The sequence below is a fragment of the Trematomus bernacchii genome, unplaced genomic scaffold, assembly GCF_902827165.1.
Source record: "Trematomus bernacchii unplaced genomic scaffold, fTreBer1.1, whole genome shotgun sequence".
In the NCBI taxonomy this organism is placed as follows: Eukaryota; Metazoa; Chordata; class Actinopteri; order Perciformes; family Nototheniidae; genus Trematomus; species Trematomus bernacchii.
The window spans coordinates 1-72,089 of record NW_022987695.1 but is presented as its reverse complement, the minus strand read 5'-3'; the positions used below and the strand labels follow the sequence as shown (position 1 = coordinate 72,089).

The 72,089-nt window shown below is 39.3% G+C and overlaps 4 protein-coding genes across 5 annotated transcripts in view; 3 read left to right on the top strand and 1 right to left on the bottom strand.

Annotated features, from left to right (window-relative positions):
- The window catches only part of gtf3c2 (general transcription factor IIIC, polypeptide 2, beta), a 45,062-nt gene extending 40,824 nt beyond the window's left edge, over positions 1-4,238 (top strand). The window contains 2 exon segments of the mRNA XM_034138413.1: positions 1,821-1,865; positions 1,867-4,238. Coding sequence (XP_033994304.1) covers positions 1,821-1,865; positions 1,867-2,010 — 189 coding nt within the window. The 3' untranslated portion in view covers positions 2,011-4,238.
- A 4,174-nt stretch (positions 4,239-8,412) lies between these two features.
- slc30a2 (solute carrier family 30 member 2) lies at positions 8,413-29,522 on the bottom strand (the record flags this gene model as incomplete). The annotated part of the gene is made up of 8 exons (XM_034138408.1): positions 29,436-29,522; positions 21,381-21,588; positions 17,515-17,661; positions 16,406-16,559; positions 15,248-15,470; positions 12,202-12,307; positions 9,266-9,400; positions 8,413-8,561 (listed from the first exon to the last, which is right to left on the bottom strand). Coding segments are annotated over exons 1-8 (1,209 nt in total), but the record flags the coding sequence as incomplete, so codon positions are not given.
- A 2,408-nt stretch (positions 29,523-31,930) lies between these two features.
- si:ch211-243j20.2 (uridine-cytidine kinase-like 1) lies at positions 31,931-65,061 on the top strand. Of its 2 annotated transcripts, none has more exons than XM_034138411.1 (16): positions 31,931-32,054; positions 35,723-35,779; positions 36,123-36,331; positions 38,730-38,836; positions 41,344-41,514; positions 46,246-46,317; positions 49,307-49,496; positions 49,599-49,660; positions 54,413-54,432; positions 56,065-56,163; positions 57,509-57,602; positions 57,800-57,862; positions 58,851-58,973; positions 59,415-59,522; positions 63,381-63,536; positions 64,034-65,061. In XM_034138411.1, exons 1-15 carry the CDS (start codon positions 31,945-31,947, stop codon positions 63,390-63,392), a joined length of 1,497 nt encoding a protein of 498 aa, XP_033994302.1. In that variant the 5' UTR covers positions 31,931-31,944; the 3' UTR covers positions 63,393-63,536; positions 64,034-65,061. The 2 variants fall into 2 exon arrangements, with proteins under 2 accessions (XP_033994302.1, XP_033994303.1); XM_034138412.1 differs by lacking the exon at positions 54,413-54,432 and adding an exon at positions 52,663-52,679 and having other exon boundaries at positions 64,034-65,060.
- A 4,908-nt stretch (positions 65,062-69,969) lies between these two features.
- On the top strand, positions 69,970-70,881 carry LOC117489240 (protein Mpv17-like; the record flags this gene model as incomplete). The annotated part of the gene is given in 2 exon segments (XM_034138414.1): positions 69,970-70,074; positions 70,802-70,881. A coding segment is annotated over 1 exon segment (73 nt), but the record flags the coding sequence as incomplete, so codon positions are not given.
- Positions 70,882-72,089: the final 1,208 nt, after the last annotated feature.

Here is a 72,089-nt window from a genome sequence, read left to right as displayed (position 1 = left end):
TTTACTTGTAACAATGCAAATGTCCCCTCTGTAGGACAAATAAAGGTGTTCTGACACACACACACACACACACACACACACACACATTCATTGTGTCATTTCTACTATTTCTTTAATATTTTGATGCATGCTTCTTAATTAATATCAAGCTATCTTTGGCTCGTTACTTGCTGTAAAAATTTAACAATTCCCCTCTGTAGGACGAATAAAGTTATCTGATTCTGACACACACACACACACACACACACACACACACACACACACAGAGTGCAGGTTTTGTCAGACTCCTGCTGCAACACGACGTGAAGAAGGAGGGAAGATAAACGGTAGAATGAAAGAGAAAAGGAGGTGATGGGCAGAAGAAAAGCCCCTTCCTCCTCTGATGGGCAGCTATAAAGACGGGCTGAATGTAATGATGTGTAAAATGAGAAAAATGTCACCCTCGGTGGAAGGAGGGCGGGGGAGATGGAGAGCAGCCGTTTGAGGATTTGATGTGTTTAATTTTAAGAGGGGGCAGAGTGGAGAGTGTCGCCTTGCCCTCTGGGATGAGATGATGGACGGGCACTTCATGGGAAAAAAAATAAAATGTCTCTAGGTTAGTGACTGGCTTTTTTAGTCTAAATGGGATAAATGGATTAGAAAGAGGAAGAGACTGACTCAGGAAAATAAAAGAATAGTCACACCAGGAGGATTTATGGTGGTAAAGAGGCGGATAGATGAGCGTCGGTAAAGAAAGGAAGGAGGTGGCAGTGATATTGACTCACTGAGAGTCATTCAGGGAAGAGTGGATTCCTCTTGAATACAAGTATTGTTAGCTTTTAATAACAATAACTCAAGGAGAAGAAAAAGTAGTTATCAAGATAAATAAGTCTCGGAGAGCTGACGTGATTTGTTGAGGTTCCTCAGGGATCAATACTTGGTCCTCTGCTATTCAGCGTGTAGACGTTAACTCAATGTGACAAACACTAAACACAGTGAAATCTGTCCCTGTCCTTGAGACTTAAACTTCCTCTCCTGCCATTGATTGAACCTCGAAAGACTCTTTAAAAAGATATCGTTTCATGAAAAGTTAGACATCTAAGACATTTTAAGGCATGAAGGGGTTTTCTTTATCGTAAAACTTCTAAATATAAATCTACATGTTTGTTTTGTTTAGTATGCACGTATCTATGAATAAACAAAGAAGTATTACAAAAACTAAAACTTAACATGGCTTTAATCACATTTTGTCGCAAAAACCTATTTGTTTTTGGGTTAGGTTTCTGAAACAATGGTCTGAACGTTTTTTTTTTTTTTTTTTTTTTTTTTCTCCTCTGATATCCCTTGCTTTGAAGTAGAGTTGTGCAAATAAAAGCCTCATCCTGCAAGGGATTGGTTCAAAAGGTAGTGTATGCAACTCAGCCAACACAACGAGTTGATACCAAAAGCAGTTTATAACAAAGCATTTGAGCTCCACAGCGGAAGCACGCTTTTTTAAAACACCTTTACTCGCATAGAGTAGAAGTGAATGAGAGTTAATGTTGCACATGTGTGACAGGTATTATGCACATTCAAACATTTGAACAACCATGTCAGCAGCTTGCCAACAGATTTGGACGTACTGTGTGTACGACTGAATTAATGCGACACAAATTAAGACCTTTTTGAACATTAAAGCATGGAAACCGGTCACAGTAGAGGCACAACATACAACTATGAACCTGAAAATATGTCAGAATATGTCCTTTTCGTTTTTTTCAAAGTGTTATTGACCTCTCATGAGCTGCTGCAGATATTCTAAGCACAGAAACTGTTTTTAATTACCTTCCTATGTTCTTCAGGTGCGTTTCAACCCCAACTTGTGCTGCCACACCTGGCTGGTGTCGGGGGGGGCAGGCGGGGCTGGTGAGAATAATCTGTCTGCGGTCGATGATCTGCTCCCAGTCCAAGAAGATCATAAGTGAGAAACAGACTCAGTTTAACAAACTACAGAAGGAGGCGGACGTCCACTCCGAGAAAGAGGATCTATAGCAGGATCAGAAGGTGGAGCACAAACACACACAGGCCTGCAAAAAGTAGTCTTTTTAAATAGTAATAGTTTATCAGAACATACTGTTTAGACTTTCTTTTTTTCTACTGGGTTTACATTCAAGAGTCTAAAGGCAAGAGAGGGGATCAAATGAATGATTGATTTTGCAGGTTTTGGGTCATTTTTCAACAAGAGCAGCTCAATACACTCTGTTTTTAAAATGTCTCCATGTTATTGGAGAACACATGTAAGAGTTTCATCCTGATACCTCACCACCTCCACACTAAAACGTGTTAGCACTGAACTACACAGCTCTTTACTTCCCAACAAATGTCTCATAGGCATAATTTTTCGACAGCAGATTATAATCAACGTGACACTTTATTCTCTTCAAAGAAGTTTGAGCAGCGGGGAGTATAAGCACTTTGCTTATTACGCATGAAATGAACATTTTCCACATTAAAATCATTGATTCCATGGTAGGTTTTTGAAGTTGCTCCAGTTTCTTTTATCTGACATACAAATTGCAAATATGCCTTCGAAAGTAATAATATCAGCTTCATAAAGTCAACTACTCTCAGGAAAAGTAGTACATATCTGCAGCTTTTCTAAAATAATAATAACAACTCAAATGTCTTGTTTTTGTTGTCCTCCACGACAGTGATAAAGTATGTGGTTTCAGGATCAACTGACTTTCTGTTTGTTCTTAAAATGCTCAAAATACCAACAAAATGCGACTTATTGTTTGCACTTCAGTCGGTATAATACAAAGCAGACATTCATCATTAGTATTCTGTATTTAGTGCAGAAATGAAATCAAAAGTGTGTGTATTCACAAATTGAATGAAAGGCTGAGGTGCAAACTGTGAGCAACTGGAACTTAAAAACCTTCAGGCTTCTTCTCTTTGTTTCTTAAATTATTTTATTTTAGCAGAGATTTCAGACATTCCACTGCAGTTTTTGTTAATTTGTGTTATTAACGAGAACTGCAGCAACAAGGACTGCGATATTGTTCTTTAATTTGTTGTCACGTTGTTATCCAAAGCCAACGATCAACACATGTTTTGGTTCCAGAGTTTCTTCACAACATGCTACTTGTTTTTTTCCTCACAGTTAACGAGACACTTTCTGATTTTGTCCCCAAACTCTCCTCCAACTTCCCTGTTGAAGAATTGTAAGTTTAAAGGAATCGTTCACATAAAAGTGAAATGTAGTAATCACCTCCTTAGGCTCTTAATGGACCCAGATGTCTTTTATTGTTTAGGAGACTCCCAGATAATGAAAACATCAACAAACAAGGATATACATTTTCTGAAAAACCTATTGTGCAATAGTTAGTGTCTTGTATCCAATCGAGGAATCATGGAAATCGAAAAATATCTATTTTTGCTAAACTGCTGCTTAGTAAAGGAATCTGTTGTCCAATTGAGCAATTGGTCCAATTTGATTACCTTTTTTTGCTGCCTTTTATTCAAATTATATAAAAATTGCAGTTTGCACTGACATCATTTCATTTCCCAGGGGCTCCACTCTCCTAAACACCATTTGATTAAACCAAAAAACATACAAACCTGGGGCTATAACGAGCCTAGAGAGGTGAATACTATATTATTGTTTTGGCCAAACTGTCCCTTCAAACTCATTTTTGCTGCTCCATTTGCTAATAATCTTTTCTATTATATCAAGAACCATTTAGGCTTGAGGGGAAATACTTGAACTTTTTTATTGCAACTCTGAATGTAATGTTTCTAAATGACAATTTTTAGGTATACTTTTCATTGTGTCTTTCTTCACTTGTCAAACTTATTTCACGCCGTTGTTTTTCTGATGAAGGTTTTGTTATTTTTTTAAACGAGAGACGCTGCTGTATTGTGACATTGCCTAATTTATTTTTCAGTGTTGTCTACAAAACAAATTGTTATTTGTTACACAGCTGTCTCTTTTTTAGAGGTTGTCATATTAAGTTGAAAAGGTTTATGTTTTTCAAATGATTCACAGATCTCATTGACAGTTTCAGAATGAAGTTTAAACACCATGATAATACTGTCAGTCATAAAAGAAGTTTGTGACTGACAGTATTATTAAGTTGTAAATCTTATCATAAAATCATCAAAATGTACAGCCGCATTTGTTGTCTTGCTATCTTTGAAATGTTTAAATAATACATGTTTTTGTAATAAAAATATATATTGTATACATAGTAAATAAAGTTGAAGTTCGGGGAATCTTATCACGAGGTCTTTTTAAAGCTGTTCTTGGGCTCAGAAGAATAATACTTTTAAATAAAAAACGATATAGTAAAACAAAAGTTTGCGTATAAAATGAAAGGTCACATACAATGCTCCTTTTCAGGTTCAAGCTTGTATTAAGGATTTCTAACAGAACATGTTTACATGCTAATGTTCAATAATGTATTTATCTCATGCTTACCCGATTCACCCTTTTTCTGAAATGCTTCACTGTCTCTTTAAGACCCCCTCCCCAAAAAAGCACATTCTACACTGATTGATTTGCAAGATATAAATAATGTGCATTTTACAACTTTAAGAAACTAATGATTTTAGATGAGGGCTTTTCAACTGTACTGTGAACCTGATTTAGCTCCAAAAAATGATATGCTAATTAAAAGATGCCTATTTCCTAATGTTAGTCAATGAGAAAACGTTTTTATGGGCCCAATGGTATAATATGACTGACATGGAAGTTGTAGTATCAACGTTTGGCCACTAAGAACATTTGATTTAATGCCCAACACACTTTTTGGGGGTTCGTCCGGGATACTCTGTTGTTTTCTGACCTACAGGCAGACCTCCAAATATGATGCTTGGTAGGCCCTCCAAATGATCGTTTGTTTTATATTATTTCCCCTTATAAGATACATTTAAGTCAATAGGCGCGTTCACACCGGAGTACTTTTCCCAGGAATAGTTTGGATAGTTCCTGGGATTTTGCGTTAACACCAAAAAGATCTGGAACTAGAACCTTTTCCCCCCTTTTTCAGTCCCTGCTAGAGAGCAGGGACTTTCCTGGGAGGAAAAGGTTCCAAGTTCCACTGTTTGGCGACTAAGAACATTTAATATAATGCCCAACACACTTTTTGGGAGTAGGCCCTCCAAATGATCGTTTGTTTTATATTATTTCCCCTTATAAGATACATTTAAGTCAATGGACCTTTCCAAAATAATCCAGCCTCTTTGCATCATCTGCAATCTTTTATTTCACTTTACAAAAAAACTCTTGCCACACATAAAAATGAAATATCAAACATCACAGATGTGACATGTGGATTTATGCAATATATCACCATTACACATAGACAAATAGGACCGATTGTACAAGAGAGATAGATGTATTTACACTTGTATACACAAAATCATACACAGAAAATACACAATATTTGACATATTTACAACATTCATAATTGTCACGGACAGCAACGGCACAATACAAAGCATTCTCAAACAGTAGACTTCCATAGTGAACAAACTGGTTTTCTGAAATGAACTTTAAAGAAAGATTTAAGTGGAGAAATTCAATGTGCATGTATATCAAAATCACTACAGTTAAAATGCATTGGTCTTTATTTCTTTCACTTTCTTTTAACTCAGCTGTTGGGTCCATATATATTCTCATGTTGCATTATTTCAAAAGGAAAATGTATTTAAATATACAGGATCTCCTTAAAAAGACATGTTTTTTTTTACTTTGATTAATCCTCCGCATGGTACATCAACATATTCTGATTGGCAGTTGAACGAGAAACGTTTTACTGTACAGGATATTGAATAACAGTTAACAACCATGCAAGTATTTGGGTCTGAATGGGCGTTTAAAATATACAAGTGTCCTTTCTTTGAGAGCAACGAACAACATCAACACTTTTAAAGTAGCTGCGAAACATAACTGGCTTGTTGGCTGTTCTTATGGCTGCAATCATCTAAATTATTCTACGTCCGAAATATGAATTCATACCGACTGAAACTGGCTGTTTTTTTCATGGTCCCCAGAAACTCTGATGATGTTAACGACACCATTAAAGTGACGCCTGACTCCACCATCAGCTTAATGTCGATGTCTTTAAATCTAAAGGGCAGTACGCTATTGATTCAGCCTAATCATGCTCCCCAGAGGATGAACCATTTATGTTTATTATATAACATCTCCTCCCTCCGGTCATTGAGTAATTGGAATAATCGGAAAGCTTGACGGAGTGTTTAAATGAGAGATTTAGGGTAAGGAGTTATATGAGAAAGGATAGTTTGAGGTATATTTTGGATGTCTTAGTTTGAGCAAGAAAAATGCACTAAGTAGAGTGTAGATCTACAACAATAGACCCCCCTCCCTCCATCTGTTACCATTGGATCTTTGTATTTGAAAATCTTGAGCGCTTATAAAGGCATATTTAAGGCTCATTTTACTCCTGTTGCCTTTTTGAGCTTTTATTTTGAAAATCTTGAGCACTCATGAAAGTGGAATTAAGCTCCCCTTGCCTTTTGGGGCTTTTATTTTGAAAATATTGACCGCTCATTATAGCTTTTTAAGCTCTTGTTGCCTTAGGGGCTTTTATTTTGAAAATCTTCAGCGTTTATAAAGGCATATTTAAGCTCCTGTTGCTTTGCAGCTTTTATTTTGAAAATCTTGACCGCTCAATATAGCTTATTTAAGCACCTGTAGCTATTGGAGCTTTTATTTTGAAAATCTTGAGCGCTTTAAAAGGCATATTTAAGGCTTATTGAAATGCCTATTGCCTATTAGGGGCTTTTACAGTATTTTGAAAACGTAAAGCGCTCATAATGGCTTGTTGAAGCCCCGGTTGCCTTTGGGGGCTTTTATTTTGAAAATCTTGACCACTCATTAAAGCTTATTTAAGCACCTGTAGCTATTGGATCTTTTATTTTGGAAAATCTTGAGCACTCATGAAGGCTGAATTAAGCTCCCCTTGCCTTTCAGGGCTTTTATTTTGAAAATCCAGACACTTACCTAACAGTCCCCTCTATAAATTGATCCAAAAATGATGCAACACAAACAAATTGACAAGAAACAAGCACAAAAACAGCCCTTAATGAGTTAATTGTGAAGGCTGTTGGTGTTTTAAGAAACAATCAATACTCATAACATTTTCATTTAATTTTGCTCAATTTTGCTGAAATGGACTCTACTCTTCTTTGGCTTGATGTGATATAACTAAACAAAGTACAATACTGTAGAGAAATTGGTCAAGTCAACATTTAGCTGATTATTAGATATAATACAGACATGTGTAGTCAGCAGTGTGATGTTTAAAGGGAGGAACAGTGAAGTCAGTTTACTGTTGGTATTAAGACCAGAGTGAGGTTAGAGCTGGAGGTGAAATGGGAAATAAAGCTGTTATTAATGATGTGATAATTTGCATACGGTTTCAGAACGGACTTCTAATTCGATAAAGCAAAGTTCTATACACTTGTTTGCCATAAATACATCTATTTCAGCCATGTTTTGTAAAAAATGACATGTTTTAACGAACCCTTTTGTGAAATACTTCAGAATATCGTTAGGAATGTAATTGGAAATGTGGTCGACGTAAGCGCTACTGAAGTAAGGAGTATGACAAAACAGCCCTAAAAAGATATGTATTATTTTTTAATTCCATTCATTTGTAAGACACTACAGGGAGATATGGTTTGAATGGAGTTTGGTTTTGTGACATTGCAAATGACGCCATCATGAAAGCAAAGTTGCCTAAACTCTTAAAATGGACCAATGCATGATAAAAAACATCCTGTAGTGTCTCGCCTTAATGGAATAATGTGTGGTTGTAATTAACAGAGGTGGGAAGTAGTGGAGTACAAATACTTCGTTACTGTACTTAAGTACATGTTTCTGGTATCAGTACTTTACTCCACTACTTATTTTTCTGACGACTTTTTACTTTGACTTCTTACATTTTGAACACTAATACCTGTACTTTCTACTTCTTACATGTTGAACACAAATACCTGTACTTTCTACTAATTACATTTTCCAAACAGGCTGGTTCCTTTAGTTTGAATGTGTGTTTGGTGGCGTGATCATTATTCTTTAGAGTCATTGCGTGCCTATTGATTTGAACACGATCCGTGTATCCATCATTTCCTGGTCTTCTCTAAAGAAGAGGGACCAATGAAAACGTTGTCATGGAAACATTCATTAGCTAACAATGACATTATTGTTCTATTAATATAAAGGGAGGTCAGGTACTCTTTAAAACAGCTGCTAGTTATGGGTACTTTTTACTTAAGTACATTTCAAAGTTCTTTACTTTTACTTGAGCAAAGAAGTTTAGTCAGTACTTCTACTTTCACCAGAGTATTTTTAAACACGAGTATCTGTACTTCTACTTGAGTAAAGGATGTGTGTACTGGTTGGGGGGGGGGGGGGGGGGGGGGGGTCAAGTCTCGGGGGTCCTGGCAGTGGCCGCAGTGGTTCATCTCCTCTGAGTGGAGCTCCACCTGGATGGTGATGCTGTGGAAACCAAACTTAGTGTTCAGCAGCTCGGTGGCTTCCTGCAGCACCGACTGGGCGTCAGCACCCTCCTCTGAGGGGCGGGGGGGGAGGGGGAGAGGAGAGGAGAGGAAAACAACAACAGTGAGTCTGATTTACTACGGTTATCACATTTTGACTTTTGTCTTTGCCTTTTAGAGAACAAGTAGTCATACCAAACGTTGTAAGTAAAACGCCCTCAATGAAATGTCACTTTAAAGAAGGCAAGTATCATCAGGAAAGTGTAGGTAAAGTATTACAAGTTTAAGTTAAAAGTCCACTGTGACTATTATACAATGATGTGTTATGTGATTAGATTATTATTACTCTTGCATTAATATAAAAGTAATATTTTACTGTTAGTAGTTGGTTAAGGTGGTTACCAATACATTGGATTGGATTTATTAATAATTTTCTTCATCATTGTTTGTTTTTTAAAAGTTCAAAAAACGAAGAGAGAAATTTGAAATATTAAAACAAAATGTTTAAATGTATATTAATGAATAAAATGAAACTCAGAAAATAGTAATCGACTAATCGTTTTGTTTTATTGAAACCAAATGTCAGACTTTATTATAGGCCTCTCCCGTTAATAAATCTTAATTATACTGTATATCGTCAGGTTTGAAGTCCCTTACAACCCCCTATGTCGAGACCGTCATTTCCTAATATCACTTCAACTGTTATTTTATTATGCTGAATTCTAGTTTCTCAATGCTCTCTAATATGTAAAGGTTATAGATCAGTGTGAGGCGTTACCTATGGCCAGGTGAACAGAGACCAGAGCCTGACCCAGAGTCAGAGCCCAGAGATGCAGAGAGTGCATCGACTTCACCTTCTTCACCGACAGCAGCACCTCCTTCACGGAGTTAAACTCGATGCCTTTAGGAGCGCCTGGGGAAAAAGCAGGACACACATTAATACACAATACATCCCATAATATGGTGTTGAATACCCACAAGTAAAAATATAGCATCTGGTGTGTGACACACGCTTTCACTCTCAATCTCACGCTCTCACGCTGCCCAAACTATTCTCACGCCAAAAACAGGATGAACCGGCGATCGTTTTTGGTTGGTTATTTACACTGTTGAGTTGACAGCTGCTGAAGCTGTCGATCCGCTCCCTCCTCACCCCCACCACTCTTAACAACGTTAACAGACAGCAGAGCAGTGGGAGCCGGTTGGTCAATCCCCGACCCGTATTGCGCATGCGCAGATCTAAGATCCAGTAGAAATTATACAAAAGTAAAAGTCTGCTGCTTATTGTTCTACTAGGCCAAAATAGAGTCAAAGAGTATATGAGAGTGAGAGTGTGTTAATTAATATATTTGGCAGTTTGGAGTAAGTCTGTAGATTTGTTTGTGTGTGTGTTTCATGTATAGGCCTCTCACGATAATTAATTTTGTTGGATACATTTTCCCGGTAATTATTGCGATAAACGATAATATTGTCGGCACCGTTGTATGACCATTTTAGACCACTGACATAATGATAATATATCATAATAATTCAAGTACATCCTTTCAAACTGCTAGTCACATCCTCATGTAAATGGCAATTTATCGAGGTCAGAAAAGTTATCGAGTTCATTTTTATTTATCGTACGATAAGTCAATTAATTGCTTATCGCGACAGGCACACAATAAAACAGTGGAAACAAACATGTGTTTGACTTTCATTAGTGAATGAAACTGTGAGCCCTTTATAGTCTGTGTCCAATATTGTGTATTTGTATATATTGTGTATATATACTATATATATGCTAAGGTTCCGCTACTGACACGATTGCAGTCATTTAGTGCACATATGTGTAATTAAACCCATGATATCAAAATCTCACTCCAGCCAGGTACCCAAAGTTGGCAACCCTGATATAGCTCACGCATACAAAACTCCTAAAGTATGAACATCAGACATATGGACGACACTGTTTGATAAGTGTTTGGATTATCATAATAAAAGGAAGGGGAGCGTAACTAAACCTTTACTAAGTGGTGGAAAAACTATAAAACAATTGGAAAAATGTATCTACTTTCCCATAAAGACCTGAAATACATTTTATTGTATAGATATGGGACTTAAATGTGGCTAAACAGCTATGACTGAAGTACATTATTTCAGATTAAGAGTCCGGCAGTGGCTCAGTCAGTAGGGGCTTGGACTGGGAGCCGTAGGGTCGCTGGTTCAAGTCCCCGACCAGACCTAAAATATGGAGTGTGGACTTCTACTTGGAGAGGTCCCAGTTCACCTCCTGCCCTGCCGTGGTGCCCTTGAGCAAGGCACCGGACACCCCCCTTCCCCCCCACTCCCATTTGCTCCCCGGGCGCTGTACAATAGCTGCCCACTGCTCCTAGTACTAGACTCCTTGTACTAGGATGGGTTAAAAGCAGAGGCCAAATTTCACTGTGTGCTCTGCATGTGTGACCATTAAAGAGGGTTTCATCCCTCCCTATTCTATATTCTATTCTATATTCTATATTCTATAATGAGTGTTCTCTATTCCCATAATGTTGCTCATTAACGCCGTTTCTGTCGTTACTAAATGTTGTTAAGAGGCCTCAGGGGGTCATCTTGAGGAAGTTCAGTGAAGTAAAAAGAGTTTTAAAAACGTCCCAAAAGTCTTTAGACGTCCCTGGGTTATGACCATCTGTGTCTGTTATTTGTTAAGCAGAAACCTGAAAGTGTCACATAAATTCTCCGCACTTAGTTTAATCTTGGTGGCATGTGTGTGTTATTTTAGGTGAGCCCTGCTTGCCTACATTTAATTAAAAAAAGCCGGCCAAATATAGTCATGAATGCACAGAAACATGATGTTGAGCTTGTGGGATTGGGTTGAAAGTGGACAGCTTGATCTTGTCTGCAGGCGAGAAAACATTAATGTGTTCAGGTCATAAATAACCCTTCAGATTATGAGAAATCGTAAAGGCTTAATTCCACATTTTGATCCATGTGCTGGCTAGCCTAGCTTAGCATAAAGACTTAGCTAGCCTTGCTCTGTTACAAAAGTCACCTATCAGCAACTGTAAACCTCACGTCTTATATCTTCATCAAACCTTATTGATATTTGTGTTTTTCAAGGTGTTAATACTCCTAGTTGGGTGTAGTGACTTCCTGTGATTCTGCCATGCGTTCTGCACAGTTTTTATTAAGATTAAAGAAGACATATTGGGTTAATTATTAAGCTTAAGGAGACTGGTAGAAGGTGGATTTGTTTAACTACCAGACGGTAAACTACCACTTGACTTGTTGGCTATTGTGTTAAAAGCTTTATCCACATTCAATTCAATTCAAAGGTTTTAATGTCATATGCACAAAGCTACAGTGGAGAAATGACAATGAACATCTTATGACCCGAGCTCCTCAAACGATGAACATATATACTAAAATACAAAAATACAAATAAAAAATAGTGCAAGAAGTCTATATACACGTAAATAGAATATGATATGCAAGAACAGAATGTAAAATTAAATATTGTACAGTTGGATGAAATTAAATACGGTGTATTACGCTGATAACTATTTAGATAAATAAGTAAATTGCAAGATGACAAACAGATTAATGTTTATCGAGGCACTTAACATAGACTTCAGTAGAAGATAACATTTTCTCGATGTTCCTCTAAACATTTAAAAAAGATTAGAAAACAAAGGAACGTTTCCCACGGATAATATTGATCTCCAGGTGAGGTACCTTCCAAGAGTATCCTGAAGACGTCTCTGAGGATGGTGATGGTGGTGAAGAGGACGAAGATGGAGAACAGGAACGTACAGATGGGATCTGCCACTTTATACTCGGGCTGAAAGAGAAACCAGACGAGGTGATGTAGACTTTAAAGATCTAAGAGGAGACGTTAAAGATCTGAGAGGAGAGTGACATCAGATGGTGTTTTCCTCACTCAGCGGCTTTTAAAGAGCTCCGGGGCAGAAAGAAAAGGGAACATCTTGCATGATGACGGAAGATTGTACCCCTTTCAAAATAAACACTTAAACACTTGGGATTGATGCTCTTTCAAAAACTGATTTAAGTGAAGTGAAGTTTTTGGAATGTAATTTTAGCAAGACGGTGTTAATACAATAAACTACTCCAAATTCTGTCGAACACCAGGATTATTTAAAGTGGACCTATCATGCTATATTTGAATAATATAGTGTAGGACCATACCTATATAAGGCATATTTATACTTTTTTTGTTTTTCAAAATACCAAACAGATCATGCATTTTAGCCATGCCTCATTTTGCTCAATTTGACAATTTCTAGCTCTGTTTGTGCAAGGGCTGATTCAGTGAGAACAGCACCACCTACAGGCCTGGCATATGTACTACAGCGTCTCCAGCGCTTTCGAACGGCAATGGCCGTGGCTGTCTCCTCCTGATTGGTGGAGTTGGCCCAATAGCCGTAGCGCCACCGTCCTGACGTCAGGACAGTGTTCAAATCTGGATCAGTTTTTATCAGATCCGTGTGCAGCCCCTTTTTTAGAGATTTGGGTATGGAGGAAAATAGAGAGGGTTGTGTTTTCTGACACTTGGTGAGTTCCCTGGAACACCGGGGACACATATTCATGTATAAAAGACGTACAAAAGTGCATTTTGCATGATAGGTCCCCTTTAAGTCAAACTGCTTCATAATATAAGTCTGTATTATGTTTAGGTTTTTATTAAATGTACGTTTAAGGGTCTTGAAAATGTTGTCTGTTCTCTTGTTTCATGTTTTAAATATTTGTCCTTGTTGATGTTGCCAATGGAGCTGCTGATGTGAAAAGAATGTTTAATATTGTGTCATATTAAAGGAGCAATAACATCAAACTGCATTTATATATGTACAGATTTTATCGTATTGTATTGTAACGTGTTGTATCGAATTGTTTCATATTGGATTGTATCGTCTCAAATTATACTGTCTAAGATTGTATTGTATTGTATCATATCATCTATTCTATTGTTATATCGTATCTTATTTTATCTATCGTTTCATATATTGTATCGTATCATATCTAAACATATGGTATTATATCTTATCATACTGTAAACAAATCATGTCTTATAGCATCGTACCGTATAATTTTGTATCATATCGTACCGTATTGTATCGTACCGTATCATATGGGATCGTATCATATTGGATCGTATCATATGGGATCGTATCATATGGGATCGTATCTTATTGGATCGTATCTTATTGGATCGTATCTTATTGGACCGTATCTTATTGGACCGTATCTTATTGGACCGTATCTTATTGGATCGTATCATATTGGATCGTATCTTATTGGATCGTATCATATTGGATCGTATCTTATTGGATCGTATCATATTGGATCGTATCTTATTGGATCGTATCATATGGGATCGTATCATATTGGATCGTATCATATTGGATCGTATCATATTGGATCGTATCTTATTGGATCGTATCTTATTGGATCGTATCATATTGGATCGTATCTTATTGGATCGTATCATATGGGATCGTATCTTATTGGATCGTATCATATTGGATCGTATCATATTGGATCGTATCATATTGGATCGTATCATATTGGATCGTATCTTATTGGATCGTATCATATTGGATCGTATCATATTGGATCGTATCTTATTGGATCGTATCATATTGGATCGTATCATATTGGATCGTATCATATTGTATGATAACATATTGTATGATAACATATTGTAACATCGTGTATTGCAATGTATCATATAGATAGCTATCGTTCCAGATATCTTCACTCTGACACCTCGGCCTCACCCTAACCTGACTACGTTACGATAATACTTTCATGGTCTGATCAAGTCTGAAATGTGACTTGCATCACAGCTAGAGATGTCCCGATCCGATCACGTGATCGGGGATCGGGGCCGATCACGTGATTTTCAAAAGATCGGAATCGGGAGAAAAAAATCGGGGATCGGGATTTTTTTTTTTTTTTTTATAAAATATTTTTATTATTTTATTTAATGTTACAAAACAAAAATGACCATGTTCACGTCTTAAAGTCATCCTGAGGCCTTAGTTTTGGTTTAAAATTACACAACATCATGTATGTGTTGCTTCTTTTGGGCTTGTTTTCATAGACCTGGTTGCTTATTTCTCTCAAATCTGGCAACATAGTGGGCAGGGCGACGTGTCTAATAGTAGCAGTAAGCTAACAAGAGGCTACGTTCAGCTGGTGACTCGGGAGTCGGGACAGAGAAAATGTCAGGAGTTTGGAAGTATTATAAAATTGAAAGCGAAGGCAGTGTAACAGCCAGATGCAATGTTTGCAAGGCGGAGGTTCCGCGTGGTGGAAAGAACAGAGCTACGTTCAACACGACCAATCTAATACGCCACCTGAGAAACAAACACCAACAACAACACGACGAGTACACAGCGGCCACTCAGGTAACGGCACTGAAACAACCGACACTTTCAGAGACTTTTAAAAGGAAGGAGAAACTGCCCCAGAACAGTGAAAAGGCCAAAAATATAGCAGCCAAGAATTCATCGCGTTGGATGACCAGCCGTTATCTGTTACCTTTTTTTTCTTTTAATGCATTGCATAAAGATCGGATCGGGAAAAATCGGTATCGGCAGATTGTCAAAATCAAATGATCGGAATCGGATCGGGAGCAAAAAAAGGTGATCGGGACATCCCTAATCACAGCAGCTCCATTTGTAACATCAACATAGACAGATACTAAGACACAATACATGAACAACAAACATTTAACATAACAGCACGATCTATATCTGACCCGAAAGTAGATGATGATGGCGGCCACCATGACGCCCACGCTCTGCAGGAGGTCTCCCACCACGTGGATGAAGGCTGCGCGGACGCTGGTGTTGCTGTGGCCCCCCCCTAGCAGAGCGTGGGAGTGACCGTGAGCCGCGGGGCTGCGACCCCCCTCCTCGATCTGCTGGTACCCGCTGCCGTGAGAGTGGAAGGTGGTGGAGTGGTGCAGGATGTAGGCCATGCTGCAGGGAGACAGAGAGAAAGAGAGGTAAGTACTTGGATTGATTTCTTTATTCCTGAGAAGAAAGGAAATTAACAAAATTGGGAACATGAAGTAGTTTGATTCTTAAAGGTCCCCTATTATACTGTTTTTCATCAATATATTATAGGTCTCAGATATATACAAAACATGTCTCTGAAGTGTTTGACTTGAAATACCAAACAGATCATGTCTTTTATACATAAATATGTGTCCACGGTGTGTCAGGGAACTCACAAAGTGTCAGAAAACAAAACCCTCTCTCTTTCCCTTCGTACCCAAATCTCTAAAAACGGGCCTACAACAGAGCTGATCCAGATTTGCGTCCGATATGACGTAATATCTGAAATGTAGGCTGGCTTTACACCCACGGCCCTATCAGAAACGTTGCTATCAGAAACAATGCACGACGTGTTTTGAACGTAATATGGTCTTTGTTTACATTAGCAAGCATTGCTAACACTCTGAGCTAACCTGTACTGGAGAGAGTATGTGTAAAGAAGCAGGAAATAAAAAAAGGAACTCACCTTGTGGTAAACCCGCAAAAGAAAAAGCATTTGAGCTCCATACTGTTTCAGAAATAATCCTTGATGTGGTTTGGAACATAGTGGCGTTTAATCACAGCAGCATTTAGCTGAGTATCTCGTAGAATTCTGATCAGGCATTAGCTCCGCCTCCTCTTTTTTTTTTTTTTTAAGCTAAGGACCCAGATCAGCATTTCTCTAACACGGCTGAAACAGAGGGATATGAGGGATGTCTCAAATGCATGATCTGTTTGGTATTTTGAGCAAAACACCTCATAGACATGTTTTTTATATATTTGTATATATCTGAGACCCATAATATATGCCTAAAAATAGCGTAATAGGAGACCTTTAATGCTTGATATTAACACCCATTAGACCGAGCCTCTCTCACATTATGTTGACGATGACGGCGCACCCCGAGGTCACCAACATTACGTGGCCATCAATCTCATAGTCGTTTCTGACGATCCTCTCGATGGCTAAATACACCAGAGCCCCCGTCACGATCCAGATGGAAATCACTGAGATGAACGCCCCGAGGATCTCTGAGGGGGAGAGAGAGGCATCTTAATCACTTTGTACAGAAACACACTTCATCACAGGACTGAACACACACCTCTATCTGAGCATCGCTGCGGGATATTAAGTTAAATAACAGACACAATCCCTCAGAGAAAAGGCTTCAACTTCAAACCAGTGACAGCTATCAATGTCGCTTATTTTTAGTTTGTATAGTTACTAATCAGTGTAAATGTACTTAAAAGTGCAGTTAAGGTCACAAATCTTGCTACAAGTGCCTATTCACATACATGGGGGCTCTCAAATACAGAACTCTGGATATTAATTGAGTTATTCCAGTTAGATTTTGTCCTAAGGATCTTTCTCTTTGTAGATGATAAATGAATCTCCTTAATCTCTCATCTCTCTTCATATAGTCTGTGCCCAGGTCAAATTAGGTTTATATAGAGATATTTATGTGTCTCGATGCAGTAAATTGGGGCTTTTGTGCTGGATAATAAGAAATGTGCTCTATTATATGCTTGAATGTTATGTTCAATTACTAGAAAGGCCACTCTAAGAGTTCTGACTCTTTCCAATCTACTGTAGGTATTACACTCACTATGTATAAGAAGCTAATACTACACCGCTTCAAACAATCCCTTTAAGGAAAGGAAAGTGACATATGCATCACTGTATATCTGAAAATGTCAACATGTTGATCAACGCTACCTTCAAATCAAGAAAAATAAGTATGTAATGCAGTTTGAACAAGCTGGAAAACATCAATATTACATAAACAGATTCAGCATTGTAACCAAGGCCTGTTTTTACTGTTATTCAGTCACTCTTAAACTCATATATTGTTAAATGAATGTCCTAAATCATTCATCCGTCCAAACATCTCAGAGGTTTGGTCGCTGGTTCTGACTGTCGTGTCAAATTATCATTAAAACATATAGTCTTATCCTCTGATTGCCTTTTACACTGTTAGTCACTGACCTGATCTGTGCCAGCCATAGTTCATGGTTTTGGTCGGGGGTCTGCAGGAGATCCAGAGGGAGAACAGGCTCACCATCATGCTGCCAAAGTCTGTGAGGAGGTGGGCCGCGTCCGTCATGATGGCCAGGCTGTGGGCCAGGTAGCCTCCTGCAGGAAATAACATGAGTACTGTTATAAAATACGACTATTTATTACTTAAAGGTCCCCTATTATACTGTTTTTCATCAATATATCACAGGTCTCAGATATGTACAAACATGTCTCTGAAGTGTTCGAAACACCAAACAGATCATTGCAGCATCCCATAATCCCCTCTGTTTCAGCCCTGTTTCAAAAGTGCTGATTCTCTGTCTGTTACTTTAGATGAAAATAAGGAGCCCCTCCCCACGCCCCTCTGAGAGAGATTTGGTTACAAAGAACTCAATGGTGCTCTAGGAGGAGATTCAGGTGATAAGGTGGGGGGGGGGCCTTGGTTGCTGATTGGCTAATGGTTACACAAGACAAAACATCGTTATGACATCATAAAGTGGCCAAAATCTGATCAGCTCATTTTCAGACAGGTTTTTATAGAAATGGATCAGGACAAAAAAGAGAGAGAATCTTTGTTCCTGAAACTTTCAGAGTCTCTTTACACAGAGGGGACACATGGTGATGTAGAAGAGACATGAAGAAGAGGGGACACATGTTGATGTAGAAGAGACATGAAGAAGAGGGGACACATGTTGATGTAGAAGAGACATGAAGAAGAGGGGACACATGTTGATGTAGAAGAGACATGAAGAAGAGGGGACACATGTTGATGTAGAAGAGACATGAAGAAGAGGGGACACATGTTGATGAAGAAGAGACATGAAGAAGAGGGGACACATGTTGATGTAGAAGAGACATGAAGAAGAGGGGACACATGTTGATGTAGAAGAGACATGAAGAAGAGGGGACACATGTTGATGAAGAAGAGACATGAAGAAGAGGGGACACATGTTGATGTAGAAGAGACATGAAGAAGAGGGGACACATGTTGATGTAGAAGAGACATGGAGAAGAGGGGACACATGTTGATGTAGAAGAGACATGAAGAAGAGGGGACACATGTTGATGTAGAAGAGACATGGAGAAGAGGGGACACATGTTGATGTAGAAGAGACATGAAGAAGAGGGGACACATGTTGATGTAGAAGAGACATGAAGAAGAGGGGACACATGTTGATGTAGAAGAGACATGAAGAAGAGGGGACACATGTTGATGTAGAAGAGACATGAAGAAGAGGGGACACATGTTGATGTAGAAGAGACATGGAGAAGAGGGGACACATGTTGATGTAGAAGAGACATGAAGAAGAGGGGACCACATGTTGATGTAGAAGAGACATGGAGAAGAGGGGGACACATGTTGATGTAGAAGAGACATGAAGAAGAGGGGACACATGTTGATGTAGAAGAGACATGAAGAAGAGGGGACACATGTTGATGTAGAAGAGACATGAAGAAGAGGGGACACATGTTGATGTAGAAGAGACATGAAGAAGAGGGGACACATGTTGATGTAGAAGAGACATGGAGAAGAGGGGACACATGTTGATGTAGAAGAGACATGGAGAAGAGGGGACACATGTTGATGTAGAAGAGACATGAAGAAGAGGGGACACATGTTGATGAAGAAGAGACATGAAGAAGTGGGGACACATGTTGATGTAGAAGAGACATGGAGAAGAGGGGACACATGTTGATGTAGAAGAGACATGAAGAAGAGGGGACACATGTTGATGTAGAAGAGACATGAAGAAGAGGGGACACATGTTGATGTAGAAGAGACATGAAGGGAGAGGGGACACATGTTGATGTAGAAGAGACATGGAGAAGAGGGGACACATGTTGATGTAGAAGAGACATGAAGAAGAGGGGACACATGTTGATGTAGAAGAGACATGGAGAAGAGGGGACACATGTTGATGTAGAAGAGACATGGAGAAGAGGGGACACATGTTGATGTAGAAGAGACATGAAGAAGAGGGGACACATGTTGATGAAGAAGAGACATGAAGAAGTGGGGACACATGTTGATGTAGAAGAGACATGAAGAAGTGGGGACACATGTTGATGTAGAAGAGACATGGAGAAGAGGGGGACACATGTTGATTGTAGAAGAGACATGAAGAAGAGGGGACACATGTTGATGTAGAAGAGACATGGAGAAGAGGGGGACACATGTTGATGTAGAAGAGACATGAAGAAGAGGGGACACATGTTGATGTAGAAGAGACATGGAGAAGAGGGGGACACATGTTGATGTAGAAGAGACATGGAGAAGAGGGGACACATGTTGATGTAGAAGAGACATGAAGAAGAGGGGACACATGTTGATGAAGAAGAGACATGAAGAAGTGGGGACACATGTTGATGTAGAAGAGACATGAAGAAGTGGGGACACATGTTGATGTAGAAGAGACATGGAGAAGAGGGGACACATGTTGATGTAGAAGAGACATGGAGAAGAGGGGACACATGTTGATGTAGAAGAGACATGAAGAAGAGGGGACACATGTTGATGTAGAAGAGACATGAAGAAGAGGGGACACATGTTGATGTAGAAGAGACATGAAGAAGAGGGGACACATGTTGATGTAGAAGAGACATGAAGAAGTGGATTTTGCATAATAGGTGACCTTTAAAGTGTCAATATGGTACTTTATACTTCATTCGTTACTTTACAGATTCAGATTATTAGCTTATACAAAATATAAATTGGATGCGACAAACTGTTTTAAAACATTACTAATTCTAATTTGTTTTTTTAGTTTGTTATTATTGATGTCCTCATAATGGAAATACAGCAGTACTGAAGTCATGAGTCCCATCTCTCTGAACAGCTTAAAACTTTTTTGTATTGTGAAGACTATGAAAGGGTGCTTTAAATATATTGTCTGATTTCTCAGATGTTTTACGACGTAATAAAATAATATTACATCTCTGTTACCTGAGGCATTAAAGGTGTAATCAGGAACATAACACGCTTTGTAGCTGCATCAAATTACAAGTTAATAAACCTTTAAACGGCTCACACTCTGTAGGTGTTATTAAAGGTTGTGTTCACAGTTCAGGACACACTCCCTGTCAGCAAGTTTTTAAAGAGTTTACTTGTTATACATTGTGTGTATGTGGGGATTGTGGTAAAGTTTACCTAACCTGTGAAAGAAACTTGAGACAGGAGATTAACTTTGACTTATTTTTATCAGTAAGGTCATTACCTCCCACGCAATGATTCAGCTTTGTTTATTTTAGTTTGCAGATGTGAAGAGAGCCTCAGTACGATGGCCAAAACATTTACATTAGAGAAAACTCGCTGTAGTTTCAAATAACAATGTAAATATAAAAACACAAATGTGCCAAAACACATGCATGTAAGAAACATCTTTACCAACCAAACAATGCGTCTGACCTCTCTCTTCTCTTTGTTTTAAGGTTTGATCTTCTAATCTTTACCTATGACCTCTCCGACTGCACCTCTCATAGCCATTATATAACAATCTTCAACACAGACAAATAAAGTGTAACACCAGATTACTATTCAGCAGACAGTATTAGCTCTGTGAAGCTGCTCATAGGCACAGAGCTGCTTTGAGCTAAATGCTAACGTTAGTATGTTAACAGGGTAAGAATCAATCAACGCGAACATGCTAACTTGATCTTGATCTGATGATGGGGCTAAAAGACAATTCAGGGTATCGCCAAAGTTGTTATACAATCTCTTCTGTTAAAAAAAAAAATACGTCTGACCCCTCTCTTTTCTGTGTTTTAAGGTTTGATCTTCTAAATGTTACCTATGACCTCTCTCATAGTGTTTTAAGGTTTGATCTTCTAATCTTTACCTATGACCTCTCCGATCATGAAGACGAGGCAGACGGCTGAGGCGATGTAGAGTTTCTTCTTGGCCAGCATCCGGTCTCCGCTCTCCTCACATGCCAGCTTCTGTTTCCCGTGGCAGTGCGCCCCCGCGGGCCGCTTCAGCTCCATGGCCCCCGGCATGCCTCCGTTCTTGAATGGGAAGTCTGGATACTGCTCTTTGGAGTCTGGATACTGCTCTTTGGAGTCTGGATACTGCTCTTTGGAGTCTGGAAAGGAGCTGCTGGGAGGACAAAAGGTATGATCATGAAGATGGTCAATCCTTTCCATTAAAACTGTTTTTAAAGCTCCCTAAAGGTTCATAATCAAGACTATTACTTCCACAAGATAATAGAGACTAACGGCCCGTCCACACGGCGGCGTGCGTTGAAGCTTCAACGCTTCTGCCCATTCACTTTGAATGGGGTGACGTCAAGCTTTGCCGAACTGCATTGTGGGAGCGTCGCTTCGCTTCAAAAGCTGAGCAATGTTCAACTTTTGAAGCTTCGGCGGAAGCGTCAGCCAATCAAATCATATGCCAGTACAAGCTCTAGCCAATCAAACCGCGTGCTTGTGTGTCCGGGGCGGGAGATTCATGCGATTGGTTGTTGGTCGAGTTTCAGACAAGCTCACCGGCAAGCTTCAACGCACGCCGCCGTGTGGACGCTGCGTTAGGCCAAAACGCTTTTGTGATGGCACCAACTGTTAGTAATGGCAGAACTGTGGACAGTGAATCAATATACTATACAGTAGGTCATTGGGGAAATCACTTTTGGTGCCAACACGACTCTATCTGCAAATATGCCGATTTATAGACTGTTTTTCTTGAGACGATGCAGGAGGTTCAGATCGCTCATTAAAATGTTTTATCTGTCATTGAGTCAACTTTAACTTTTGCAATGATTTGTTCGTTTGGCATTCTCAGTGTCAACAAAACACATTGCCAGAAGACCATTGGTACTAACTTCCAAGAGGCCCTATAATGCTTTAGGGTTTGTCTCTTCCTGAAGTGTGTTCTATAGGTTTTAGTGCGTGTAAACAGTCTGCAAAGGCTAACATCCCTGTGTTCAAAGGGAGTTCCTGCCCCTGTTTACTACAGTAAGTATAAGGCATTGAGTCAATGGATTATTTGGAGTAAATGTTGCCACAGAGCACAGTTTTGTTTGGGAGAGCTCCACTTAGTGCAAGCAGATCTCCTGCTGACAAAGTGGATCACAATCAATGTTCACTGAAGTGGAAGAATGGCGAGACGAGTCATCCAGTAAATGGGAAGCAGGTGAAATCGATGAAAGGTGACAGTAAGAAGAAATAAAACTCCTCAGCATATTTGGTGATTTGCATTTAGACATCGAGGTTAATACGTAGCAGAAAGGTGCATTATTAGACATCAAGGTCACATTTAGCTGCTGCTCCTACGTGATTCTTTGCTATATTTTAGTGTCACAAAGACTCTAACTTTACATCCACTTCTCAAATAAAGTAAGCCCAAGTTTAGCCCAATGGTACGTGTTGGCTAGCTTCCTTTCGATCTAATCTATTTAATAATTATCACACATTTCACAGCGATGATATTCAAATCTTCAAGACAGATGAAGAAAGTGTGAAACCAGATTAATATTCAGCAGACCGTTTTATCTATGTGACGCTGCACTAGGCACAGAGCTGCGTTGAGCTAAATGCTATCGATAGTATGGTAACAAGGTAAGAATCAATCAATGCTAACATGCTAAATTGATCTTGATCTGATGATGGGGCTAAAAGAAAATTCAGGGTATCCCTAAAGTTGTGATTCAATCTTACCTCATCCTAAGAGAGGTGTGCATATCCGTACAAAAGTTTCATAGCAATCCATCCAATAGATATTGGAACATTTTACTCAAAAACCCAAAAAGTCCACCTCATGTTGGCACAGAAGAGAACGTCAGAGGATCACCAAAGTAAGAGGGATACATTTTGTTGTCACTATGACTGTGTGTACAACATATCATGGGAATCCATCCTATAGTTGTTTAGATATTGGCTAGATAGTGGCTAAGAGATTGTTAGAATGCATGGAAAAAGGTAGGACCCAAATGCAGACTACAAAAAAAGGTAAAAAGGTCTAGAAACAAAAAGCGAGCTTTATTTTAAAAGCTGATGAACAAAAACATGGCATGGAACACATAGATAGCACAAGGTAGCAACAAAACCAAAACTGTCCGTGACCAACATGGAGGGAGACAGGAAAGACAATGAACCGACAAGGAACACAGGGGAAGACAAGACTAAATACAAAGAGGGGTAATCACAGGACAAGACACAGCTGGGTAAGGGAGGCAGAAACACAACATGTGAACACAATGAGACAATCAGACACAGGAGGAAAAACACAGGAAGGAAAACAGAATAGCAAAATAAAACCCATTACAAGACAGACAAAACTAAAACCGTGACATAACACTAAGATCATGACAGAGATGTTAGATAGTAATGTAGCAGACTCATTTCACGGTTTACTTCACAAAGAATTGATTGCACCTCAGTTGCAACCGCTAAAAGGTCATGCGCTAATGATATTAAAGTGCAAACTAATTGCAATCAATGTGGCAAATACAAATGTTGCTTTTGCACGAAGAACACAGTAGTCAGAAATAAGCATTTTCACAACACAAGCTGAAGTTTGTTATCGACGAGATGTAGAGGCGTTCTTCAAAACTTCAAGCGAGGAATTTAGACATGATAATACAAACCCTATATTACATTTAATATCTCAGTCTATCGGTACAAATGTTTTATGTGTCGTTCTTTATCACTATCTCTCTGAAAACGCTTATAGTTTCACTGCAGCTGAGTGTGGCTATTAGCGCTTATCTTTATGAGCTTATGACTGGTTTTGCAATGAGGTTCATTTGCATAGGGGGGGCAATTTTACACCAAATGTATGCATACAGTATTACCTGATTTAAATACTGCAAATTGCACAGCAGTGCCATGATGCTATTTGCTTGGCAGCGCAGTCAGTGGTGCATGTCCCTATGTGTGCGAGCTTTGAGAATTACACACTTTGTTTATGTCTTATTTCTGCAGGGTTCACTGAAGCTGTTTCTGATTTGCCTCACAGTTTCCTGCTCTCTGTTCTTTTACTGCAGAAATGTGTTTATATTAACCTCTAAAGTGATTGTATTATTGATCAATTGTTGTGTAAAGTTCTCTTACAGGATCACATCTGGTTACAGTATGTTTCTCCTGGGGATTACACATGTTACTCACCTCTAAACACACAGAGCTGGATTTCAATCACGAGAACCAAACAAAATGCTGACTTCTCTATTTTGCTCACACACACACACACACACACACACACACACACACACACACACACACACACACACACACACACACACACACACACACACTTCCATAGACACACATACACACACACCCAGGTTGTCATTCTTGCTGTGTGCAGTGAGGGGGATGATGTGGCTAATGAGGTGGAAAAAAACTAATTTGGTCTCACTTGAGATAACCACACACACACACACACACACACACACACACACACACACACACTTTATCTCACACACTTCACTTGGGAGATTACCAGTGTTTCATTACTGTAGCCTTTATCTCTCTCTCTCTCTCACACACACACACACACACACACACACACACACACACACACACACACACACACACACACACACACACACACACACACACACCTTAGGGGATATGCATGCTGAAAAGAATCAGCAAAGTATAAAAACGGATTCTGTTCAAATAGACCTCTGGGAAATAGGAGCACACACACACATTGTGTATATACGTATATATAGCCTCCATTAACATAGTGACATCACATTGTAACACTTGCGCTGCTATTGGCTAGCGCTCTGACACATTGTACGTGATAGGGCTAAGGGCCGGGACATCTCTAAGCGGTTGACCAATCACAACAGAGCCGGCCAGCTAACCAATCAGAGCAGACTGGGCTCTGGTTTCAGACAGAGGGTGAAAAGAGGTGCTGTATGAGAAAAATAAAGAGTTTTTTGAACATTAAAGCAAAATAAAAATACAAATATGAACCTGAAATCCAGCAGAATGGGGCCTTAGGGCTTAAAGAGCTTCAATTATACGAGCGTGAGACTTCAGATTTTCAATTCCAACAACAACGCCATAGCTCTCATATCATTAGAAAACAACCTTTGAATCTTGAAATTAGTCGATACACTTATCGTAAGTACATTTTCTTCCATACATAGTTCTTGGTAAATTACTTGGACGACAGATTTCCATTCCATCGATCCCTGCTTCCAATCACACAGCAGCTCATGCAGAAAATGTTCCTGAACATCGCTGATAATCTGCTTCCTCGTGCGTTATCTCTCAACAACCCTAACACAACTGCTGAATCAACCTCTCTGATGAAGCTACAAAGAGCTTAATGGTTATGGCCTTATGACGGATATTTAATGGCGGTTTTCTGCAGAAGTCATCCTCTTCTATCAGGTGTGTATTACCCGCTGCATTAAGTTCTTGGGGAGCAGAACAACAACAGTGTGCTGTTACTGTGAGTCGATGCACTGCAGGGCAGGTGTGTGTGTGTGTGTGTGTGTGTGTGTGTGTGTGTGTGTGGACACTCCTGAGACCTGAGGGAGATTCGCTGGTGTGTGAAATGATATGAAACGAAGAGACTGAAACAATAACCATCCAGCATTTAATTACAGCTGCAGTCTGTCAGAGCTCAGAGCAAAACTTGATGCATCCGACACAACCACGCCTGCAGGGAGGAACCACGATCTGCTGCAGAACAGAGACGATCAAATGGGTTATCGTTCCATGAATTAGGTTTGGTCCGGTTGCTTTAATAGACGAGCAAAAGTGATGATGATGCAGAGAGGAATGATGTTATCATTGCTGTTTTTATTTTAGCCCATAACACAAAAATATCCGTCCTTTCAGAATCAGAAACAGGTTTATCACCAGGTTGACACATACGAGGAATTTGACTTGGTGTCGTGGTGCATACATACAAATGAAACAAACGTCAAAAACACAGATAGAAAACTATTTTAAGAAAACTAAAATCATTTGTCAAATCAAACTTAATTCTTAAAAAATATGTATTGTTTTATATAGTGTTTCTTTTATATTCCACATTTAGGGAAATACGCGAATTGACTTTATTCGCTGTGAGTTAGATGAGATAATTAACACGACTCTCATATTTGAGCGGTAATTAATAAGAATTAGCCAGCAGCTGGTTAGCTTAGCTTAGCATAAAGAATGCATGGCGCTGTTTATCAATGACAACGATGTACATAAGTACCTTTAAATGTGATGTATTAATGCATTATTATTCTGTTATGGCTCATTTTACTGAGGGTGCATCAGTTGCTTACTCGCATGAAGCTGACAGCACATGTATCCCATCATGCATTTCGACATGTAAGCGTGATTATTGCAATTTGACAACAAAGTCAAATTGAAAAAGCAAAAAACGTTCTTCCCAAATATAACTGAAATATGTCCCAATGCCCATAACTTTGGCCCAGTTTATCAGTGCATACTGCCCTGACTGAGCACACGCACCTGTAACCTTGGCTGCTGTGCTCTCAGTGTTTTGTCTCCCTGTTCCTGCCTGTTGGCGTCAGCTGATAGAGGTGTTATGATTCTATCTTGTTATGCTCAATGTTGATTATTCTCTCTGAACTAGCTAAATACACGGTTCTGGGGTAGAGTTCTTCAGAATTGACGTGGCAACTCTACCGTGAAGTCAGAACCTCTGACTCTTTGACATGTTTTGTGAATTCTCCGGCCGAAGCTCCTAAATAAACCCATCAGTGTTTGCCATCAAAGCTCCAGCTCTCCCTGTGTCTCTCTGAGTCCTGACTCCAATTGCTTCAGAGGTTTCCCCCGCAATAACAAGGATGATCGTTGCATTTTTTAGCAACACCCTCATGCTTTCCCCAAATTGAAGAACAAACATATACATTAACACATTTTAATTGTCTGTCTTTGTAAACTGAATATCTTTAGGTTGATGAGTGAAGGTTTAGAGAAAACAAGACATTTGAACGCATCATCTTGGCATTTCTTACAATTGTTGACATGTGAAAAATGAATCATGTGGTAAATTAATTAATTAAAATAATCATTAATTGCACCATTTTCTAACTCAAAATGCCCAAATACAGGCTGGATGAATAAGTAGTATTTATTAATAACATAATATATTTATAACTTGTATGACTTACACACTTTTGCAAATGGCTTGACAAAGAGAAACAATCCCTAAAATAGTTAGTGGTGGCCAATGTTTGGTCTGTTGGTTGACTAATTGATTAATTGACCTATCTATAAATCATTAATACAAAGTGATATAATTTACTTTTATTAAATGTATATGTTCTAAAAACTATGTATAAGCAATGCCTCATCTCAAGTGGTACAACACATGTGACAGATTTTGAAAAAACCATATATAAATATTATTCTCTTTTATATTTGGGGCCTTCGTGTGAACAAGGATGTCACTTAAACCACTTGGCTGCTGCTGCCAGCTGGGAAACATGCTGAAGATCACACAGTAAACACACACACACACACACACACACACACACACACACACACACACACACACACACACAAACACACTCAGTGCAAATGGTGCATGAAATCGCAAATGTGATGCCATATGCACATCTCTCTCTCTCCCTCACAAACTAACACACACACGCGCACACACATACCCAACCACACGCACTGACGCGCACAAGCACACGCGCAGCAAACACAACCCCCCATCGCCCCTCTAAACCATAATAATGTTTTTTTTTACATTTCTAGAAATGATGTTTTATCCTGGTGATGGTGATTTTTCCGAGGCCTAAATGTCTGGAGGAAAAACACTGATAATAATGAACATCATATTTTTCCCTCCTCTTTCTCATGCTAATTACGCGTGACATTTTTAGGATCGGCTTTAAAAGTGAGAAGCAGCTGATATGAAACCAGTTATTGATCAGACGCATGAACACATCTGGAGGCCGAATAATGATAATGAAATATGAAGTTAAAACATAATTTTCCTTCATTTAACCGTATTTATCCCATGCATGCATGCCGATACTTCCCATGTTAAAAGTAGCACTGAGAGTGTTAGTGGTTGTGTTTCTGCAGCAGCTAGTTTCGTGTTAAACAAATTAAGCTTCAGACTTGCAGAATGTATTTTTGTTTTCATGTAGTTGCGATATTCGGAGACGAAAAACTGCACAGGTTCCTTCATTTCATTATTCGTTTTTATTTGTTATGTATTTGATATTATTCAATTTATTCTAACTTTAAAACGGTTTCCATTTTAGTCTATGTTTTTATAATGATAGCTCCTTAATGCACACGTATTAGTTAGCACGTATACAAACTGTTAGATTTGCAGGAAGATTTCTGTCGTGTTTAACGAACATGATTTTTCTCGAAATAACATACTATTTGAATAATGAAAAAAAATGTTGGGATGGTCAATTTCTTTATAAATATGTGTGCCACTCATTTGAATCAAATACACACATTACAGGTAATAAACCTCTGTGGATGTTTTGGTGTTGCCTTCAGGTGCAGGTACAAACACTTCCATGTAAATAATGTTTTTCCTGTTTCCTCCACGCAGAGCTCCTCTCTAATGACAGATGATGGGTTTTAGCACCGCTCAGTGAACTGAACCCGGGGCCATTTGTCACAGGCTGTCCAGAAACAAGCCAAGCATGGAAATGAATTTGTTCATTCACATAAAACAGCCTGCAAGAGCGGCAGCCTGCTTCAAATGCACCACGGTAACAACGTAGCACACACACGATGTAAAACACACACACAGCAACAAACATCCTGCAGAAATCCCAGAAAAAAAACTTCTTATTTTCCAATGTCTTTCAACTTTACCTGGATAAATAGTTATGTTGATTTTTAAATATGTATTTCTTTAAGTGTATGACATTGGGTTGGTACAGGTAACTTTGCAGGGTTTCCCCCACATGCAGCATTATTCTACAACCATGCAAAACCCACCTTTGTAGTTTTAAAGAATACATTTTCGCACTCTTCTCGTGTATCAGTTGCGATTTCTCCGAGTTTGCAGCGTTATTATCCATGTATTCAGCCTGTGCCTTATCAATGTCCCGTCTGAGATGTGCACCAACAAAAAGAAGTTAAGGTGATTTATTTTCTTTCTTTTTTATAGAGGATGCTGCAGGAGTTGCCGCCTTCACTCGACGCGGGAGAAAGTCAGCCGAGACATTTCTGTGCGTAAAAAAGACTTCAGAACAAACGGGTAAATTCCTTCATTTCGGTTCGGAGTGCAGGAGAAGGAGGAAATCAAAAAACGTAGAGCTTTCTGAGGGAGGTTTGTAACCAGACAGCGGAGTTGTATAGCCTCGATGCTGCAGCATGTGACACTGCAGCTTAGTGGACCCTGAACTCAGCACACATGCAGGACCTCCGGTTGGTGGAGCTCCTAATGGGACGAGCATCAATGAGAACCAAAATCAATTCATTCCCATACAATATAACATCATTTAAATATTTTGTTTAAAACATAGCTTCTGTAAATCAACATATTATTGGCAACTGCGTTATTTTACCCCACAGGTTTTAATATCATCATTTGAATTGCACGATTTTTGAAATGATGTTTTATTGTAAGTATTCAGATGAATCATTTCCACATTTGTGTCATTTTTCAATCAACCTTTCTTAGACTTCATGCTACTTCATCATTGTAATATAATTCAGCTTGATTAGTGCTTTAAAAGCATGTCATGCCGAATAAAGGGAATGATTGTGATTTCTTGTATATTTTAGAAAAAACACTATAGAAAATTGATTCATGCCAGTATGAAAACGTATACTCAAAACTAAACCATGAACCCGAATTGGGAGTAGTGTTGATGTACATAACGTTAGATGTTTATTAGATTAAATAAAGCTCTATTATAATCTCCGGAAAATCCCATTGATGCAGCTAACAAATAGTAAATATAGAAAGCACGAAAATAAAGTCTAAAAAACTGCACTTATAAGCAATTAATGTCTCTTGTTACAGATTTATTTGTGTGTCAATCTAAGAAGAATATATGTTGTTATAACAAACCTATGCCTCACTTTACTTCAAACTGTGGCTTATTGCCAAAGACTAAGGTGTGAAGAATCCACAGTTGTTTGTTGACTAACTGCATAATATTATGTATTATTATTAGATAATATTTTTTTACACAAAACAGAGTTAGTTGGTTAGTTGGCCTATTTATGAGTTTTGCGGTTCTGAGTTATCATTCATGACCAATGGTGCATTCAGGGACCGGTGGGAGACCATGTGCGTCACTTTGTAAGAACAAGTGGTGACATAAGTAAAACATAGATGAATGCATAAATACAGGAATTACAAAATAAATGTGGAAATAAACACACGAAACAATAAATACCCATGGAAATAAATCAATGAATGTATAAATAAATAAAAGTTGAATAAAACAGAACACACATTATTATATATATTTAATGTATGTCTACCAAAGATGGTGTTGCTATTAAAGGTTTTGCTACTTCCTAAAACTCAGTGACAGGAGTGTAAGGGATGGGATTTCTAACATAGTATAATATCTAATATATTCATAACAACATTTCATATGAAAAATAAAGTTTTACTTAAACTAAATGGTCCAACATTTTTCAAATGAATTAATAATAATTAAAATAATGAAATAAAATGATAATAAGAAAATAATTAAAATAATGATAATAAAATTCACAATACAATCATAAAAACTAACTTGAAGGCGGCAGTGGCTCAGTCTGTAGGGACTTGAGCTTGGAACCGAAAGGTCGCCGGTTCTCGTCCCGATCGGACCAACACAAAAAAAAGATGAAGTGAGCTGGTAGCTGGAGAGGTGCCAGTTCACCTCCAAGGCCACTGCCGAGGTGCCCTTGAGCAAGGCACCTAACCTCGAAACTGCTCCCTTGGCGCCAGGTAACTGGCAGCCTCTCTGCTCTGCCACCTCTCCTATCTGCATGTGTGTGTGCATGTATATCCTCTGTGTTTGTGCATGTATATCCTCTGTGTTTGTGCATATCCTCTGTGTGTGTGCATGTATATCCTCTGTGTTTGTGCATGTATAATATATCCTCCCCCTCTGTGTGTAATGTGTGTACTTTCCCTGTAAGGGATTAATAAAGTGTATCTTCTTCTTCTTCTTGAATATGAATATATACATTTAATATGGAAAAAATAAGAATTAAATACATCACTTTTTTAAAACATTTTTATATAAAACTTGATAAAGATTATTGAATCAAGAAATGTCAAAATTGCCCTGTACTTGTGGCTAACAAAGTAGTGAATTACATTTTGAGAAGAAGTTGTTTCCATTTATTAACATGTACTACTATACAATGCATTCACGTGCTTTTAAGGACTTGGTACACATTTTCCCGATTACCATAAATGCCGCATGAGTTTACGCTCCCTGACGTCATCACGCTCTCACTGTTTGGTTTCCGCGCCGCGCTGTTGCCAACATGGAAACAGCCAGCTGCAGCAGCAGCAGCAGCGATAGTACCGTTAAACCGGCAGAACAGCCGCCAGATGAAGGTGTGGAGGCGGACAAGTCCATGTTGAGGTCCGACAGGTAAGTACAATTACAAAAAAAAGCCTGAAAGTCTGCGACACGAAGCAGACACACTGTTATAACGGCTCATGCTAGCTTGCTAAGCTAACACAGCTAGCTTCCACAATCTGAACCCACGCATTGTGCTAAAGGGAACAAAAGATACACAGACAAATCAAATAAGGTTAAAACAACAACAAAGAGGTGCTGTCAATCTCTTTAAATATGTGTCAGATGTTTGTGTGTTTTGTAGCTACAGCTGTGTTAACACTAGCTACCTCCCCCTGGCTTCAATACAGCTTATAACGGTCTGTCATGCTTTATGGAAACCAGACAAATTGTTGACATATGTTGTTGGAAAATGGTTTGTAATGCTTTAACATGATTTTTTACATTGTTTAAATGTGTCCTGGTAGATGTGCCTTGCCTAACAACCATCTACCTCCCATATGCCTTGTTTAAAATCGTATTAATGATGAGGTATATAGGTATTTTCTACTTAAATATTCATATATAATTGTTAATGTTGTTGTTTTTTGTTAGTCTATTTTTAAAACTAATTTAGTAATTCCTCTAGATTGACTGTCAACATGCTGCTGTGACAAAATAATGTCCTATCTTGGGATAAATAAAGTATCTATCTATTATTATTAATAAAAACCACAGCATCTCTATGGTTTTAATACAATAATATGGATGTTTTACTGCACTGCCTATCACAACTGAAGCTAATGCTACTTTGATAGCACTCTCATCTTGCATATTTGACACGTAGCACTGAGGAAGTGAAGGGGATCAGGTGTCTGACAGTATTACTGAAGATATCCTGCAGATGGCTGTGCAAACATCTTTTTATTCACTTTATGTGTGATTATTATAGTATAATATTTCCCACATGGATTATGCTCTATTCTGGGGGGAAATGACTGGAACCCAGCTGGGTATTTGAGCGGAGCTTTTGCTCTGATATGTGTCATTTCTGGCTTGAAATAGGTCAGGTTAATATGGATTGACTAAGGCCCCGTCCACACGGAGACGAAACGGGTGTTATCCGCTATCGTATGGACGAGGCCGTAACGGAACCGCGGAAACGGAGCCCTCAAAATATAACGCATCCCAAAGTGGGAAGGTCTGGTAACGTAACGCTTGCGGCACCGTGTGTACGCCCTAAACGATCATAGCCCCGCCTCTCCCCACCTCTCCTGCTCACCCCCGCGTCACCCGGGTCATTGCTGATGCGTTTCGCCAACAACAACAACAACAATGGCGGATCACAGGGTTGCGTTCGTGCTCCAGGCGCTACTGACCATGCTACAGATGTTAGTGCCAAATTTACAGCTCCTCTACCACAACCATCAAGTGGACATGGAGAACTACATGAACTACATGTTGCTAAATCCACCGGAGCATAACCAGAAGGGCAACCATGGCAACCATGCTCGGGAGGGCTTCGTCGCTGCATTTGGTGTATTTTGTGGCGGAAGTACAGCGCCACTTACAGGCCCGGCATATGTACTACAGCGCCTCCAGCGGGTCGAGCGGTCTCGTGTGAACGGACACGTTTCTTGAGCCGATTCCGGGTGGACGGGAGACTTTTTTGATATCGACATCGGTTCGTTTTCATTTTCGTCTCCGTTTGGACGGGGCCTAATACAAATGTAAGCTATTGAAGCATTAATCCTTATCTTATGCACTCAAGTCGATTTTAATTGGCCTATCAGAATTGTGGCAGCAAACTCTATAAGGCTTTCTCCATTGTCTTCATAAAAAGTAACAAAGGACCACCTTTTTAACGGAAAAAATCAAATGCTTCATAGAAACACCCACATTGAACATTGCAACAATTAAATAGCAGCAGCAGTTTTTAAATGTGAAAGAACATTAAGCATCTTACATATTGAAAGAACTTTATTCATCAGATAAGCAGACATTTGGATAGTTATTACTTCAAGAAATTACACATAAGTTTGAGAGAAGCTTATATTTACAGTACATTCATTTTCAGACACTTTTTCCACTTACACCACAATGGGAGAAGTGAGTTTGTGTTCAGTATCTCATTACAGTTTTCTAGTGTCTTTTATTAAATACTACAAAACCCTGCTAGGGAAGTATTTCAAACTGTTACTGAAAGCCCTTTTTCCTCTGTAAATGTCATGCCCACTAAAGCACCTCTTGGCCTGCAGACTGTACTGTTTTTACATTCAACATGTTTAGGATAAGCAAAGAAACAATGCACCGCCAGATTTAGACATTTATTTTGACCTGATATAATCACAGTGCACAAAAAGAAGTCACAACATGTCCCAGCCAAGTGATGACAGCTTTACTCATGTGAACGCTGGCCCCTCCCCCTGTGCCATGCTGAGTCCAGGCAGCGGTGTTTTTTCCTGGGGAGAGTTGGCAAGTTCCCCCTTCCTCCCCCTCAACCACACCGACAGCAGACCTCCCTGTGGAGAGAAAGTTCAGAGAGAGTCGCTGAAGATCACAGACTCCCTCTCGTCTCTCTGCAGGACAGAGCAGTATCTGCAGCTCCACAAACATCTTAAATAACGGCTTTTAAATTCTCACATTTGGGCCAAAGAGTCCGAGGTCCTGATGGAGCCATTTTCTGCCCGCTTATAGCTTCTTTGAGTAGCTATGCATGATCAGAAAAAGGCTCCTCTTGGCTTTGTGGAGCCTGTAGATACTACAAAACAACATAATTGCCTGTATTTGAGCAGCAGCACGGGGCCAGCTATGAGCTTAAATGGCATTTCTGATGGCAACATATACTAGGGCTGTGCAATTAATCGTATTTTAATCGCAATTACGATTTTGGCCTGCCACAATTACGAAAACAACATAATCGAAAAAAACAATTATTTTGCTTTGCTAGGTTGTGACAGTGCACTGCAACATATTTGATCTAATTTATTTTGGTCTCATTTATTTGTATTTATATATGTTTAGTAGCTTGTGGAAGTGCGCTCCCAAATATTTGTTGATCTTGTTTATTGGTATTTATTATTTTGATATTATTTATTTAAATGTATCATTTATTTTTGTTTTTCAGTTGAATTATACGTTCAGGGTAATCAACAGTTAAAAATATACTGTTCAAATTATTATTTGTATTTGTTTTAAAGTTCAATAAATTGATTTTTTCAAAGTCAATTAATAATCGTATTTAATAATTGTGATATCAATTATTGACCCAAATAATCGTGATTATGATTTTTGCCATAATCGCACAGCCCTAACATATACTATAAACATTAAAAAAAAAGTTGACATTCAGGAAATGAGTCTAAATCAGAAGTGCATTTGACAGTCAAGTCTTCAGAAAATGCTTTTATTATTTATTTTGATCCCTGATAGTCACTACCAAGGTATCAAATACTCTTCAATTCAACATCAAATCATTTTGTGAAAACAAATATGTAACTCAAATGTGAGACTATTCTTTTTCAGTTTTACATCATATTAAAGAAAACCTTTTTGGTTTTTCTGACAAAAACCTCCTGAACGACGAATCAAGAAAATATTTGGATGATTAATCTATAAGTCAAATGTAATTGTAGGGTTGCAGCCCTAAACTATATACCTAAACATATATGATATTGTGTTGAAATCTTGTATGAAATCTGTCACTATTTTGGCTCCCACTATTAACCATGATTATGATTTTTTTTTTTATTGATTTTTAGTGCCCAGTCTGGTCCCTCAAATAAAGCCCTGCCTTTTGGAAACTTGACAAATCACAGGTATTTGGTCTAAGAATATACTGCAGTGAAGCAGACACTGTTATTGTGCTTATAAATGGAGCATCAGTCAATCCTCACTGTGAACACCGAGCTAAATCTCAGATCAAATGCACGCTAAAGGGTCATTGAAAATGTTATGTTAAATGTTTGTGTGTTTTTCATGTATTGCGTCTTGATATGTGTCTGTTGATGTGACACATGGAGCTGCTGTGATGCAAGTCACATTTCATACTTGATCTGACCATTAAAGTATTATCGTATCGTAACTAAAGACCCATCATCTGAACAGAAACATATGTCGATGTTCTGCTCTCTGATCTCGTCTTCCTCTCTTCCCCTGCAGTGGGAGTGGAGATGATTCCCTGGACGGCCTCCCGAACTGTGCCCCCCGCTGCCCTTTGACCCCGTCTCTGTCACCACGGAAACGGACAACCAGCCAGTCCAAATCGGAGCCTCCGCTGCTGAGGACGAACAAACGCACCATCTACACCGCCGGCAGACCCCCGTGGTACAACGTCACCGGGACCACCTTCAAGGAGGCCTTTGTTATTGGTGAGAGATCCAGCAACTGATACATGCACCTGTTTTAGTGTTGATACAGGGTTAGTGCTGTGGTGTGAGATACAAGATACAAAGGCTTCATTGCAATATGCACAGTTGCTACTAGAGCTGGGGGAAATAATCAATACAGCATAGTATCGCTATACTTTGCGTGGCGATATTGTATCGACACACGGATGCCAAGTATCGATATTTTATTATATAAACACATTTTTTTATATAAAGTGTAGCATATCCCTCCGAAAGACGGTCGTATAGAAAACAGGAAGTTACGTTAAGACATGTATACAATTGCAATGAAAGTAACAAAAACAATGCCATCTCCTTTTCAGGTTCAAAGAACACAAATTGGGTTATTTACATAAACTATTCATATTGCAAATACATTTTTTAACCAGGAAGGGAAGACGGACATGGATATGACCCATGGGATTTGCAATATATCGTATCGCAATACTTAGCATATCGTAGAATCGCAATACTATCGTATCGTAGGGAGCCTGGTGATTCACACCCCTAGTTGCTACAATGAAGACATGGCAAGGAAAATGTGAAGTCCCAGGCTCCTCCAATAATGCAACATAATATATAAGACCCTAAAACAATAAAATTGTGCAAGAAGAAACAGATTAGAATAAAATAGAGCAAGTAATGCAGATGAAGTAAACTGTATACATGTACAAAGAATAAGCTAAATAAGAACAGAATGTAAAATGAAATGTATTGTAGAGTAACCCATTGTAGACATCTTTTGCATGCTATATACGGTAAGAGGAGTCGGAGAGTACATAGCCGTTTGTAAATAGCAATGTGTGTGTATATATATCTGACCCTTGATTCGGTTAATCATCAAAATTCAATTTGTTTTCCTGGACATTATCTTTAGTACGTAGTCTGCTATTGTCAATAGGACGCTGTGACTGGTTACCATTTCTCACTCTGCTGCACGTTAGTCGATACGGCTCGGGTTAAAAAGGACCAGGCTGGAACGGAGGGAACTGACGGAGCATGGAGGGGAAAAAACAACCCTCTTTAAAAGGTTAATGGAAGATGGAGAGAGTCGGGAGAGGAGAGGAAAAACAATAGGTTTCAATGATTCTAGTACTGTCAGGTTGCAGTGTGACGTTCTATATCTCAAACTGATACTGGTACCATTACAGAGGGTTTGTTACGGCTACTTTCTTTCTACTTTGCTTATAGAAAAGACAGTTTTATCTGCTTTAACAGTCCTGGCTTCACTGCTTGTTGACACAATATGTATGTTTGTATTGTATTTTTATTGTTTATTGTGTTTTTATTGTATTTTTAGCACGTCTTTATTCGTATGATGTTTTAATGCTGTGTCAAGCACTTTGTGAAAAGCGCTTTATAAATACATTTGACTTACTTACTTACAATTGGTCACTTATGCTAAATCAATAGAAAACACAGTAACCAGGATAACTTTCCCCCCTTATCATTCATCATCTTGCAAGTTAGCGTCAGTATTTCTACAGCCCGTCCGAGGCTCTATTCATACGTAGAAATAAGGAGCGCTGCAGTGATTTATTTTTTTACTCCGTTTCCCAGTCAGCAGTTTTGACCTCGATGGGTTTTATCTGAGCAAAAAAAAAAACATTCCCACACTTCACCGAGAGCTGTTTATATCTTTTTAGAAGTAGCTCCGTTGGTTGGCTATTGCTCCACACACACGCACACGCACAACCACACGCACATGTACGCACCAACAAACACACCACGTTGGCAGGAAATGGATCCAGTTTGGCTCTGGCCCGGTTCCCAGGATCAATGTTCTGAAGGATGGATGTTGCGGTCTTTAACCCAGGAGGTCAGCTGAGGTGAAACCAGCTCCAGACGAAACTTTTTTGTATTTTTTACATCGGTGGTTCTGGTGCCAGCAGTTTATTTAAAAAAAAATGTTTTCAAGGTTCATACTCCAGCACAAAGAAGATTGACCTTGCCATTTTTTCTTACTGTTATTTTACTCTTATTCAAAATCCTATTGAGGTATTTTTTTATATACCTTCTGCTTCTTTTGTTATTGCTTATCTTACGTAAAGTACTTTGAATTGCGTTGTTGTTGTTGTTAAAAGGTGCCAAACATACTGTATTAACTCGCATTGCCTAGTGCTTTTAGGATTTGTCAATAACTATATTAAAATCAATGAATCCGCCCATCATCATTTGTTAAAGCCTAAGTGATTACGTATTTGTCAAACTGTCCAAGCTCAAGCATATTCTGTTAAAGATTAAATATGTTAAAAAAAAAAAAAACTTGAGAGATTTGGACAAGCCCTTTGCTCCTATAGTATGATCAAATGTGTTTTCCATTCTTAAATATATGAGACTCTGACCCAGTGTTGTGGTTCTTTGTGTTTTTGTTTTGCAGGTCTGTGTGGAGGAAGTGCTTCGGGTAAAACCACGGTAGCCAATAAGATCATCGAAGCGCTGGACGTCCCCTGGGTGGTTCTGCTCTCCATGGACTCTTTCTACAAGGTATACAAGATTCAAGGCTTTTATAGAGTGGTGCAGTGACGAGTCCTAAAACCCGGAAGTGAGTTAGCATTTCACCACTTCCTGTTCCCTGGTCTCAGAGCCAATGGGAGTTCTCCATAGGGTTTAGGAAAATAGCTGGAAATAAGGTCTGTGGTTGAGACGCATTTAAGAGACGGATCACGTTTTGTTCTACGACATTAAATCCATCAGCAGTGACCCCACTGGTGATTTCTGAAGAGTTGACGTGTCTGAAAAACGATGGTTGTTAACAAGTGGCTGAATAGGACTACAGAAGTTGTCGAGGCCGTTGTACGTCATTACGCCAAACACGTGCACACTCCTCTAAGTTGCCCTGTTCTGTTTGAAAGCAAGTCCCTGCCTCCTGCTAACTGTTCAAACAAACGCTTCAACTTGTACCATTTAGAATCTGTATGTTTGAATATGGATCTTAAGTTGGCGTGACGTTGAAGCAGCGACCCTGCTGTAGTTCCTTTATAGCATAACGTTAGCATTTTGCTTCTTGCGATTAGAAAATGATAAAAGTAGGGTAGACATGTGGAGATTTTCCGACTGAACAAAACGTGCATTTATCAAACAGGTTCGTTTTCCACAGAGCTTATTTCAAGCTCTTTTCCAGAATCCTATGGAGAAATCCCATCGCTTTTTGGTCGAGGGAACCCATGCGCAGCTTCGGGTAAATACGTCATCCCTGCACCACTCATTGTCATGTGTACACAGCTACAGTGTAGTTATGACAATGAACATCTTCGGTCCCAGGCTCCTCCAACAGAGCAACACAATACAACAGATAAAGAAAACCCTGTGAACATGATTACTGTGATTTAAAAGCAGAAATAAGAGCTTTGATTAAAAGTGTTTTAACATTTAATTATGAAATCAATACAGTTGCATTTCAGATTACTTGCTCAGCATTTTGAAGCTTACACAACAATTAACCAGCTTTGATTTGAAAACAACAGCCTGTCAGTGAACATTCAATAATAACAAATGAAAAATCAAACTCTTTCCTCCGTCGTCGGTCCTTAGTGATGAGTTCAGTGTAATAAGTAAATGTCCGATAACTGATTGAACCCAATATCAATATCAATTAATATCAATTACACACCCCCCTCTCCTCTGAGAACAGATGTTGATTGTTTCTGTACTCACATACTCCTACAGAGCACATTATGTCTCTATATATATTAGACCTAGTTGTTATCAATTAAACTCTAGTGAGTAAAATAAGTGGGAAAACCTGAAGCTTAACAGAGGATAATTACTGTATGTCAATGATGATGCAATGTCCCTTTAATTACAAATAATAGAGAACTGTTGCGTTCTATTAAAGATGGGAAAATGCATTGTGTATATGTTTAAAATGCAATAGTATAAAGATATATATTGAATTAAAGCAGGTGGAGTTGCTGCACTTCATTCAGAAGGAAGTACCCTGTGTTCTGGTCCATTACGCCTTCATTGAATTTAAATTACCAGACGAACAGATACACATTTCTTTCTTTTGAAGATACTTTTATTGAACTGATGCAATGAATACATGAGAGTGAAAAACAATGGGACAAATACAGATAGAGGGAGAGTGGAGATTACATTTAGCAACATTATTTTAGCCCATTGTGGAAATGTAAAATGTCTTAAACATCACAAAATACGACTGCTTTGATTTCCCAGTGAACACTTTTTAATAATGTTATTAGAAAACAGGAAAGTGCTAGATATAATACACGGGTACATTTAAAATAATGTATTGTTTAAGCTCAGAAAGGCAGACTTTAGACAGTATGACCTGGATTTTCTGATATTTATTGTGTTTATTTAACTGAACCTTTACTATTTGGTAATGTTTTTTAATGTAAATGTATCCTGTGACAAAATTAGTCAAGAGTTGTAATGTTCTTACACTAAGATAATAGTATCTAAACATCAGCATTTGCTTACCGTATTTTCCGGACTACAACTCACACCCGAGTATAAGTCGCTCTTGTCAAAAAACGTGTCGTTAATAAGAAAGAAAAAACATATAAGTCGCTTCGGTGTATAAGTCGTATTTATCCACTGAAGTCTTCATCCTCTGTCGCTGTGAAGGTCTCACTATCACCGAGCTAGCTATCCATCCAGTTAGACACTTTCAAAGAAACTCCGGCACAGATGTCAGCTTTACTGAAGTTTAATGAATTGGTGAAACTGTAAACACAATACAGACATGGCACACTGTTATTAACTGCCCGACAAAATTCAATATATAAGTCGTTTCGGAGTATAAGTCGCAGGACCAGCCAGACAGGTAAAGAAACCGCGACTTATAGTCCGGAAAATACGGTACTTCATTTAAAATCCTCCATGAGCTGCTGTGGTTTTATTATCTAAAGTTCCATTAATGCCATTTTATCTGCAGCCCATTGACCAGCAACCTTATACTATGAATACAATTGAAAACATTGATTAACATTGTATGCTTAACTTGTTTTTTTTTGTTTGTGTGTCAGGTGTTGAACAAAGAGGAGCAGGAGCTAGCTGCTAAGAACGAGTATAACTTCGATCACCCCGACGCGTTCGACTTCGAGCTGCTGGTCACCGTCCTGAGGAAGCTGAAGAAAGGAAAGAGCATCAAAGTGCCCGTGTACGACTTCACGTCTCACGGCAGGCGCAAAGAATGGGTAGGAAACCTGCGGGGTCTTAAAAAGTCTTACATTTGATAATCTGAATTCAAGGCCTTAAAAAGGTCTTAAATATGATCAAAAAATAAGAAAGGTCTTAAATATGATTTAGAAGGTCTTAAAAATGATGGGATTTGAAAGGTACTTCTGTGTTGCGATCACGTCTAAATGTGTTTTGGGGGAAATGTCCGGGCTGCAAAGTAACCAGTACGGTAAGAGCCTTTCAGTTCCCCCCAACAATCTGTATTGAAATAAATCAACATGGAACCAGTAATCACTAACTTTGTTTCCCCCGGCCCCTTATCGGAGAACACCCAGCTAGTAACCTAGCAACCAACCAAGCTTCAGCTAGCAGCAGTCAGAAACTCGGGTATCTTCAAATCTACTTACAAATAAATATGGAGAAGTGTAAGTTCAACCGTATTTGGTTGGAAAACATCGAATTTAATGCTTGGTTGAAACCAGTGGAGGGAACGTGTTTGAAGCCCACTGCACCTTTTGCAAACAAAATGTGCGTTTTGCTAATGCTAATTATGGGAAATTTCTTCTTTCATAGCAATTTTACTTCATACTTTCTTGCCATGAAATAGGTCTTAAATTCTATTCAAAGTGGTCTTAAAAAGTCTTACATTTGAGTTGGTGAAACCTGCAGGAACCCTGTTTTTTACTTTAGGACTCCATTTTAGATGTGTCGCTTTTGGTTTAGTTTTAAAAGAATCTTTACAATTGGAGACAAAAAGGATATTTCCCGGCTGATTGTAAATATGGTTTCGACATCACAACTAATCTGACTATACTTACAGGAACAAAGACTTTATAACAAACAAATACATATATATTTGCAGTTAAATATTTTGTATGAATGAAAGACAATAAATAGATGTATTTTTGCTAATTTAAGGCATTTGAACTTCTTTCTGTTGGATCTGTTGTGATGAAATGTTACCGATACTTTCATTGTAGTTAAAGAACTGTAGATCTGTCTCTACCAAAATAAAAGCACATGTTTTACGTTAAGAAACATGTATTTGTTTGGCACAGATCCCCTTAAAAAACACACCATGTTTTTCAATGATTGTCCCTCACATTAAGCTTCAGTTTAAAATGGAAATCTGTCTTCACCAAAATAAAAGCACCAAACCAGATTGACTTCTTTTAGTTTTTGGATTTTAACAAGATATAATCGGTAACACTTTATATTAAGGTACACATATTCACCATCAACTAGTTGTTAATTAACATGCATATTAGCAGTATATTGGCTCTTTATTAGTCATTATAAAACACTTATTAATGCCTTATTCTACATGACCATATTCTACAAGTAATAGGCCATTAGTTGAGAGTTTTTCCTCAATAACCCTCTAATTAGTGCTTATTTATTGTACGTAAGGAAGGTGTTGCACATGAGTTTGGGTCTTAATGTGCTCAATATGGGCCTAATAAGGCATTCTCTCATAACACCTAACACATATGGTCTATTCTGATGAAGACATGAAACTACAAGTGTTAATTGTGTCAAAATGAGGTATTTCTATCTAAGAATATGTTCCCTATTTTAAAGTGAAGTCTTGTTCATAACCAATAAGCTAGTAGTGTGTCTCTAATATGTAAATTAATAACTAGTTGATGGTGAATAAGTGTACCTTTTTTAAATATAAAGTGTTACCAATGTAATTACCATCGCACTTACAAACCACTGGGGGTGAGTCAGTGGTTTGATCTGTTGCCAATCGGGATCCTTGCTAATGAGCTAATTATTAAGGATTTAATGTTCAGGACATGAACCCCCTCCCTCTCCCCCCTCTCCCCCCCCCCCCCCCCCCCCCTCTCTCCCTGAAGCTTTGTGAGGAATCACTCTGGCAGTGTAGCTCTGTGACATCTCCTCTCTATTGCTGTGTAAATGTAATTTCATGGCTGAAAGGCACGACACCACCACGCGGGAATTCTCCTCTCACGACTCCTGAACTCATTGTGTGCACCTTTTGTACTGAAGTGTGTGTGTGTGTGTGTGTGTGTGTGTGTGTGTGTGTGTGTGTGGTGTGTGTGTGTGTGTGTGTGTGTGTGGGTGTGCTGTGTGTGTGTGTGTGTGTGTGTGTGTGTGTGTGTGTGTGTGTTGTGTAGTGTGTGTGTGTGTGTGTGTGTGTTGTGTGTGTGTGTGTGTGTGTGTGTGTGTGTGTGTGTGTGTGTGTGTGTGTGTGTGTGTGTGTGTGTGTGTGTGTGTGTGTGTGTGTGTGTGTGTGTGTGTGTGTGGTGTGTTGATGTGTGTGTGTGTGTGTGTGTGTGTGGTGTGTGTGTGTGTGTGTGTGAGTGTGTGTTGTGTGTGTGTGTGTGTGTGGTGTGTGTGTGTGTGTGTGTGTGTGTGTGTGTGTGTGTGTGTGTGTGTGTGTGTGTGTAAGCCTCAGTCCCAGAGGGGTGGATGTAATTAAGCCTCAGTCCCAGAGGGGTGGATGTAATTAAGCCTCAGTCCCAGAGGGGTGGATGTAATTAAGCCTCAGTCCCAGAGGGGTGGATGTAATTAAGCCTCAGTCCCAGAGGTGTGTGTGTGTCCCGTTTCGAGCGGCTCGCAGATGTGGGAGTAAAGAAAGTTGAAAATAAAAATAATATTTTTGGGAAATAAGTCAAACTTTTATTTTGAAGGCCCGATTTTCTAACGCTGTGCATGCAGTAGGCGTTGGACTGGAAGTGCCGGAGACCATAAACGGTTTTGAAAACTTCTGTCACGTAGTGATCATCTTCTCAATAAAACATCTTTGCTGATGTTTTTTCGAGTCTTCTGGCCAATCAGAATCAAGATTGTTGCCGGAAGTCCCCACGGAGAATAACTTTGAGGTAGAACTATTCTTTATACATCCATGGGTACAACTTCAGATAAAAATGAACACATAATGAAATATGACCTTCGGTTTGATGATTGACAGGTCACAGAACAACGGGGGCTATCTACCCTTACCCACAAATTAAAGTAATTCACACAGACTCTCTCCTCTTTGCTCTTCTCTCTGTGAGGAGCAGTAAGTTCAGCTTCAGAACAAAGTGAAACACAAACAATGGCATCAAATATTATTAATAGATCGGGTAGTAATAGATTTATTTATTTTCTTCTCAGAGTACCAGAATGCGTAGTTTATATGTTAGTATTTTAAAAAATCTGTTTTTGTGCCTTTTTATGTTATGCAGTTCAGCTTTGATTCCATCATCTCATTAAACCTTATTTTAAAGCATACTTGAGTTCTGTGAAGGGATATAAGGGTGCACTGGAAAAAGGACAACGTGGGTCCTGACCAGTTGAGAACCACTGCTCTAAATCATCTCTTAGCTAACAACAGAGAAATGAACAAATCGATAAACACTTATCTGTTTCTCTAGAATTTACTTTCTGCTTTTCTCACACGACCTCAACCCCTCTCTCTCTTTCAAACACAATCAATACGGAAGTGTCCGGCCCATTGACTTGAGCATGAAGCCGGGCAGAGGAAGGTAATAGGATTGTGACATACCCTGCACCATTTTGCTTTTGATTGAGACAGTGATTAATCCCTCTGTGTCACACACACACACACACACACACACACACACACTCTCTTGTTCTCCTCAGTAATAAAGCAGATTGACGATGAGGTTGTGTGTCTCTCTAGTTCAGCTGATCTCTGTTTGCATTTCATTTACTGTACAAGAGCTACACTTATTATTTGAGCAATCCTAATTTAATTAGTTATAATTCACCTTTCCTTCCCTACAAAGAAATGAAATAGTGTGTTTTTTCTCAGCTTTAACATGTGGTCATCTTACTGAAGTTTTACAGCCAGAAAAAGTATGAATTAAAACATTTCTTTGTTGTTTTTTGCTAACGGAGAACAAACCAACCATAACGTACAAACACCACAGCCCAGGGTTTGTCCTTTAATGCCCTTAGTGCGTGTGTTACATGGTGCGATAGACTTTGTTTTAAAAGCGACTTTCACCACTTGTATCCTTGAGAAGATAAACACTTGATAAGTCGCCTACAAGTTTTCTATTAGCTTTGTTTTGTTTGAGAAAAGGCAATTTGGCTTGGACGCTGGACCGTAGTTATTTCATAATAAAATGAAATTAGAAAGCAACCTTTTTCACGCCTGCAAGGGACGGCAGCGACCACTGGCAATTTATTTATATAGCACATTCAATGCACATCAACTTTTAAATGTAAAAATAATAGGCCCTAACAAAAGAGCAAAGTAGCATAAACAACAATTAAAATAAGATACAGTCGCATACCTACAGTAAGCATACAACGAATCAACCGCATCAAAACCACCTTTAACTAACTCGACCTAAAGGGCATGGGATTATTTTGTTATGCTAGAGCAGCGGTTCCCACCAAAATAACAGATACAGTCAGTAGGATCACTTCAACATTTCACAAACAAAAATAGGTTGACAACCAAAAACCACCAAGAAACATTTTCATTATTAAGATTTTTAATTTGAACCTCTTTTCCTTTCTCCTTCTTGATCCTCCTTAGCAACGGTCATCACAGTCCTTGACAGCGGTCTGTTCTACTGGATTAACAACGTGTCACATGTTCTGAATCGACCAATCAGAACGTTATTTAGCCTCAGTATTGTTTATGGTTGAATGTGGGCCACGAAAAACGTTTTGATTCTTAAGCGGGCCTTGAGTTGAAAAAGGTTGGGAACCGCTGAGCTAGAGTTTAATAAATGTTGATTTATTTTTGTTCTTTTTAACAGAAAACGGTGTACGGGGCCAATGTCGTCATCTTTGAGGGAATCCTGGCGTTTGCCAACAAGGAGCTGCTGAAGGTAAGAATAACGTTCCATTTATTACCGTGAAGTTTGCCATATTGTTTTTTAATTCATAGTCGCCTAAAAGATCCCACATGAGGCACCCCTTTTTAAAAACAACACACAGTAGGCAGTGAATAAAGCACTAACTGTAATAGTTCATGAAATACCTTCAACACTTCATTGCTAGCACAAAAGTACTTCTCAAAGCAGGACAAATGTTTTGATAATTCAGATGCTATCAAAACATTTTTAGAGATGTTCTTGTTTTTCCTCCGTACTCTTTTCCCTGAGCCAGACCTGAGTAATGGATCTGTCCGCTCGGAGAGGAGCAGGCTGATTTAATAGTGAACGGAGTCCTCTGACTCTGAGCAGGGACATTACATCAGCTCTCTTTACTGTGTGATGACATGTTTCATATTGCCATTATATTGACCTTTTTATTAAATGTCAAATATCAGTCAGTCTGTCTGTGTTCCTGCCTGATCATAACTTTGGACATTTCTAAATAGGCTGACACTTTATTTGATTATCTTCATCCCTTTATTTTCATTTGATGTTGTTGTAGAATGAAATACCTTTTAAATTCTAGGAGTTGCACTTAGTATTTAATGTGCAATTACACTTTATAGGGTTATAGGTAATTGCATATTGGGATGCAATTAATATTTAAATAAATAAAATGTTTACTGTTTTCTTTCTATTTAACATTATTGGACATACAAATTGGTGTGTGTGTGTGTGTGTGGAGATAAGGCCTGCAGCTCCCCTGAGACTCTTAAGTTAATAACAGCCTCTGTCTGCCGTGATTTATGCTCTTTTGTGTCCACTTTTGTAACTGAAGGCAATTATAGTCTACAAATCTGATATGCTAATGAGGTGTGCGGTGAGAAGCCACACACACACACACACACCCACACACACCACTGACCACACCACACACACCACACACCACTGACCACACCACACACACCACTGACCACACCACACACACCCACACACACACCACTGACCACACCACACACCCACACACACACCACTGACCACACCACACACCCCACACACACACCACTGACCACACCACACACACACACACACACACCACTGACCACACCACACTCTGCTTTGTATATATCCTATACAGATTTACAACACTATTAATGGTTTGGCTTTTCGCTTTTAATATCATCTTGTTATCAGACCATTGCAGGTGTGTGTGTGTGGGGGAGAAACTCCATCTGGATCTATGGATTTTAGCCTTTGCCGGCCATTTACATGCACTAAAACCTATATGTTGCCATATGTTATAGCAAAAAGTAGCTGAGTGTGTCCTTGTGGAGCAGGTTACCTACTATCGAGGTCTTGATCTCTATCCTTTGTGATCATTTCCCCCTGACAGTCATGCTTATCCAGCAACATGTCGCTTGTTGAGTTACACACTTTCTTCTAAAACTCCCACAAACCCCTTTTTATATCCCAGGAGTCATCTGCAGTTCTTTCGTTGAGCGATGATGTTGCCTCTTTTTTGTTTGTTCCTCTCCCGGTGTAACGTCGCTTCATTGATTTTTCGAGGTTCAGTTTGAAGTGACAGGGATAACGAATGTCTCCTGTTTTTACGATGTTGACTTCCTCGACATGTCCTGACCCCAACGCTACATCTCAGCTGTAAACATGTCAAACCTTGGAGGCCACTCAAAAGTGTTTTTTCCACTTGTTTCCATCAGTGTGCAGCAGAGCGACTATGTCTTCTTTTGACAATACTCAAGATGAAGCCTGCACAGTTTGTCAGCCATTTGTTCCTCACTCCTATAACAGATTTGTTTACATCACATATTTAGTACTCTAGGGTTCAGAGCTAAAGCACCTCGTCAAAATATCCAGAAATGTATCGGCAACAATTATTTTGAGTGGACATTTTTTGACAGTTGGTTGGCAAAACAAGACATTTTAAAATATCATCTTGCATTGTGGGAAATTGTATTATTCACTAGTAGTCTACATATTAGCAAATATTGTTTATGGTGCTCAGTGTTAACCACATCATTTGGTTCTATTTGTGGGGGCACCGCACCGCACCCCCCCCCCCCCCCAAATACATGCCAGTTCATGGCTACTGTAGCAGACAACGTTCTTGTTGCTCTGTGTTGCGTTGTTAATGAGAGACACACCGGAGTTGAGGATCTGTGGGGTTTATTCTCCCAGAAATGTAATTTACAATTTCGGCATTTAGCAGACGCCTTATTCCAAAGCGACTTACAATGGCGGAGTGGCGCAGCGGGCTGTGCGTTTGATCATCAGATCAAGGGGGCGAAACCCGCCGCCGCTGCGTCTGTAAAGCCGTTGTGTCCTTGGGCAAGACACTTCACCTGAATTTGCTCCTGTGGGTATTGTCCACAGTACATGACCGTTACATGTATGTATGTGTAATCTGTATCTGTAAAGCGCTTTGGGTCATGGAAAAAGCGCTATAAGGAATTATTAATTATTAATGGCCAATTACAGGGACATTATCCCTGGAGTAACTGAGGGCTAAGTGCCTTACTCAAGGGCACACTAGTAGTGGTGCTCCAGGCGGGATTTGAACTCGCAACCTTCCGATCATCAGCCCACCTCACTATCCATAAAAAAAAAAGTGCTTTTGTTTTCTTACAGAGAACTGAACCTATATTGAGCTTGGTTTATGATGCCATTGTGGACACTGTTGCAAATGCCTTTTTATATGATGTTTGCCTGATTGTGTTGGAAGTACCTACGTGTGAAATATTTAATTTGAGACCTTTTGTGGTGTATCAAGCAGCAACCGACCTCTGATTGACAAACCAAGGGGAAACTTAAATGTTCCAATCTAAAGTAATGTACACATTAAGCATTGATCCATATTTGTTTGTGTTACTGTTATATTATTTGAATTGGAGGAGAAAATAAATAACTGTTACCTTTTTTTAGGATGTATAGAAACTAAACACATCACATGTTACAGTAACTGTTGTTGTTCCCTTTGTGCCAGCTGCTGGACATGAAGGTGTTTGTGGACACAGACTCTGACATCCGCCTGATACGGAGGCTGAAGAGGGACATTTCACTGCGCGGGCGGGACATCAGCGGCATCATCAAACAATACAACAAGTTCGTAAAGCCGGCGTTCGAGCAATACATCGAGCCCACGGTGCAGGCTGCGGACATCGTGGTGCCCAGAGGTCCGTGGACATTCATTTTGATTTATTTAGTCTTCTACTACAAACTTTATAACCTAGTTTTCTTGTAAATTCTTCTCCTTTGTGTCTTAAACTTATTCACAGGCGGAGAAAACTTTGTAGCTCTGGATCTGATTGTTCAGCACGTTCACAGTCAACTGGAGAAGGTAAAACCCGTTTCTCTCTTTTATTTATTTGTTTGTTGGGCCGTGGAAAGGATTTCCCTGATTCAGCGGAACACTTGGTTTCTCTCGGTTATTTCCTCCCCTATAGATTGTCAGCCTTTGTTCACTTTGTGAGAGGGATTTTGGGAACTTTGTAGGAAAAAGTGCTGATTCAAGCATAACTGTTTATTTTCTATAATCTGCAGTTACAGCTGCTATGAGGGAAGAGTATTTATTCTCAGAAATGAAGGCAATGGTCTTCAGAATGATCAAATTAACAATGCTGCCACACGATTGGCTGCTACATTTGCCTTTTTAATGGTAGCTGCTTTTTCCTCTAAAAGTATGACGTTTAATGATTTATATAAAGTGTAAAATGCCTGCTGTCCTGGCTAAGATCAGCCACTGAAGATCACTGGCTCTTAGGGAAACACATTGAGGCGTGAGATGATGTGAACTTGGCTTGTGGTGCTTTCAGGGTCTGATGATTTGACTGTGCTGCTGTTACAGTACGTGCAAACTGCTCATAGTAATATGTAATACGAACACCCAATACAGGGGCTATAAAATACATCAGAAAATCCATTTGTACTGTTTTAAAATCATAATAATGGCAAATACATTATGTACTTGTATGTCTTGCTCACATCCTACCAGTAGATGTAGGACAAATCTCTAAATGTGACAATAAACCCACTAAATCCAAGAAAAGCTTATTACAACGTTAGTTAATTTTGCAATATATGTGACAATACAAAACAGCGTCAATGGAGAAAGTCGGATATGTAAACACATGAATCATCCTCATAAATGATGAGTAGTTGTCAGAAGTTATATGTAAGAAAATATGTTTTTTATTTTAGCCTCTGACTGGCATTGATATAGTGTATTGTGTCGAGTTAATAGTGTCACTGGAGTACCTAAAGAAATGACGAATTGACAATATTTATGACAGTTTCAGCTGCTTTTTCAAGATCTTATCACCACTGCTAGTTACTGTACAGCTGGAGGAGAGAGCAACATCAATCAAAGTGGATAAAAAAAGCTAGCTTTTGTCGAGGAAAGGTATTCTCTTTCTCTTAAAACTGGGTTTGCTGCAGCCTCTGGTCAGTCCCCACTAGTCTGTAGTCTATATTTTGTATTTGACCACTTCCTCCCTCTGCTGGTTGACCGAGCTAAATGACTCTCAGCATCTCCTTCTGTTTTCTGCAGGTAAAAAAACTCTTATTTCACCATTTTTACAAGCTTTAACTATCGGCTTAATTGCCCGGCCAATTAGGAGTAAATCAATCACAGTGAGCTTTAATTATCCTTCAAAATTGACGAAATTACACTAAAAGCAAAAGCCTAAATATCTGCGTCATTAAGAAGAAGCTGTCCCTGGTCCTTCTACACCCCGAGTGAACACACTGAGCTCCAGGTACTCAGAGATTAATGAGCACATAAAGCCGGAGACGTGTCCTCCATCTTCCTCACCTCACTGTCCCGCCGTCAGCCGGCTTTATGACCTGCATCAAACTGATCTCTTCCACCTTCCACATATTCACTGGACGAACACACAACATCTTTCACACTTCACAAAACCGTCAGTGTGCAGCGTGGAGGAAGTTAGCATGACGCTGTCCTTCTTATGATTTACTCTCCATGATCCACAAAGTGAGGTTTGTACTGCAGTATCAACAGCAGCAGATCAATGTGTGTATTCATCCAGTGAAATAGAGCGATGTCTACTGCAGGGATTGGCAGAGAAATGCACACAATCGGGTCAAAAATGTTAACTTTTACACGATTTTTAGGGGATTTTGACCAAATTTAAGATAAGTTAAATCCATGTAGGGAAATGCAGGTATGATATAAGTGCTATAACAGTGATGATCCACAAAGTAATGATTTTACTGCAGTATCAACAGCAGATCAATGTTGGTATTTATCCAGTGAAATATAGCGATTATTATATATATATATATATATATATACATACATACATACATACATACATACATACACACACACAATCAGGTCAAACATTTTAACTTTTACTCAATTTTTAGGGGATTTTGACCGTATTAAAGGTGGGGTATGTCATTTATTTCAGAAACACTTTTTGTTATATTCCATGGAATGCTCTTAACATCCCGATAGCAATGAATATATTAAATGCTTTGACAAAAATCCATTAAAAATATCATCTGTGGAAGCCGTTAGTACTGTAAAAAGCAACGACCAATCATCTGAGCGGCCCCGGCTAAAATAACTGGATGGCCTACCTGCCTGTCAGCCTTCCATCTTGTGCACAAACTTATCTGGTGCCCTCATTGGTCATGTGCGCGTTCGTGTGTGTTGGAGGAGGGGCTCTGTAAGGAAGTGGGAGATTTTCTCCGGTTGTGTATTTTCAAATTCCAGCACACTTGAGCTGGTTTCTCCAAAATGACATACCCCACCTTTAACATAAGTTAAATATGTATTAATCCATGTAGGGACATTCAGGTATGATATAAGTGCTATAAGGGTTAGGATAGTACAGATAAGAGTTCACACAAGGGTTTTAAAAAAAGAGTAAACATGAATAAAAATACTGAGTGACTGATTTTACATAAATATCCTGCAAAACGAAATACATTGAAGACATGAGCTTCAACCATTTTGTGTTTCTTTGTTGTGACACGTGTTGCTAACATGCTAAATTAACCTGGTGTGCTAAACATTAGCATGTTAGCATCACCATTGGAGCATGTTAGCATTTAGATTTAAGCACGCAAAAGGCTGATAGCATGGATGTTACATGTTTCATTAATTCTGCGTAAAACCATAAATAATTAACAACATTTTGACTCATCATTTATTTCAAGCACCAATGTTTGTTAATATTACATTTTAACAAACAAACATTTATTTTTACTTTAAATGTTTGGCGTTTCTTGTGGGTTTGACGTTGTCTCATGTTTTTTCTTTTCTTGTCACACACGACTCCCCTTGCCTGGCTGAATGCTGTGTAACCATTGCAGCGTGAGATCACTGTGAGGTATGACTGTGATTTTTATATTTAATGACTTAACCCTTTACCTCCTCTTAATTCCCCTTCTTGCTTTCACTCCATTTTCAGCCGCACTGCAAATGAATCCTTTCTCTCCTGTGTTGCATCCCTATCTCTGTGATTGATGCATTCAATGGTTTGGCATGTGTGAAAACACTTCGTCTCGACTCTTAGCAAAAAATATAACCTCCTACATTTACTACGGGATGATTAGTGTCCTTAAGATCTTTATAATGAGGTTCATTCAACTTTATTTCCAACAGCAGGAGGCAGGTGTTTTAAAAGCTCTTATAAACCTCCAGTACACCACCTGCTCAGAACCAAGCGGCACACAAAGTAGACATTTCAAAATTTAAAAAAGCTCCTACAGAACGCTTTAAAACTCATTTAACAAAAGCCTCTCCCATTGCTGTCACGGCCCGTCCACACAGCGGCGTGCGTTGAAGCTTGCCGGCGGGCGTGTCTGAAACTCGACCAACAACCAATCACATGAATCTCCCGCCCCGTGACACACAAGCAGCGGTTTGATTGGCTAGAGCTTGTACTGGCATATGATTCGATTGGCTGACGCTTCTGCCGAGGCTTCAAAAGTTGAACATTGCTCAACCTTTGCAGCGAGCCACGCCAGCAAAGCTCCGCTTCGCTTCCCACAATGCAGTTTGGTGAAAAGTGACGTCACCCCATTCAAAGTGAATGGTGACGCTTTCAACGCACGCCGCTGTGTGGACGGGCCGCCACGCTTAATGCAAGTTGAATGTAAAATAGGTCTCAAGTTGAATTTCAAGTCGCTTAAAAAAAAGTCTTAAAATCTCAAATGTGAAAGCTAGAGAGCGAGACAATTCCCTCAGAGTTGACATCGAGCAAAGAAAGCTATGGTTGAATATATCTAGTGGCAACTTTAAGATAAATACTTATACGTTTGCAAAGACTTTCATCACTTTCTAAACCCTACTGTCCATTCATATATAATCTCCAATAATCCATTAATGCTGCTGGATGGATGGATCTACCATTCCCATGCTCCACAGGCCATGTCCACATGTCCAAACAAACTAACAACCAGGCCAACACAGACTTGTTTAACACCGTATGTGTCTACAATTCAAGAACAATTGTATATAGTTACCATTTGTCTTTTTAAAATGACACCTACAGTCGAACACTAATTAAAACAAGATGACAAAGATCAACTCGGCGTAATTCAGCCTTTTCTGAGCAGAACAGAATTTTAAGAAAATGCTAAGATATGCTCTTCTCTCTTGGTGAAATGTGCAATATGGGACATGTTGAACAAAGCTGCTAATTCTCTGAAAAATGATGCGTTTAAGATGCACAAAAAACACAACGTGACGAACCCTCGGGTCATTTGGTAAGTGTGCAGGAGTAAAGCCGGCTATAAGTGCTTTGCAGTGTTCTCACCTGGGCAGTAAACGCCGACTGATCTGTATTCTCACTCTCTAAAAGCGTCCTGCTAAGAGTGGGCATACATTGAAGTCGCCTGAAATGATCCCTCTTTTAGGACAAATTGAATTTTCGTCTCCTCGGCCCTGAGCTGTAAAATGTTCCCAGCGCTGATGAAGTGGAGCTGTTTCTCTGCTCTAATGCTTTCTCTTCTTCTCTCCTTTTATATTTATCTCTCTTATTGTCCTTTTTCTTCCTGTCTCTTTCTGCTTCTTCATCTCTAAATATCACCAAATGAAAATATCTGTCTCCTTCTTCAGAGGAAGCTGCGCTGGGATATGTGAGGCTCACCTTGTGCATCCTCCTGTAGTGATGTGGTTTTTAAAGCACACTTTAGTCGATTGGATGCGTTCTGGCTTTTTGCAACTTGTTTTAAATAAGCTTTGCATATTGAGCTGATCAAACACCGGCACCATAGAAAAGCCAGCATGCTTTTTTTGATGCCGTTCATTGACACGCTAAAGTTGCAGAAGCATGCTTTACTGAAGGAATAGAGCATGTGAAATTGACTTTCCAGCTTCCTCATCGCTCTTTAACATCGCAAGTGTGATTTTAAAAATTGGATTTGACAATTTGCTTATTTTTGGAGTTGCATTTCTTGTTTTGCATTTTGTTTGCTTAAAGTGGACCTATCATGCTATATTTGAATAATATAGTGTAGGACCATACCTATATAAGGCATATTTATACTTTATTCTTTCTTCAAAATACCAAACAGATCATGCATTTTAGCCATGCCTCATTTCGCTCAATTTGAAAAATGTTAGCTCTGTTTTAGCAAGGGCTGATTCTGTGAGCAACAGCACCACCTACAGGCCTGGCATATGTACTACAGCGTCTCCAGCGCTTTCGAACGGCAATGGCCGTGGCTGTCTCCTCCTGATTGGTGGAGTTGGCCCAATAGCCGTAGCGCCACCGTCCTGACGTCAGGACAGTGTTCAAATCTGGATCAGTTTTTATCAGATCCGTTGCAGCCCCTTTTTTAGAGATGTGGGTATGGAGGAAAATAGAGAGGGTTGTGTTTTCTGACACTTGGTGAGTTCCCTGGAACACCGGGGACACATTCATGTAGAAAAGACGTACAAAAGTGCATTTTGCATGATAGGTCCCCTTTAAGTTGATGACACACTGTTAACATGACCTAAAATTAACTTTTTATAACAATGTTAGAGAATAAGTTGATCCACTGAGTCTTGCTTTAAGATGGGGATGAACTTTATTCAGAGTAAAATGTTTTGTTTGTAAATCCAGCCCCATTTACTTTGTATTGCAATCAGTCTGCATGTGTGTGTATTACCTTATAGTATGTAGTGGGCTGTAGGCATTTAAACACGCAGTATATTATATATTAAACTATTCAGCTAGTTTCTGCTCAATCTGCAATCTTATCTTTCCATAGTTTGAAGTTAAAGCTAGGGCTGATGGCCAAACTGATAGCCACAATCATTTGTTATCAATATTGAAATCAAGATTCTGCATTAGTGTGATTTTCTTGTGTTTTTCGTGATGGTACAATTAGGATATCAGCCCGTTTTAATACTCTGGGTTCTGTCGTCACTACCTAAATCCTTTTTCATCCATGGAAAATATAGTTTTTAGGTTTACCACAAGAAGAAAGTCAGATTTTAAGTATGCACATTTTGGAAAGCTAATAATTGCAACTGGAAACGTCAGCGATCAAAAGAGTTAACATCAATACTGGCCTTCAAAATAAGGTTTAAGTCGATATGTTCTTTACCTTAAAGAGAGCATAAAGAAACGTTATTTTTTAACTTGGATTATTTTTACACACAAAGCCAGGAGGATATTTGATTTAAGAAAGTCTTTAGCGCCAGGGAAGTCTTAAATATAATGCCTGTACCATTTCAGATCATTTCTGTATGTCAGTCTCACCATTTGATTTGTGTCACAGATCGGCACTCGCCTCGGCTCACCAGGGTCAGCCGTTACCCACAACCCTCAGCGTGATGGAGAGCACGCCTCAGGTCCGCGGCATGCACACCATCATCAGGTCAGAACACAGGGAACATCTTCAATCATCTTAAAACATATCTTTGTACTGTAAAAGCTGTTTTATATAATCATGTGTTTCAAGACATACTAGTGGGTTACTCATTTAGTTTCGAGGAAAGAGGCAGATCTATTTCTATGACCAGCAGTTGTCTACATTGGGATTATTTAAACACCGAGAGGACAGAAAATGCAATGCAATACAATATTGTGTCAGGTCAGAGGTCAACTACACATGCACTTTGAGGTGGATATATAAGCTCTGAGATTCCCTTAGACCAGGGGTGTCAAACTCGAGGCCCGGGGGCCAAATCCGGCCCGCGACTTCATTTTATGTGGCCCCACAAGAGCTTGCAAAGAATATAATATGTTTATTATAGGTTACATGCTACTTTACAGAAGCACGTTGCCCATAAACGACATGTCCCACAATGCATCTCAAATTTGACTTTTTCTCAGAATTTGACTTTTTTTTGTCCAAATATGCCTTTTTTCTTAGAATTAGCCTTTTTCTCATAAGTAGATTTTTTTTTCAAAATGTCACTTCTCTTTTTCAAAATGTCACAATCAATGTTTTTCCAGAATGTGGCTTTTCTTTTAAAATCATATTGTGACATTCTTACTGAAGAGACTTGCAATTATTTCTGCTTTCAGACGTAGTTAATTATGAAGTTATATTAATTAATGATATAGTCTTAAAGTTACAACCGGCCCTTTGAGTGCAAACCATAATGCTGATGTGGCCCGTGATGAAATTGAGTTTGACACCCCTGTCTTAGACTCTATGGAAATGACACTATTGACTGCTTTGGCGCAAGGTAATGTGTCTGTTATAGTGCTGTGCAGCAATATCATATTTAACTTCAACCATCTCTGTGTTTTATTGATTCCTCTTTGTCTTATTCTTTAACGCTTTGAGTGTTACATCGGATCCACGACAGTTCTGTTTCTGTTTCTGATTTTATGTAAAGTCTCACTGTCTTTGAGCACCAGGAAAAGCGCTATAACAATGAAATGTATTATTATCTAAAACGGCTTCAAACTGAAACTTTTATCACAACACATTTGACTTTCTTCATGCTTAAAAGGTAGTTAAACGATCCAGTGTTGCACATCAACAGATAGATATTTAAATGAATGGTTCAATTAAAGTGTGGAGGAAATTCTTAAGAGAAACTGATAGACTATATGTTTTAAATGATTATAATGATCATTTGACACGACAATAAGCAGCAGCAGAGCTCCAGATATCCTGATCTAAACTCTCTAAAGGGGATCAAACTCTTTGCTTGTTCTTACAACTCTCCTTCCTCCTCCTTGCTCCTGACCTCTGTGTGTTTGTGTAGAAACAAGGAGACCAACAGAGATGAGTTTATCTTTTACTCCAAGAGATTAATGAGGCTCCTGATAGAGCACGCCCTCTCCTTCCTGCCTCTCAAGGTGAGTCGTGTGTGTGTTTAGATTATTAACTGCTACTTGTTGTCAAAGAGGAAACTTGTTGGAATATTAATAAAGTGCACTATTGCTTCTTGTCTGTTGAAATTGCTTGTGCTATATCTCAGTGTTGCCTTCAGTGGCAGTGGATTTTGTGAACTTGTGGTTTAGTTTCTCTGTTTTACCCTTTTCTCCCTCTCCAGCCGGTATCTGTGGAAACGCCTCAGGGTGGCACATATGAGGGGAAGAGGCTAAGTGGAAAAAGAGTAAGTCTGCTTTTATACTTCGTTTTTAAAGTAACTGTAACTTCAAAATGACTTTTCTTGTGGTCACGAAGCTTAAGCCCATGGATAGTGTTTACCCTCTCAGCACACAGTGTTCATACCTAATGACAAAACATGTAAAACAACCCGCTTTATGTACTTAAAGGTGGGGTAGGTAATTCACTTCAAAACCACTTGTTATATTCCATGGAATGCTCTTAACATCCCGATAGCAATGAATACATGAAATGCTTTGACAATAAATACATCTGTGGAAGCCGTGGCGCTGTAAAAAGCACGACCAATCATCTGAGCCGGCCCGGCTAAAATAACTGGATGGCCTACCTGCCTGTCAGCCTTCCATCTGTGCACAAACTTATCTCGTGCCCTCATTGGTCATGTGCGCGTTCGTGTGTGTTGGAGGAGGGGCTCCGTAAGGAAGTCTTTCCGGTTGCGTACTTTCAAATTCTAGCGCACTTGAGCTGGTTTCTCCATTCTTACCTACCCTACCTTTAACTTGTGTATTAAGTGGTACATTTTTGCCATTTACTGCTTCTTCACAGCATTAGAATAACTAGTGAAAGCCTTGGTAGCTAAATAATTACACACACAACACGCCACACACACTTCCCTCTCTCTTCCCCATTTCATGTCTCGCTCTTTAATGTAAACTGTCTGACAAACATCCCCCAACAAATGTATATTAAATAAACAAAAGTATGATAAATAGCATAAGCTTGACTGTCTAAATGTTTGCAGTGCAAGTTATGACGTTTAGACTCTTGAGACAATTTATTCCCAGTTTATACATATCTATTAGAAACCAAATGTTCGCACTTGTTTAGCGCTGTATGTAAACGTCTAGAATGACTTTAAGCTGCCGGGAGAAAGTTTGATGTGTTCAGAGATGTGGTGCTCACAAAATATGTGTCTTATGTAGAGACCTCATATCCCACTGAACATGACCTTTGTTTTTCCCGTGTGTGTGCAGATCACAGGCGTTTCCATCCTGAGAGCAGGCGAGACGATGGAGCAGGCTCTGATGGCCGTGTGCAAAGACATCCGGCTGGGGAAGATCCTGATCCAGACCAACCACGACACCGGGGAGCCGGAGGTGAGGGAGTCCGCTTTTTACCTGCATGGATTTAAAGATTTTTTAGCTATTGTCAATATCTGAATATCTGCAAATGTGTCACGAGACCTGGACTTTAACACCACACACACTCAGACACTCAAACCCAGCACCAGACACTTTTTACGCTGCTATGGACAGTCTTGCACTAATGTACATTTCCCAAAGATATTGAAGTGACTGTTATTTTGTATCTATTGATTGTTGTGCTTGTATTTATGTCTTAATGTGTGCATATGTATAAATGTGTCTGTTGATTGTGTATATATAGGATATACATATTTTTATATATATTTGTATTCGGGATTGTTGGAAACGGTATTTCGATCTCTCTGTCTGTACACACAAACTAAGATTTGTAGCTATTGTCAATATCTGAATATCTGCAAATGTGTATTTACTGTTGTGTTTCCTTTCTTTTAGCTTCACTACCTCCGCCTGCCCAAAGACCTCACGGAGGATTACGTGATCCTGATGGACAGCACCGTGTCCACCGGAGCGGCCGCTCTCATGGCCGTCAGAGTGCTGCTGGTAGGTCTAAACCCCTCTGAACTCTCTAGATGCTAATTATTTTTAATTTAATCCTTTGCTTAATCACAATGCTACCACATATAAACTGTGTAACTGCTCCTTAACTTCAATGCTACAATTCTGGATACATTTGTGCAGAGTGTCTACATCTTCTAAAGCAATACCAGACACATTCTCTCTCTGTTTCTATGCAGAGCATTTATAGAAGACCTATGTCACAATAGCCAAATAAACAGGTACTGGAGGAAAGAGCCAGGAAAGATTGTCCACTAGTTAGTCAATTGGGAGGAATACAAAGAAAGAAACAAATTGGCCACCATCATGTGTTCTACCAGCTGTACTCAAAGTATTCTGTCGTCTTTAAAGGTCACCTATTTTGCAAAATCCACTTCTTCATGTCTCTTCTACATCAACATGTGTCCCCTCTTCTTCATGTCTCTTCTACATCAGCACGTGTCCCCTCTTCTTCATGTCTCTTCTACATCAACATGTGTCCCCTCTTCTTCATGTCTCTTCTACATCAACATGTGTCCCCTCTTCTCATGTCTCTTCTACATCAACATGTGTCCCCTCTTCTTCATGTCTCTTCTACATCAACCATGTGTCCCCTCTTCTTCATGTCTCTTCTACATCAACATGTGTCCCCTCTTCTTCATGTCTCTTCTACATCAACATGTGTCCCCTCTTCTTCATGTCTCTTCTACATCAACATGTGTCCCCTCTTCTTCATGTCTCTTCTTCATCAACATGTGTCCCCTCTTCTTCATGTCTCTTCTTCATCAACATGTGTCCCCTCTTCTTCATGTCTCTTCTACATCAACATGTGTCCCCTCTTCTTCATGTCTCTTCTACATCAACATGTGTCCCCTCTTCTTCATGTCTCTTCTTCATCAACATGTGTCCCCTCTTCTTCATGTCTCTTCTTCATCAACATGTGTCCCCATCTTCTCATGTCTCTTCTACATCAAACAATGTGTCCCCTCTTCTTCATGTCTCTTCTACATCAACATGTGTTCCCTCTTCTTCATGTCTCTTCTTCATCAACATGTGTCCCCTCTTCTTCATGTCTCTTCTTCATCAATATGTGTCCCCTCTTCTTCATGTCTCTTCTAAATCAAACATGTGTCCCCTCTTCTTCATGTCTCTTCTACATCAACATGTGTCCCCTCTTCTTCATGTCTCTTCTACAATCAACATGTGTCCCCTCTTCTTCATGTCTCTTCTACATCAACATGTGTCCCCTCTTCTTCATGTCTCTTCTACATCAACATGTGTCCCCTCTTCTTCATGTCTCTTCTACATCAACATGTTGTCCCTCTTCTTCCATGTCTCTTCTACATCAACATGTGTCCCCTCTTCTTCATGTCTCTTCTACATCAACATGTGTCCCCTCTTCTTCATGTCTCTTCTACATCAACATGTGTCCCCTCTTCTTCATGTCTCATCTACATCAACATGTGTCCCCTCTTCTTCATGTCTCTTCTTCATCAACATGTGTCCCCTCTTCTTCATGTCTCTTCTAAATCAACATGTGTCCCCCTTTCTTCATGTCTCTTCTACATCAACATGTGTCCCCTCTTCTTCAATGTCTCTTCTACATCAACATGTGTCCCCTCTTCTTCATGTCTCTTCTACATCAACATGTGTCCCCTCTTCTTCATGTCTCTTCTACATCAACATGTGTCCCCTCTTCTTCATGTCTCTTCTACATCAACATGTGTCCCCTCTTCTTCATGTCTCTTCTACATCAACATGTGTCCCCTCTTCTTCATGTCTCTTCTACATCAACATGTGTCCCCTCTTCTTCATGTCTCTTCTACATCAACATGTGTCCCCTCTTCTTCATGTCTCTTCTACATCAACATGTGTCCCCTCTTCTTCATGTCTCTTCTACATCAACATGTGTCCCCTCTTCTTCATGTCTCTTCTACATCAACATGTGTCCCCTCTTCTTCATGTCTCTTCTACATCAACATGTGTCCCCTCTTCTTCATGTCTCTTCTTCATCAACATGTGTCCCCCTCTTCTTCATGTCTCTTCTTCATCAACATGTGTCCCCTCTTCTTCATGTCTCTTCTACATCAACATGTGTCCCTCTTCTTCATGTCTCTTCTACATCAACATGTGTCCCCTCTTCTTAATGTCTCTTCTTCATCAACATGTGTCCCCTCTTCTTCATGTCTCTTCTTCATCAAACATGTGTCCCCTCTTCTTCATGTCTCTTCTACATCACACATGTGTCCCCTCTTCTTCATGTCTCTTCTACATCAACATGTGTTCCCCTTCTTCATGTCTTCTTCTTCATCAACATGTGTCCCCTCTTCTTCATGTCTCTTCTTCATCAACATGTGTCCCCTCTTCTTCATGTCTCTTCTAAATCAACATGTGTCCCCTCTTCTTTCATGTCTCTTCTACATCAACATGTGTCCCCTCTTCTTCATGTCTCTTCTACATCAACATGTGTTCCCCTCTTTCTTCCATGTCTCTTCTACATCAACATGTGTCCCCTCTTCTTCATGTCTCTTCTACATCAACATGTGTCCCCTCTTCTTCATGTCTCTTCTACATCAACATGTGTCCCCTCTTCTTCATTTCTCTTCTACATCAACATGTGTCCCCGTCTTATGTCTCTTCTACCATCAAAACATGTGTCCCCTCTTCTTCATGTCTCTTCTTACATCAACATGTGTCCCCATCTTCTTCATGTCCTCTTCTACATCAACATGTGTCCCCTCTTCTTCATGTCTCTTCTTACATCAACATGTGTCCCCTCTTCTTCATGTCTCTTCTAAATCAACATGTGTCCCCTCTTCTTCATGTCTCTTCTACATCAACATGTGTCCCCTCTTCTTCATGTCTCTTCTACATCAACATGTGTCCCCTCTTCTTCATGTCTCTTCTACATCACCATGTGTCCCCTCTTCTTCATGTCTCTTCTACATCAACATGTGTCCCCTCTTCTTCATGTCTCTTCTACATCAACATGTGTCCCCTCTTCTTCATGTCTCTTCTACATCAACATGTGTCCCCTCTTCTTCATGTCTCTTCTACATCAACATGTGTCCCCTCTTCTTCATGTCTCTTCTACATCAACATGTGTCCCCTCTTCTTCATGTCTCTTCTACATCAACATGTGTCCCCTCTTCTTCATGTCTCTTCTTCATCAACATGTGTCCCCTCTTCTTCATGTCTCTTCTACATCAACATGTGTCCCCTCTTCTTCATGTCTCTTCTACATCAACATGTGTCCCCTCTTCTTCATATGTCTCTTCTACATCAACATGTGTCCCCTCTTCTTCATGTCTCTTCTACATCAACATGTGTCCCCTCTTCTTCATGTCTCTTCTTCATCAACATGTGTCCCCTCTGTGGAAAGAGACTCTGAAAGTTTCAGGAACAAAGATTCTCTCTCTTTTTGTCCTGATCCATTTCTATAAAAACCTGTCTGAAAATGAGCTCATCAGATTTTGGCCACTTTATGATGTCATCACCATGTTTTGTCTTGTGTAACCATTAGCCAATCAGCAACCAAGGTAACCCCCCCCCCCCCCTTATCACCTGAATCTCCTCCTAGAGCACCATTGAGTTCTTTGTAACCAAATCTCTCTCAGAGGGGCGTGGGGAGGAGGCTCCTTATTTTCATCTAAAGTAACAGACAGAGAATCAGCACTTTTGAAACAGGGCTGAAACAGAGGGGCATTATGGGATGCTGCAATGATCCGTTTGGTGTTTCAGCCAATCAGAGACAGGTTCTGTATATATCTGAGACCTGTGATATATTGATGAAAAACAGTATAATAGGGGGTCCTTTAATGTGCCTTCTCTCTCCCCCCCCCCCCCCCCCCATCCCCTCTGCAGGACACGATGTAGCGGAGGATAAGATCTTCCTCATCTCGCTCTGATGGCGGAGATGGGCGTCCACTCGGTGGCCTACGCCTTCCCTAAAGTGCCGCATCATCACCACCGCCGTGGACAAGGAGGTCAACGACCAGTTCCACATCATCCCCGGCATCGGTGAGCACATCTCTCTTTCCCTCATTTTAATATGTAAGCATGCAAGAAGCAGTTTTGCACAAGATATGGGACGGTTTAAGTTGCACTTTGTAAAGCTACAATAAAATGCACGATCAAAAATGTACATTAATAACCCTAATAGATTCAAGATTCGAAGGTTGTATTGTCATATGCACAAAGCGACAGTGTAGAAATGGCAATGAAATTCTTCTGACCTGAGCTCCTCCAACAATGCAACATATATAATAAAATACAAAATAGCATGTTTGACACTTTAACATTCTCTAACAGTTGAGTAAACGCCTCAAAAAGGTTTCATGTTTCTTTTTCAGAATATACGTTAAGGGTTTGTTATATTTCACTTGAGTTTGCAGGTCTGAGTCGTGCGTAGTTTGCTGAATAAGCCTAAAGGAAAGGACACATTATGAACCTCTCTCCATCTCCTTCTCACTCCACCTGCTTTCATCACCCCCTCTCCTCTTGTTTTGTATCCAAAGGTAATTTTGGAGGACCGTTACTTTGGCACCGACGCTCCGTCAGACTGGTGTGAGAGCGACGATGGGATGGACTTCTTGAAGGGAGAGTGGAGGGTTGTTACAGAAGCACTAACAGCCATTAAAACGTAAACAAAAAAGACTCTCCTTCATCCCTCGCTGCTTCCTCCACGCTGAGGAGGTGAAGCTTTAATGAACTCCTTCCTGTTCAGACGAGCAGAGCAGAGTTTCACCCGTCAGGTCAGTCGGAGAGAAAGGTGGAGATTTATTTGGAGGAGTTTACAGAAAGTTTAAAAAGGGGGTCGAAAGTGTTACCCGTCCTGCAGGATGAATTGTTCGTCCTCTTGTAATTATTCTACTGCGATCTCAAAAACGGCTTGCCAACGTAATGCTACAGATTTAAGAGAAATGCTTGAATATTGTGTAAATAATGTGTCGCCAAATAATGTGTGGTTTTTGTTGCTGAAGCTTTGGAGTTGATGCTTGAATTATACGTACTGTCCGATTTACTGGAAGAGGCTTAAAGGGGCCCCTACTGTGACTTTCATGTTCAAAAAGCTTCTTTATTTTTCTCATACTGCCCTGTGCTGCAGCACCTCCTTTCACCCCTCTGTCTGAAACCAGAGCCCAGTCTGCTCTGATTGGTTAGCTGGCCGGCTTCTGTTGTGGACTGGTCAACCGCTTCGAGATTGTCCCGCTCCTTAGATCACGTACAATGTGTTGGAGCCAATAAATGCGGGCAATGTTACATAGTGAAAACGTTTAGATGTTAGCCTTTGCAGACCATTGACATGCATTAAAACCCAATAACACACTACAGGTAAGGGAAAACTTGAAAAAGCACAATAGGGCCCTCTTTAAAAATCCTCAAGTTTCTTTCAGGATTTTGCACAGTGAGTCTCAGTCAGTTTTTAATTCTTAGAGTAGTTATTAAAAATAAGTACTTAAAAGTGTAAAATCAAAACTATTAAACATTTGAGCATCTCTAGCACCCCCGCAGCCCGAGCTACGAGTGAAAGAACTGAACTTACATGAAACTTCTGTTGGGTTGCTTTAAAGTCAAGCTTCAGTTTAAGACTCACCCGGTAATAGAAACATGTGATGGAGCATCACTAACCTGACTCAGATGCTTTGTTTCACCATCTAGGAAAGCTCCAGGAAGCCATTTGGAAAAGTATTTCAAAAATACTTGGCAGGTGATCGGATCAATCTGTCTATCACCTTCTATCATGGGCCACTTCTGATTGGTTAACAATGACTGGTACATGTGGAGCACAGCACTTCTGATTGGTGTGGATGACTGACACACAAGAAGCTTTGCGATTTGATAATTGCATAATTTCAAATCGCGATTTTCATTTAAAATCGATTAATCGTTCAGCCCTAGTGTGGTCTCAATAGCCATGCAGTAAGCAGTGTGCTATGTGCATGTGATTGAGGAATGGCATCTGTTTGTTTTAGTCAAGATTATGCTCAAATATACTTTCCCCAACTATATTTAAGTTCCCTACGAAGAGCCAACCTTCAATTTAGAAAAGTCCCGTTTATTCCCATGGAAAGTTTCCATCTTTGAAAATTCCCGGAATTGTGCAACCCTAGTGGTTATGTACCTTTTTTTAAATGCTTGAATATTGCTTATATTTTCCTCCTAAAAAGCTGAATCACTGCACAAAACCAGAAAAAGAACGCCTCGTGTTTTAAGAACAGTCTCTATCCCAAGTATTGGATATTTAGGGGAGGAGATGTCCAGAGGTCAGGAGGGTAAACATCATTTATACTTGACAGTGTACTGTGTTTTTAATGTAAAACCTGTTGTTAGAATCATTAATGTGTTACAGCTTTGATTTAATGATATTAGTACTGTATAATATTATCTCAGGCTACAACAACAGCGACATTACTTGAAGATAACTAAGGGAACACCGTCAAATATGATTGATTATATTATCTGTTAATTTGTTACTGCAGCAATATAACAAGCAGCCATTTTTGTTTCAACCACGCTCAGAGGAAGCGGTCATTATATTAATTTAAATGGAGTTTAACGTCATGTTACAAACATCTCAATTAAATGTAGCTGTTATTTAATCAGTGTGTGGCTCTTGCTTTCCAACTGTGTGTAGAAATGCTCTCTGTGGCCTTAAATCGCTTCTTTAGTTCACACAATCATTTCCTAATTTAATGGACCAGGAGACCAAATGGCAAGTGTTGTTGCTAGGGATCAAGTGTCATAATTTAATAACACAACGACAGCACTTGTGTTTACATAAGATAGATATATTCAAATTCATTAAAGTCTCATCTCACATGTAAAGGTGTTTGTGTTTTATGAATTAAAACGCAGAAAACTGACCCGTTTGGGAAACTTACTCTTTGTGATTTCTTGATTTTGCTGTCGCTTTTAATGCCTTTTTATTTATTCATTATACTGTTTGCAGTGTTACTACAATCTTTGCATTATTTCACAGCCTTTAATCCAAGTTATATATTATTACTTTTAATGTTTTAGTGTTTCATCTACTGTCCAAGATTCATTGTAAATATTAATTGCATTCTTTCTTTTAAAGGTCACCTATCATGCTTATTTTTAGGCAATAGGGTCTCAGATATATACAAATATATAAAAACATGTCTATGAAGTGTTTTGCTCAAAATACCAAACAGATCACCTCATTCTAGCTCATGCCTCATATCCCTCTATTTCACTTCCTGTTTCAAAAGTGCTGATTTGGGGTATAAAGCTTTAAAAAAGAAAAAATTGGATAAAAAAAAGGAGGGGTCTGAGCTCATGGGGGACCCAGCAGCTACTGTCCAAACTAAATACTACTGCCGTGATGAAACGCCATACTCATGGATTATCAATTATCAGTTATACCACAAGGTGAGTTCCTTTTTATTTCCTGCTTCTTCACACACATGGGGGCCTTTGCTCATTTCATCAAATTCCCCTCCTCGACTCCTATCCTCGAGACTTAGTCCTGCCCACAGGAGACACTACCAGTCTCTGATAGTGTTACGTTACTATGAGAGTGCTCTGTTTGATTCTGAAATTGTATATATATATATATATATATAATATATATATATATATATATTATATATATATAAATAGAATAATAAATAAATAATATATGTGTGTGTGTGTCCGCATAGCCTGTTGTCTCATTATACCGCACTGTCAATTAATTAAAAGTAAATATATAAGTCATCATGAACACATCAGAGGGCTGCTGTGCCTCCTGTCATCATTAATGGAAGTCTCTTTAAAATGACCGCTCAGAGAGTTCTCATTTCTCTAACCGCCTGCTGCTTCCCTCCTCTCTCCTCGGCTCCCCTCCTCGGCTCCTCCGCTCGCATCTCCTGTGGCGGGACTAAGTCTCGAGGATAGGAGTCGAGGAGGGGAATTAGAGAAATTAGAAACCTTCTGGGTGTTTCTCAATGTCGAGGAAGGATGCTCCAGAGCCACTATTTCAAGGATGCTACGTCATCGAGTCTCGCCGAAGGACTGTTCCAATGTCCAGGATACTTGGAATTCTACCGAGCCCGGCGTCCTTCGTTGCGGGAAATTTCGAGGCTGCACATGTGTATCCTCCGCGGTCTTAAAATCCCCACAATGCTTTGCGCACAGAACGATTTCCCAAATCTTTGGCGGAAATCGCGCTCCATTTAAGGCGGGGCCTCGCATATGACTCACACCTGCACACCTGTTAGCCTGTTCCACAATTCTTCGGGTGTTTCTCAATGTCGAGGACGCTTCCTTGGTAGGACATGTCTTCCGAGTCACTTCCTTCAGAAGCGAGGCAAGAATCCTTCCTAGCCTCAAAAAACAGAATTGTGGAACAGGCTAACAGGTGTGCAGGTGCGTGTCATATGCGAGGCCCCGCCTTAAATGGAGCGCGATTTCCACCAAAGATTTGGAAATTGGTCCGTGCGCAAAGCATTGTGGGGATTTTAAGACCGCGGAGTCTACACATGTGCAGCCTCGAAATTTCCTGCAACGAAGTATGCCGGGCTCGGTAGAATTCCAAGTATGCTGGACATTGGAACAGTCCTTCGGCGAGACTCGATGACGTAGCATCCTTGAAATAGTGGCTCTGGAGCAGCCTTCCTCGTCATTGAGAAACACCCAGAAGGTTTCCGAGGCTAGGAAGGATTCTTGCCTCGCTTCTGACTCGGAGTTGGAAGACATGTCCTACCAAGGAAGCGTCCTCGACATTGAGAAACACCCAGGGTATATCCGAAGAGCAAAGGATTATGGGTAAGAACATCCCAAAATGCATGCTGGTGTGCAAACTGCAACAGCATGCATTAGGACATATTGCTATTTTTGGCACATTTGATTTGATGTACAATGTTTTGGGACATAATACATTTGTTTCTGGTATGCTAAACAGTTTGGGTATTGGAACGCACCCCAGGTTTATTTAAAGTGGACCTATCATGCTATATTTGAATAATATAGTGTAGGACCATACCTATATAAGGCATATTTATACTTTTTTTTTTTTTTTTAAATACCAAACAGATCATGCATTTTAGCCATGCCTCATTTTGCTCAATTTGACATTTTTTAGATCTGTTTTAGCAAGGGCAGATTCTGTGAGCAACAGCACCATCTAGAGGCCTGGCATATGTACTACAACGTCTCCAGCGCTTTCGAACGGCAATGGTGGTTGTCTCCTCCTGATTGGTGGAGTTGGCCCAATAGCCGTAGTGCCACCGTCCTGACGTCAGGACAGTGTTCAAATCTGGATCAGTTTTTATCAGATCCGTTGCAGCCCCTTTTTTAGAGATTTGGGTATGGAGGAAAATAGAGAGGGTTGTGTTTTCTGACACTTGGTGAGTTCCCTGGAACACCGGGGACATATTCATGTAGAAAAGACGTACAAAAGTGCATTTTGCATGATAGGTCCCCTTTAAAGAATACTTATTTGAATCTGTGAAGTTAAATGTAATTGAGTGAAAAGTACAATATTGGCTGATTAAAATGTAGTAGAGTAGGAGATAAAAGTTGCATAAAATTACAGTAACTGAATAAATATGGTCATTCTACCACTGCTGATGCTCCTAAATGAAACACAGCCATTGTTAATGTTGTTATTTAAAGTGTCCATCACGTGTGGCCTTCATTCAGATTGTGTTTGAAGTCCACCTGTATTAACAGCACATTCAAACTACAAAATAAAAACATTACTAATGACTAATTTGGGTTCTCTAGTTAACTAGTGTGTACGGGAACACCTGAATGCATCGCAGCCATTAATTAATGTCACTCTCTGTGTTCAGTGCAATGGCAAGAATAAACATTTAAAATAACTTATACATGTAGCTTATGATTCTGTGATTATTGTTTGGTTACTGGAGTTTCCCACAGGAGGGCAGCAGACTTTTGTTTACACCGGAAGTGACGCACCTGCAGTCCTTATGCTGCCTTCCAGGACTGTAGGAAATTATAATTTATTTAACTTTTTGTGCTATCCATTTGGTTTTAAAGGTCAAGGTGAGTGTTCTGATTTTACTCAGGACAATAAGGACTGCATACAGCTTAATGTAATACGTATTATAAACACATCTACAACAAGTTCAGCATTGTTTAGGGACAATTAAAATGAAGATGTATGAACTGAGAATACAACTCCTGTTGTGTGTTATCTTTAATGCTGCTATCTGTTAAGTTAAACTAAAAAATGTCTACATATTTACTCTGTATTGGTTGTTCATTGTGTTTTAACTAATTACATATATCATTGACCCAACCTGGCAGTTATATCTTGATGTAAAATTGTTTCGTTTTCTAAAATATTGAATAAAGAGTTTTTAATTATTCATTCGTGAGTTCATTAGACCTCTTAAATGTTGAAAATGCACCTGAATGTTTAGTATTATTGGGTTCAAAACAAACCTTTTTAATTAAACGTGGGACCTTTACTTGTAGAGCTCAAAATTCGGAGCTCAGGCTCGGGACTTGAACGCATCACCAGCAGCTCTCAGTGTGGAGCCGGGATCACAAACGGGCATGTTCACATTTAATTTACTGCATTAAAGTGAGTATTTAATACACAGTACCTTTGACGTGCTGTGACATCTGTGCGAGAAGGTAGCAGCTCGGTGTCTGTAACGTTAAAGAAACTAATAAGGTTAGAAGTTATATTTATTTACAATTTAATGCAGATTTAAAGTTAGTTACAAGCTATATAATGCAATCTAATTGGTATTGAGGTTGACTGTGATGCAACACTAAACTTGCTGCCAAGATGTACCTGCTTTAGCCCAAACGTCACTGAACGTAACACCGAAGCTCGTTCAGAAATGTAACAATTTAAAGTGTTCTTGGTTGTTTTTAAATACACGTGTCTTTCACCTCTTCGTTTTTAGTTTCCCTTTAATGATTTGAATATTGTCCTTCATTCGGCATTGACACATTTCACTGAGAAGCACGTAGTTTATTTAAAAACATAACTTTGCATTTTAATTATGGCAAACGCTACTAGTTTATTATATGGACAAAATATGCTCAAACTGTTGCCTAATTAAAACGTTTCCTTGCCAAACTTCTCAGAAAGCATACGCATGTTTTAAAGTATTTGTTTAAGTAGCTTACTAGTAACTGAAAGAAACAGGAACTTCTTAATCTAATTGATAAACCCTAATTGACGAAATAAGGGAACGTATTAGCAGGGTCGCTTGATTTGAGTCACATTGCCTGCCTGACGGTAGGCGGGGTTAGTGTGTAAAACTAGTGTCTCCTTTTTAAACATTTTCTTTCTTCAGAGGGAGAATGGCGGGACTGTGGAAATCCTACCAGGTGTTGATGGCCAAGTACCCCTGGAGTGTGCAGATAGTGACTGCTGGTAGGAATAACCCCTCCTTTCTTACACGCTGATAACATGTATATCCAACAACTCCAATTAACAGAGGTGGACGTTGCAATACTACGCTGTAAAAATACTGTCACAGTCACGCATTCAAAGTCTTACTCAAGTTAAGTTAAAAAGGGATTATATATATATTATATTAACTTTTCATGACCTTTGCTCCAGTTTACTTTGCCCCTCAGAATCAACAAAGGACAGAGACCTTTGAACTGAAATGTAGTTTTTGTTTATGCTTTATATTAATGCTAGCGTTGAGAGAAATAGAGACTAAGCACTGAGAATGCAACAGAAATAATCAAGTCAACTTATAAAATCACAATTTAAAAAATATAACACCCTTGTTCGAGTTTAGTTTATAATATTTCAGGATTTTATAGCTTATTTCCTCCTCAAAAATATTGTGTAAGGCCAAAAATATCTGTTTTTTAATGTGCTTTTCTTTAAGAAATATACTGAATTATTACAGTGTAGTACAGTCAAACCGCCACTAGGTGAAGACAAAGCTCACCAGTTGCCGAGATAATACTCACAATCAATCAGGGGTTTAATTTAAAGATGTGAAAGAACGTACTTTATTATATTTAATTGAATAAACATTTACTTTAATAGAGAGGCGAAGTCTCGCCCATCTACCTCCGACCCATGGGACCTTATTTCGGAAAAAGTATGTATTGAAGTCAATGGGAGAGAAAACGTATTTTTCGATCCCGTTTGAATTGTGCCATGAATTACACATATGATGTTTGTCAATCTTAAATAATAATGTCCATGTCAAAAAAGTCACAGTTTGTCGTAAAACTGTTGAAATATAAGACTATGAAAAATATGCAACTAGAAAGACTACAAATCCCAGAACCCCGTCCTGCATGCTGGCTCTTAGGAACCGACTAACTCCCCTTGTGTGTATGTACAGCTCTCAACATGCCCAGACTTGGAGTGATTTTCACCTCTTTTAATACTTTCCGCCTCATTCTGAAAGAAAGTGAAATGTGCCAACGTGACGGCCGTCTTGGTGGTGGTGCGAGACGGGAGATGTAGTTCATTGAGCGGTTTCACAAAAAAAAAGTGTTACTTCACAGTTTTACGACACAGTTTTATTTTTTTACTTGCAAAATTATCTTTTAAATTGACAAACATCATATGTGTAATTCGTGGCTCAATTCAAACGGGATCGAAAGATAATC

Coding starts and splice junctions, on each gene's coding strand:
- si:ch211-243j20.2 (XM_034138411.1), top strand. CDS start 31,945: ATGGAAACAGCCAGCTGCAGCAGCAGCAGCAGCGATAGTACCGTTAAA. Junction 36,332..38,729: donor CAAGGAGGCCTTTGTTATTG/GTGAGAGATCCA, acceptor TTTGTTTTGCAG/GTCTGTGTGGAGGAAGTGCT. Junction 56,164..57,508: donor GGCATGCACACCATCATCAG/GTCAGAACACAG, acceptor GTGTTTGTGTAG/AAACAAGGAGACCAACAGAG.